Raw genomic sequence first — 72,089 nt, 5'->3', positions numbered from 1 at the left:
GCGCTCCACTTCCTGGTGGGGTGGTAACCACGTGAAAGAAGAAGCCATATAACCTGTTCAGAAAAATATACCATTCTATGAAAGAGTTCTGGCCTTATTAAAACATGACAAACTGGGTCTGGAAATCTAGAAACCTAACAATGAAAAAGCTGTGATAGTATTCTGGCTATTGAGATATGATAGCTGTTGACCCTGAATAAATAACCTTATTGAAACAGAAGGTTAAAGACTCCGGCAGGCTGAACTTTTCGGAACGAAAATGGTTCACCATGGATAAGGTGTTCTAATTTACACTTCATAAAGAAGCACATAAAGTAAGGAACATTTGCCCTCGTAAAGATGACATCAAGAAAGAAACACCTGCTGTTGCACCGTTTTTTGTATGGTAAAATTAGTACACCTAGAGATGAGGCACGATTCTGTAATGCTACCAGCTGAACTGGCAGTAAGAGTTGCAGAGGTCAGCAGAAAAATGACTAGAGATAATTAACTTGCATCAGCAGAAAACCTTAAAGGAAATACCACTGGAAAAGGGTATAAATATTGAACTCTCAAATGGGATAGTAGACTCGCTTTAATCGGGCAAAGCGATTCTCGTCTTCAGAGGCTGCTCTAAGTCTCCAACTCTTTGTACCTCGGGGAATCAAAGGTATTTGATTTTGGTGGATATCCTGTAGAACACTTAAGAACTGTAAAACTGTAGCGAAGTTAAGATTTGAGAGTAAGGTTCTCTGATAAGATTGTAAGCTTTCTCTTTTTGGAATTGTTAATGTTGCGATTGACTCACCAACTGTAAATGACATGTTGGTTCTTTAATAAATCTATATATTTTTAGAATTGTCTCACATAAGACTTCTGTATCAAACTCGTGAACTCAATCTCTGTACACTCTTTGGTGAGGAGTTGCAGAATTCTGGGGGAGTTTTCCAGACCCTTATAATATCCAGAACATTACAGTCTAGCTAAACTTATTAAAAGTGCTATCTGGAGGATGGTAACATTTTCAGGTTGTTCCTTTTCTTTAGGGGGATATAGTCCGGACCTTTAGACCCAATTAAGCGTCTTTAGGATTCAGCTACCTCAAACTTTAGTTGAAAGTGAATGTCTGAGAAATACACCTGATTCAGGGTAGCCCTAAAGGGGCTAGGACTAGTAATTATCCCTTCAACCGAGGCGATGTCGGGGCGCGATTGGTAGTGCTCGGCGGAGGCTCCGTGGAGCGCTGCCGTATTTCAATGCCCCGCCCTTTCAGTTAAAGGGGAGGGGCTGCTGCACACTCTGCAGGGCCTCCGATGGCCCATGCTAGGCCACCAGGGCAGCCTGGTGCCATGGCAGCAGCCCGGTGCAGAGATGCAGTGCAGGGCTGCACGATGGCAGCCAGGCCCACACCACAGCCCACCATGGAGGGCCGACCTGGCAGCGCAGATCATGATCGCACCTCCCTTTTGAAACATGCCCCGCATGCAGAGGTCGGCCCGGTTCACGACCTGCGAGGCTGGCACTGATATCGCCCGCGGCAGCCTTGCGGGTCGCAGCCGAATTTCTGCCACAGGGTGCTAAGGGGTCAAGGCGCACGCCGATGACATCAGCGCCAGTGGCACAGCAGCCCAAGGCATCACCAGCGGGGGAGCGGCAGTATCGGGTAGCACCTCAGAAACGCCCTGCCGAATTTCTCGGGAGGCATTTCTTTTGCCCCCCCCCAACCCAGGCGATAAGCCCTTTGCACGCCATTACCACCCCCCGGAGGTGCTAATGGCTGTATTGATTTCCTTGTGTGTTCAATGATGAGACATTTATATAAAAGAGAATGGCCTAGAAATTGAGTTTTGGCGCAGCCAGGGCTTTAGCGCCGGAAGTTAGTGCCGGAGCTAAGTCGCGCTGGTCGGGCCCAAAATTCAATAGTTCTGCGCCCAAACGGCTGCCGGCGCTGCTGAGAGCTGTTTGCGCCTGAAAACTGGCGCAACGCGCTGAATTTCGGCGCTATTCCGGCGCTGCGGCGCCCGCTGCGGTGCGGCAGGTTCAGGAAGTGCAGGCCTCCTCCTTCCCTTAAGGAGGAGCTGCCTGCACCCGGCCGCGGCCCGCGAAAATCTTTTTAAAAATGAGCCCGGCACCTCGGACAAGTGCCGGGCTTGCTTCTGTTCCGGGGGGGGTGGGGGGGGAAGTCCGGGGAGGGAGCTGCGGCCAGGCGGCCGGCGGGAAAGCGGCCGGCCGCCGCGGGGCCTTTAATGCGCCGGCGCAAAGTCATGTAAGACTCTGTTGCCAGAGTCTTAGTTGCGGCTGCCACGGGCGAGGCGGCCGCAACTGAATTTCGGCGCTGGGGCCCGTCGGCATGGCAACCGGGACGCTGCGCACACCGATGACGTCATCGGTGCCGGCGCAGCGCTACCGGTCTACCGCGGCGGAAGGGCCCCAGGCAATTTCGGCGCCGGCGCCAATTGCAGCGCTAGGCCCTCTAGCGCCGCAAAATCGGCGCTAAGGGCACTGAATTTCTAGGCCAATAACTTTTAATCTAAGGTTTGTTCAAGAATTCATACAGCCTTTCAGGACACACCATGCTTGAGCTGCAGCTAAAGTGAAACTAAAAAGCTCAGCCTGCTTGTCTGTGTCACATGACCTCTGCTGCTCAGGCACAAGAAATCAAACACAGACAAACATGCTGTAAGGCATAAGTAATCAAACGCAGACAAATATCATCACTATTTGCTGATATCATTACATCTCCCTGTCTTAAAACAAAAGTATTTTACTTTTAACTAACAACATGTTTTTTTGTATTAATCTGCATTTTAACTGTAACATTTAATGAACTTACATTATCATTATCATGATCAAAGTTTTTTACCCTTGCTTTGTGTGTTCACATGAAATATGTCAATACACTAGAACTTGAAGAAAGAATAAGATAACATTACTTCCTTCTATAACAATAGTCCTTAAATTTGCTCAATGAGTCTCTCAGGAGGCTTCACGTGTCTTGAGGATTTTCTGATTGATTGTCCTTGAATCTGAGTTGTTGCCTCAGATGATTGGTTCTCAGCTGTGTGATCAGGTTGTTCAACAGTATCAGTCTCTTGACCAGCTGTGGCTGGTTCCATGAGAAGATCTCGCCGATTTCTTCTCGGAACAGCACCCTCATCTGTCTGAATGGTGTATGATCTTGGTTGAACTTCACTCAGGACAGTTCCCTTCTCCGTCCATGTGTTTGTTTTGTCTTTGAACCTTACTTGGTCACCAGTGTGGAGTTCAGGTAGGTTTTGTGTTCCTCTGTCATAATAGTACTTTTGCTTTTCTTTCTGTTGTTCTTTGAACTTCCTCACTTTCTCCCCCTCTTTTGTTTTCAGGAGGTTCTCCGGGATGGGGAGGTTTGACCTTAGCCGACGTCCCATCAGGAGTTGGGCTGGTGACATACCACACTCGAGCGGCGTTGTGCGGTATACAAGCATGCTTTGGTAGAAGTCAGTTCCACTGTCTTTTGCCTTGTACATCAGTCTTTTCACTGTCTGGACCGATTTTTCCACTAATCCATTGGACTGTGGATAGTGAGGACTTGACGTTGTGTGGACAAAGTCCCACTCTTTGGCAAAGTGTCGGAAATTTGCATTGTTAAACTGGGGTCGGTTGTCTGTGAAGACCTCACTTGCCACGCCATGTCTGGAGAATATGGCTTTCATACTTCTTATCACAGCTTCTGCTGTGGTGGTGTACAGTCGACAAACCTCTGGATACAGGGAGTAATAGTCTGTGACGACAAGATAGTCCTTCCCTTGACATACGAATAGGTCAGCGCCTACCTTCTGGTAAGGTCTGTCTGGTGCTGGGTGTGGCTTTAGTGGTTCTACCGGATTGCTTGCTCGATATTTCAGGCATATTGTGCAGTTTGACACCTCATTTGTCACATCTTGGTTCATTCGTGGCCAGTACATCACCTCTCGTGCTCTTTTCTTACACTTTTCGATTCCCAGATGTCCTCCATGGATCTTTTTTAGCATCTCTTTTCTCAGACTCTTTGGGATAACTATTTTACTTCCTTTGTAGATGATGTCTTCGACCACTGATAGTTCCGCCCTGCAGTTCCAGTACTCTGCTATGTCAGGTGCGCAGTCTTGCTTCATGTTGGGCCATCCATCCAAGGTGCTTTTCTTTAGTCGTCTCATTGTTTCATCTTTGTTTGTCTCAGTCTTTATGAGCTCCATTTTTGCATCTGCTATGGGCAGTGCACTTGTGATCATGTCCACGTAGGCGTTCACTTTTTCATCCATTGTGGTGTTTGCGGGCTCACTTGGGTCAACAGCTCTGGACAACGTGTCTGCTGTATACATCAGCTTACCCGGTGTGTACGCAACATTCAGTATATAGCGTTGCAGCCTGATCATCATTCTTTGTATTCTAAGTGGACAGCTATTTAGTGGCTTTTGGAACAATGCAATCAAGGGCTTATGGTCAGTCTCTACACTGATTGCTTGTCCTGCCACAAACTGGTGAAATCTTTCACAGGCGTATGTGATGCTGAGCAGCTCCTTTTCTATTTGAGCATACCGCGTCTCCGCGTCTGTCATTGAGCGCGATGCATATGCAATAGGTTGCCAGTAGTCATATTGTTGCAGAAGAATGGCACCGAGCCCACTCTGTGATGCATCTGATGATATCTTGATGGGTCTCGCTGGGTCATAAAACCTCAGAACTGGTTCCTCTGTGAGCAGTTTCTTTAGATCGCTCCATGACTTCTCATGCTCATGATTCCATTCCCATTCTATGTTCTTTTCAGTTAGTCTTCTCAGTGGCGCTATTTTTTCTGAGAGGTTGGATATGAATTTACCCATGTAGTTGATCATTCCATTAAACCTCTGCACGTCCTTTTTGCATTGTGGCCTTGGCATATTCTCAATGGCGGACACCTTTCTGGGATCTGGTCTGATGCCCTCACTGCTAAGTATATCTCCCACGAATGTCAGTTCTGTCACCCCGAGCTGGCACTTCTCTCTATTCAGCTTCAGGTTTGTTTTCCTTGTTGCTTCCAGCACTTTTTTCAGTCTCTCGTCATGCTCAGTTCTCATGGTTCCCCATACTATGATGTCATCCATTGATGTATCAACTCCCTCCAGGTGCTCATAGATCATATGGATAGCCTTGTGATACACTTCAGGAGCTGAGGCAATGCCAAATGGTAAACTTAGGAATCTGTATCTGCCATATAGAGTGTTGAACGTGCACAGTCTTGAACTTGCTTTGTCCAGCTTCATCTGCCAAAATCCTGAGGATGCATCTAACTTGCTGAAATATATTGCATTTGCAAATTGTGCCATGATTTCCTCACGTGTAGGAAGCTTGAAGTGCTCTCTCTTTATGCTCTGTTTAGATCTCTTGGATCCAGGCAAATTCTGAGCTTTCCATTCTTTTTGTCCACTACGACGAGGGAACTCACCCACTCAGTTGGCTCATCTATCTTCTGAATCACGTTCAGGCTTTCCATCCTGTCCAACTCTGCCTTCAGTTGCTTTTGAAGAGCAAACGGAACTTTTCTGCATGGATGTATGACCGGTGTCATGCTTTTATCTACTCTGATCGTGTGTTCTCCTGGAATGCAGCCTAGACCCTTAAATAGGTCTTTGTACTCTTTCATGAGTTCATCATAGACTGTCTCTACTTCGCTTTCCACAACGAGGACTCTCTTTACCAGGTTCAGTCTCTCACAGGCTTTTAACCCTAGTATGGCTTGCACATCCTTTGGCACCACGATTAATGCTAGCGTGTGATCTCTGTCCTTGTGTGTTACTTTGACAATGCATTTTCCTTTCACTGGTATATCAGTACCTGAGTATCCGGTCACTTTCACTTGTATTCCATGTAACTTTGGTCTGGGTCTAATTCTCTTAAAATCAGACTCTGATATCACATTAACTTGTGCTCCAGTATCCAATTTAAATGGAATGTGTATGTCATTCACTTTAGTGTCAACATCCAGCCTCTTTCTTCTTTTTTGTTTTCAGACACAACATCTACATTGAATTCCTCTATCTCGCTTTCATCTACTGTATGGACTTTGCTTTGTTGCGCTTGGTTCTTACAGCAACGGGCATAATGGTTGTTTTTGTTGCATCTATTGCATGTTTTACCATATGCTGGACACTTTCTTGGTGGATGCTGTGTACCGCATCGACTACATGACTTCCGATTGTCCCTTTCATTTTCGTTTGCTGGCCACGTCTCTTTTTTCACATTGGCGCTCTCTTTGTTAAACGGTTTGTATCCGTTCTTTCTCACTGCATCAACGTTGCAGCTACTGTCACTGAACAGTTCCTTTGCCTGCAACTTCACAGTCTCTGTAGCCCTACACAGTGCTATGACTTTTCCCAGGTCTAGATCTTGCTCTCGTAGCAGTCTTTCCCTTAGACCATTATCTGGAAGACCACACACCAGCCTGTCTTTTATCAGCGAGTCTGTGAGTCGCTCAAATTCACACAATTTGCTCCGGTTTCTCAGTTCAGTCACATACTGATCAATAGTCTCGCCGATTTTCTGTACACATGTGAAAAATTTGTGCCTCTCAAAGGTCACGTTGCGTTTAGGTATGCAGAAGGCCTCAAACTGTTCCATTATTTTATCTAGCTTCATTTTGTCTCCATTAACAGCAAATATGAAATTATTATATACCTCCAGCGCTGCATCACCCACTACATGTAAGAACACGGACGATTTCTGTTTATCACTTTTCTCGTCAGCTCCGGTTGCCGCTAAATACAACTCTAAATGTTGTTTGAACCTTCTCCAATTTTCAGCCACATTACCTGACAACTGAAGCGTCGCCGGTGGGAGTAAACCTTCCATTTTTCACTTCGTTAGCTATTCTCTAATGGTAAGCAACGATGTTCTCTTCTGGCTTGCTAATTTGTGGAGAGCTGATTTAACTTCAAATTTTTTCTCTTCATCTCTTTCAGCCACTTCTGACACCATGTATTGATTTCCTTGTGGGTTCAATGATGAGACATTTATATAAAAGAGAATAACTTTTAATCTAAGGTTTGTTCAAAATTCATACAGCTTTTCAGGACACACCATGCTTGAGCTGCAGCTAAAGTGAAACTAAAAAGCTCAGCCTGCTTGTCTATGTCACATGACCTCTGCTGCTCAGGCACAAGCAATCAAACACAGACAAACATGCTGTAAGGCATAAGTAATCAAACACAGACAAATATCATCACTATTTGCTGATATCATTACAATGGCAGGCTCAAAGGAGCCGAATTAATGGTGGGAAATATGGAGATGGCAAAAAAACTGAATGAATATTTTATATCAGTCTTTACAGTAGAAGACACTAAGAATATCCCAACACTGGACAAACAGGGGGCTAAAGGGGAGGAGGAGCTAAACACGATCAAAATCACTAAGGAAGTGGTACTCGGTAAAATAATGTGACTCAAGGCGGATAAATCACCTGGACCTGATGGCTTACATCCTAGGGTCTTGAGGGAAGTGGCAGTAGGGATTGTGGATGCATTGGTAATAATTTTCCAAAACTCCCTGGACTCAGCAAAGGTCCCGGCAGACTGGAAAACTGTTAATGTAACACACTTATTTAAAAAGGGCAGTAGACAGAAGGCTGGAAACTATAGACCGGTTAGCCTAACATCTGTGGTAGGTAAAATTTTGGAGTCCATTATTAAGGAGACAGTAACAGGACATTTGGATAATCATAACTTAATAGGACAAAGTCAGCATGGTTTTATGAAGGGGAAGTCATGTTTGACAAATTTGCTGGAGTTCTTTGAGGAAGTAACATATAGGGTGGATAAAGGGGAACCAGTGGACGTAGTGTATTTAGACTTCCAAAAGGCATTTGACAAGGTGCCACACAAAAGATTATTGCTTAAGATAAAAAAATCACGGGATTGGGGGTAATATTCTGGCATGGATAGAGGATTGGCTATCTAACAGAAGGCAGAGAGTTGGGATAAATGGTTCATTCTCAGACTGGCAATCAGTAACAAGTGGTGTTCCGCAGGGGTCAGTGCTGGGTCCCCAACTCTTTACAATCTATATTAATGATTTGGAGGAGGGGACCGAGTGTAACATATCAAAGTTTGCAGATGATACTAAGATGGGAGGGAAAGTAGTGAGTGAGGAGGACATAAAAAACCTGCAAGGGGACATAGACAGGCTAAGTAAGTGGGCAGAGATTTGGCAGATGGAATACAATACTGGAAAGTGTGAGGTTATGCACTTTGGCAGGAAAAATCATAGAGCAAGTTATTATCTTAATGGCAAGAAACTGGAAAGTACTGAAGTACAAAGGGATCTGGGGTCCTGGTGCACGAAACTCAAAAGGTTAGTATGCAGGTGCAGCAAGTGATTAAGAAGACCAATGGAACGTTGACTTTCATTGCTAGGGGGATAGAATATAAAAATAGGGAGGTATTGCTTCAGTTGTACAAGGTATTGGTGAGACCGCACCTGGAATACTGCGTACAGTTTTGGTGTCCATACTTAAGAAAGGACATACTTGCACTCGAGTCAGCACAAAGAAGGTTCACTCGGTTAATTCCGGGGGTGAGGGGATGGACATATGAGGAGAGGTTGAGTAGATTGGGACTCTACTCATTGGAGTTCAGAAGAATGAGAGGCGATCTTATTGAAACATATAAGATTGTGAAGGGGTTGGATCGGGTGGGTACGGGGGGATGCTCCCGATGATGGGTGAAACTAGAACTAGGGGGCATAGTCTTAGAATAAGGGGCTGCTCTTTCAAAACTGAGATGAGGAGGAACTGCTTCACTCAGAGGGTGGTAGGTCCATGGAATATGCTGCCCCAAAAAGCTGTAGAAGCTACATCATTACATAAATTTAAAACAGAAATAGACAGTTTCCTAGAAGTAAAGGGAATTAGGGGTTACGGGGAGCGGGCAGGAATTTGGACATGAGTCTAGGTTCGGATCGGTCATGGCCCTGTGGGTAGCGGAGCGGGCCCAGGGGCCGTATAGCCTGATCCTACTCCTATTTTGTGTGTCTATTTCTGTTAGATTCAGGAGATGGTTCTATGATAGTAGATTGGCGGTTAGGATCAGATCAGCCATGACCTTATCGAATGGCGGAGCAGGCTCGAGGGGCCGATTGGCCTACTCCTGCTCCTATTTCTTATGTTCTTATGTTCTTATATTGAATCTATCACTTTGACAAGTGAAAATGAGGTTAGAAATTGTTGAAAATGGGAGGAAATGTGGTTGATAACATGTTGGTGCTAAAGGATGGAAAGTGGCAACTGAATGAAAGGTACAATGCACACATCTCCCTCATGCTAAATTACTTGTTTTGGAGAAAAAACATAGACTTCATTGGAAAAGAAAATTGGGCGTGGTATAAAATGGGCTGCCAATAGATTCTCTATCGGCTGCTTTGCGCTACCCCCAAAGACCAACTTCACCCCTAATGAGTCTCAATCCCACCATAATAAATTGTCAAATTGAATTGGCAATCTGTGGCCTAGTACCAAAAACAAAATGTTCATGAAAGCTGCTGTTTAATTGCTACAACAATTGGTTCACTGAAGGGACCAGCTGTCAATATTTGGTTTGCCCGACAGGTGACTCCAGTCCCGAGCTATGTGGTTGACTTCAAGACATCTAGGGATGGGGCGATGGATCCTGTCTTGTCAGTGTTGCCCCATCCAAATACAAGGGCAGGCTTTCTTTTTGACATATCACAGCCTGAATTATTCACCTTATCACCAAATTCTTGAATTCCTTCTCATTTGAGAAACACCCGTGCTTGTATCTTGTACCCATTTACACTATCTACTACCGATTGAGAATCAGCAGCCAACAAACTAGCACAAGGAAATAGCTCAAAATATGGTTTGAACATCCTTTTGGCTGCCATCTTATTTTGCTAATAACCTGAAAACATTATACTAAAATGAATGCTTATAACATAACACATTAGGAAAAATGCATAACTCACAACCACATCATTAAACTTACCTGGAAGGAAGATTTTCTGAATCCATGCTATCAGTGGGGAGTCTTGGCTGTAGGCCAAAATCGCGGGCACTTTACTCCTGATTTTCCATCCATTAAGTTGAATTAAAAACACACTCCCATGATATCCCTAAATGTATTGCTGGTGGACAAGGTTCCCCACTGGTGGTACGAGCTTAAAAAATCGGGCCTGTAAAGTTGTCTTTTGTGTTTGGCAAATGTTGTCCATAACATGTGTGTTCAGAGGCTGGTCCCTGCCTCAGAAGCCTGTGACTTCAATTCCATTTTATTTTCTGACTCTGAGTGAAGAGGCTCAACCAAGTGGCATAATCCCAGACTGCACCTGTTAATGAGTGTGTCCACACTACGCTATACTGACACACTACAAGAAAGAATTAACAAACTTGTAATTATGTGGTGCCTTGCATGTCTGCAGAGCATCTCAAAGTGTTTCACAACTAATAGATTACTTTTGAAGTGGAATTGCTGTTATTTAATAGGCAAAAGCAGAAATCAACTTTGTGGGACAGCAAGGTCCCACAAACAGCAATGAGATAAATGATCAGCTAGTCTATCTTGGTGCACCCCGTCCCGTTCACCCATCACCCTTGCTCTCGCTGACCCACATTGGCTCCCAGCCGCCCAATGCCTCAAATTTAAGATTCTCATCCTTGTGTTCAAATCCCTTCATGGACTCGCCCCTCCCTTTCTCTGTAACTTCTCCAAACCTACAACCTTCCAAGAATAATGCGTTCATCCAACTCTGGCCTCCTGTGCATCCTTCACTTCTTTCACTCTACCATGGGTGGCCTTGCATTCAACTGCATTGGCTCTGAACTCTTGGAATTCCCTCCCTAAATGTCTCCACCTCTCCACCTCCCTCTCCTCCTTAAAAGCCACCACTTTGACTGTTGTTATTGTTGTTGGTAAAAATAAATATGCTGCTTCAGAGACGCATTCCAATTTGACTGGACAGAATTCCTTCAATGCCCAAGCCCCACCCCCTCGCTCCCCTATTGAGTTCTATTTTCTGTACTCCACATCCCCACCACTATCCCGGCTGTGGACCATGTTTTATTAACTGCGCCAGTGAGATGCGTGATATTTATGCCACATCAGCCATGATGCATGCCATTGGCAAATGTAGGTAAATAATTGTGCAAATAACTGAGCAAAAGAAAGAAGGCATTGAGGAGGGAAGAATAACCAAATAAATGAAATTATACCAATGGATAACGCTGCTGTATGTTGGAACCGCAGTGGGAAAGCAGTAAACAGCAAAGCCACGCTTCAGATCAAGGGTTAAAAAGTGTCTATGGTGCTCATCTATCGGGATGCAATTTCTTTTTTTCAGGGTAAAAAGTAACGTGTTTTATGCAGTTGAAACAGATGATTGATTTTTTTTTCACCCGCAAAATCTTTCGGCTGTAAACTTACCCCAAGTGTCCGTTCAGAATGAAGCACTTGTATCATGTAAATCCTGATAATGTTTGTTATAGATATTGAACTGCACAAACGTGTTGGGAAGCATCCATTTGCATGGCACTGTGATCAGTTATAGTGCAGCAGTAAGGATTAAGCCCGCATTGTCTACTGCCAATTCCGGCATATTAAATAAAATAACCTGAAATTGAATTCAAGCAGCACCATTGCAAAGAGCTTAAAATATATGAAAATGACTGACTTACTTATGTTAACTGCTTAATTTAATTGGATCTGATCCCTAATTCTTCTGTTCACCAACAATAATCATTTATTGCTATGTTAAACTCTTATTGGAATATATGGAGTGATGGTAACACTGCTAAAAATACTTTCATCCTCCACAGTGCAATTCTTCATAATTGAGCACTTTGCTGAATAAAAGATGGCCAACTTCCTTGAATTTTCCACGTAACCTAAGTCCCTGTTACCCTGAATTGCTCACCATTGTACTTTTTCAAAAGCAATAATATCCTTATTATGATTAATTGACTAGAATTGCAGACGGTACTTTTAATGTGCTTGAGCCCTAGCTGAGAGTAATCACTGCACACTGCTTTTGTCTTTCAGTTGTCAACTGCGGCTCAGTAGGAACCTCTGAGTCTGAAGGTTGTGGGTTCAAGTCCCACTCCAGAGCTTTGAACACATCTAGGCTGACACTTCAAGTAGTACTCAGGGAGCGTTGGCTCACTAAAACAAATAGTTCAGCATGAAGGAGATATATGTATTCTACCTTTCATTTAGTTGCCACTTTTCATCCTTTAGCATCAGCATGTCATCAACCACAATCCTTCACATTTTCATCCGTCTCTAATCTTATTTTCACTTGTCAAAGTGATAGATTCAGGCCTAGAAATTCAGTGCCCTTAGCACCGGTTTTGCGGCGCAAGAGGGCCTAGCGCTGCAATTGGCGCCGGTTCCTAAATTGCCTGGGGCCCTTCCGCGGCGGTAGACCGGTAGCGCTGCGCCGGCACCGATGATGTCATCGGTGTGCGCAGCGTCCCGGTTGCCGTGGTAACCCGGCCCCAAGCCGAAATTCAGTTGCGGCCGCCTCGCCAGTGGCAGCCGCAACTAAGACTCCGGCAAACGAGTGCTGCCGGAGTCTGCGCCGGCGCTTTAAGGAGGCGCGGCGGCCGGCCGCTTTCCCGCCGGCCGCCTGCCCGCAGCTCCCTCCCCGGACTTCTCCCCACCCCCCCCCGGAACAGATGCAAGCCCGGCACTTGTCCGAGGTGCCGGGCTCATTTTTGAGGAGATTTGCGCGGGCCGCAGCCGGGTGCAGGCAGCTCCTCCTTAACGGAAGGAGGAGGCCTGCACTTCCCCAGCCTGCCGCACCGCATCGGGTGCCGCAGCGCCGGAATTGCGGCGCGAAACGGCAGTTAGCGCCCTTTTCCAGGCGCTAAGACCCTTCAGTAGCGCCGGCAGCCGTTTGGGCGCGGCGCCACTGAATTTTTGACGCGCGCAGGGGACTTAGCGCCGGCACTAATTTCCGGCGCTAAAGCCCTGGCTAAGCCAAAACCCAATTTCTAGGCCTCAATGTCTCTTCCTCTGAAGTTTGAGGGGGGTTCAGTTGATAAATGGCTAGTGTCGGCTGTGGCTCAGTGGGTAGCACTCTCTAGGTGAGAGGGGCTAGGAGTGAGCCAGGTGTTACTGGTTGTCTGATTGCAGCTGGGAGTTGGAGGGAGTTTTGTAAAAAGTTGGTGGTGGGTTTTGGGGTTTTGTTTTCAGGTTTTAGGGCCTTTTTGTCCCACAAAAACAGCCAGATGTTCCCGAGAGGAATTTAATTAGGGAAGAAACTGTGGTGGGAAAGGAAAAAAAGAGGCCCAAAGATTTGGGCCGGGACCTCAGGAGGTTTGGTAAAGAAAACATGGTGGTGGTGCAGTGTGAAGATTAAGAAGATTCAAGCTTGGGATATTATCCAGGCAGTTCATGAGGACTGTGGCGAGGGAAGCTGCTTTGCCTGCCGACCTAAGCCAAATGTGGGATTCGAGGTGATGGTCAGTGGCCGTGAGGAGGTGGAAAGACTGTTACTCAGTCTGAAAGTTGGTGAGAAATTCTTGGAGGTGACTCTGCTATATTCAGAGGAGGTGGTGGTTTCATTTTTAAACTTGACAGTTTACATTGAGGACGAAGAGCTAAGCAAGAAGTGGAGTCGTGGGACATAAAAATCTGTTCTGCAATAAAGAGGAGGTATTATCTGGAACCCGGTATGTAAAGGTGCGGTTCCCTGAGGGGGTGAGGTCATTGCACCACAGTATGAAGTTCGAGACACTGGAAGGAGTGCAGTACTTTTGTGTGCTGCATGATAACCACGTAAAGGTGTGCTACAGGTAGACTACCCTTTATCCGAACTTCCGAAAACCGAAACCCTCTAAAAACCGAAGGTTTTTTCGTTCAGCGTAAGTCGTGCGCATGACCCCGACCCCCGCCGACCCCCACCGCCGACCCCCCGCCGACCCCCCACCCTTTCGGATAAGGGATAGTGTATCCTTTATCCGCACTTCCGAAAACCGAAATCCTCTGAAAACCGAAAGGTTTCGTTCAGCGTAAGTCGTGCGCACGACCCCGACCCCCGCCGACCCCCACCCCCGACCCCCCGCCGACCCCCCGCCGACACCGAACCCCGCCGACCCCCACCCCGGCCCCCCGCCGACCCCGACCCCTGCCGAACCCCCCGACAACCCCCCGCCGACCCCGACCCCCGCCGACCCCCGACCCCCGCCGACCCCCCCGCCGACCCGCACCCCCGACAAATTTCCCAGTCTTATAAAATACCTTCTGAAATCTGAAATTTTCCAAAAACCGAAACACGGCTGGTCCCGAGGTTTTCGGATAAAGGATAGTCTACCTGTATTACTGTCTTGGACATGACCATCTCGTAAGAAACTGTCCAGACCTGTATTGTTACAATTGCGGTGAGTCGGGACACATCGCTTGGAGCTGCAAGGCGGAGAGCTGTGGGGTGTGTCGTAAAGGCCCCACCCGCTGTGAGTGTGGGGCAGAAGGGAGCGATATGAGTGATGAGGAGATGGGAGAAGGAGCAGGAGATGAGTGTGGAGCGGCCGGAGGAGCGGTGCAGTCAGAGGACACAGCCGGTAAAATGAAGGAAAAAGGAGCACAGGAAGAGGCAGAGGATGGCGGAGTGGAGAACGGGATGGAGATGGCGGAAAACACGCCGAGTGCTGTGGAGGGGAACAAAGACGGCAGTGGGCAGTGAGGGTCGAGTGCAGACTCGAGCCTTAGTGCAGTTCGGCTCCGCCTGGGGAGTCTGGTGTCTGCGGCGGGAGAGGAGGCGGGAGCGGGGTGTGTGGTGGATGTGGGTGCTCCGGGGAGAGGCGGGTAGTCGGATATCATGGTGAGTGGGAGGGGGCAGGACGGGGAGAGGGTGCAAGAGGCAGGAGCCTTAAAGGGACAGCAGGATGGGATCGGTGAGATGGAGACGTCAGAAGGGAACAATTTAGGTGCGCCATTGTCCCATGGAGTGAGGGAACAAGGTGCATGGGTCAGAGGTGACGATGTGGTCGTAGGGAGCGGCACAGTGGGAGAAACTGCGATAGCAGGAAGACTCTCTATGGGAGATGATGTATCTGACGGGGAGCAGGTTTATGTATCTGACGGGGAGCAGGCACAGGGGGTTGCAGAAGAGCTTGAGTGTGAGGAATTAGAGGGGGACAGAGACATGGAAGTCGGGGGTGGGGTGGCATCATGTGGAAAGGGAAAGGTTAGTGAGGGGCAGAAGGAGGGAGCAAGGGCAGCTCCTGGGCCCAAACTTAATGCAAGGAAGAGGCTGAAACAGCAGGGAGAGGTCAAACAGGAGGTGAAAAAGAGCCGGAGGCTGCAGGAAAAAGCAACAGCTGCCCGAAAAGTTGAGAAGGAGCATGAGAGGAGGGAAGAGCCAGAGATTAAATGATGGGGAGATTATCGGGCATACTTCCCTTCTTTGGAGCCATGATTACATTGGTCTCGATTAATGTGAACGGACTGAGGGGTGAGAAGAAATTGCAGCAGTTGTAGCAGGGTTTTAAAGGTTCGGACTTGTTGTGTCTGCAAGAAACCTTTTGGGATGAGGATATTAGAGTCATAGAGTTTTACAGCACAGAAAGAGGCCCTTCGGCCCATCGTGTCTGCGCCGCCCATCCATCCCTGTCCAGTCTAATCCCATTTTCCAGCATTTGGTCCATAGCCTTGTGTGCAATGGCATTTCAAGTGCTCATCCAAATGCTTCTTGAATGTTGTGAGGGTTCCTGCATCTACCACCCTTTCAGGCATTGAGTTCCACATTCCAACCACCCTCTGGGTGAAGAAGTTCCTCCTCAAATCCCCTCTAAATCTCCTGCCCCTTACCCTGAATCTATGCCCCCTTGTTATTGACCCCCCTACTAAGGGGAAAAGTTCCTCTTTATCTACCCTATCTATGCCCCTCATCATTTTGTACACCTCAATCAGGTCCCCCCTCAGCCTTCTTTGCTCCAAGGAAAACAACCCCAGCCTGTCCAGCCTCTCTTCATAGCTGAGGCGCTCCATCCCAGGTAACATCCTGGTGAATCTTCTCTGCACCCTCTCCAAAGCAATCACATCCTTCCTATAGTGAGGCGACCAGAACTGCACACAGTACTCCAGCTGTGGCCTCACCAGCGTTTTGTACAGCTCCATCATAACCTCCCTGCTCTTATATTCTATGCCTCGGCTAATGAAGGCAAGTATCCCATATGCCTTTTTAACCACCTTATCTACCTGTTCTGCTGCCTTCAGGGATCTATGTACATGTACACCAAGGTCCCTCTGACCCTCTGTACTTCCTAGGGTCCTACCACTCATTGTGTATTCCCTTGCCTTATTTGTCCGTCCAAAATGCATCACCTCGCACTTTTCAGGGTTAAATTCCATTTGCCACTTTTCCGCCCATCTGACCAACCCGTTTATATCGTCCTGTAGCCTGAGGCTTTCCTCCTCGCAATTTACCACCCCACCAATTTTCGTGTCATCTGCGAACTTACTGATCATACCTTTTACATTCTCATCCAAATCATTTATGTAGATCACAAACAACAGGGGACCCAGCACCGATCCCTGAGCTACCCCACTGGACACAGGCTTCCAGTCACAAAAGCAACCTTCGACCATCACCCTCTGCCTCCTGCCACTCAGCCAGTTTAGGATCCAATGCGCCAAGGCACCCTGGATCCCATGGGCTATTACCTTCTTGACCAGTCTCCTATGCGGGACTTTGTCAAAAGCTTTACTGAAGTCCATGTAAACCACATCCACAGCATTTCCCTCATCCACCCCCCTAGTCACCCCCTCGAAAAATTCAATCAGATTTGTCAGACATGATTTACCCTTGACAAAGCCATGCTGACTATCCCCGACTAATCCTTGCCTCTCCAAATGGAGACTAATTTTGTCCCTCAGAATTTTTTCCAATAATTTCCCTACCACAGATGTTAGGCTCACTGGCCTGTAATTCCCTGGTTTATCCCTGCTACCCTTCTTGAATAATGGTACTACGTTAGCTGTTCTCCAGTCCTCTGGTACATCCCCTGTGGCCAGAGAGGTTCTGAAAATTTGTGTCAGAGCCCCTGCAATCTCCTCCTTTGCCTCCCACAGCAGCCTGGGATACATCTCGTCCGGGCCTGGGGATTTATCCACTTTTTGGCCTGCTAAAACCGCTAGCACCTCCTCCCTCTCGATGCTAATATGTTCAAGTATGTCACAGTCCCCTTGCCCGATTTCTATGTCTGCATCGTCTTTCTCCACAGTGAACACAGATGCAAAAAATTCATTTAAAACCCCGCCTACCTCATCTGGCTCTACACACAGATTGCCACTTTGGTCCCTAATGGGCCCTACCCTTTCCCTGGTTATCCTCTTGCCCTTAATATACTTATAAAACATCTTAGGATTTTCCTTTATTTTGCTCGCCAGTGTTATTTCATGGCCCCTCCTCGCCCTCCTAATTTCTTTTTTAAGTACGCCCCTGCACTTTTTATACTCCTCTAGGGCTTCTTCCGTCTTTAGTCTTTTGTAACTGCCAAAAGCCCACCTTTTATTCCTAATGCATTTTTGTATATCCCTTGTCATCCAAGGTTCCCTTTGCTTGTTGGTCCCACCCTTGACCTTTACAGGAACATGTTCCTCTCTATTTCCCTTCTGAAAGTCTCCCACTGTTTTGATGTGGATTTTCCTATAAGTAGCTGCTCCCAGTCCACTTTGGCCAGATCCTGCCTTATTATATTAAAATCGGCCTTCCCCCAATTTAGAACTCTTATTTCCGGGCCGTCTTTGTCCTTTTCCATGACCACCTTAAATCTCACCGAATTATGGTCACTGTCGCCAAAATGCTCTCCTACTGACACTTCCACCACTTGCCCGGCTACATTCCCCAGAATTAGGTCCAGTACCGCCCCCTCTCTTGTAGGACTTTCTACATGTTGGCTCAAAAAGCTCTCCTGGATGCACTTTAAGAATTCTGCACCCTCTAAGCCTTTCACACTCTGACTATCCCAATTTATATTGGGGAAGTTGAAATCCCCCACTATTATTACCCTATTATTTTCGCACTTTTCTGAGATTTGCCTACATATCTGTTCCTCTATCTCCCCCTGACTGTTTGGGGGCCTATAGTACACTCCCAGCAAAGTGCTTGCCCCCTTTTTGTTTTTAAGTTCTACCCATATGGCCTCATTAGAGGAACCCGCTAATGTATCATCCCTCCTTACAGCAGTAATTGACTCCTTAATTAATATTGCAACACCCCCTCCCCTTTTACACCCCCCTCTGTCTCGCCTGAAGATTCTATACCCCGGAATATTGAGCTGCCAGTCCTGACCCTCCCTCAACCATGTCTCCTGACCCTCCCTCAACCATGTCTCCTGATATTCTAGAAAGAGTTCAGAAGGTTTGGAAGGGAAAGGTGTTTGCAAGTTGTGCAAACAATAACCGTAGAGGGGTGGCTGTTTTGGTGAGTCCGTCCATAGAAGAGAACGTTGCCTTGGTGGACAAGGACAAGGACACTGAGGGGAGAATTTTACGGCTAAGGGTAAAAATGGAGGGATTTAATTGTGATCTCTTTAATATCTATGCACCGAACAACCATTGCAAGCTTCGCGAGTTTTTTCGGGGGTTAGTCACTGAAGCGGCAGAGGTGGAAAATCCTTGTATAGTGGGGGATTTTAATGTATTTTTATCTCGGATGGACATTTCAGCCCAGATGACCTTTAAGGATGATAACTCCAGAGGGATGATTGTAAAAATGATGGCAAATTTAAATTTGAGAGACTTATGGAGGGACCGGAACACCATAAAAAGGGAGTTCTCCAGAGCAGGCTGGGTGGGTGATGTTTTAAAACAGAGCCGAATAGATTTTGTGTTAATGCGGGAAGGGTTAAGTTCGGAGGTGATGGAGATTTATTATAAAAAAGGTATTTTTTAGTGATCACTCGGCTTTCGTTCTTAGAATTAGGAACAGCAGAGTTAAGATCAGTTCAGGGGTGTGGATTTTAAACAATCAATACCTGAAAGAAATTGCTTATAAAGAAGGGATTATAAATATAATAAAGAATGCTCGGAAGGAACCTTTGTTCTTGAAAGAAAGAAGAGTTTGGTTGGACAATTTCAAACGTGAGGTAAAAGTTTTTTCGGTACGTTATGGGAAAAAGTGGGCGGCAGCTAACCGGCATCGAGAAGAGAATATAAACAAAAGGTTTACGGATGTTTGTAAAGCAGTTGATGGAGGGGATAAGGGAGCTGAGACTAAGTTCCGGGTGCTAAAGGAAGAGTGGGAATTATTGCAAGCTTAAAAATGCAAGGGGGCCATTCTCCGTGCAAAGGCTAGAGATGCATTGGAGGGCGAAAGATGCACTAGATATTTTCTAGAGCAGGAGAAGCTGTGACAGAGATTATCATTAATTGAAGAGTTGAAGGTTGGGGAGAAGATCATTCATAAAAGTGGGGAGATTTTAAAGGCGACTAGCAGCTTTTATCAAGAGTTATATACAAAAGAAGACATTTCCAATTTGGCGATGGAGAAGGTTACTGCTTTTATTGAAGAGTGTTTAAAGGAGGATGAGAGAAGCATGTGTGACAAAGAAGTAGGATTAGCGGAAATAAAAGTAGCAATAAGTGGAATTAAGTGGTGGGGGGAAAGCCCAGGGTTCGATGGACTAAGTGCAGAATTTTATAAAGAATTTTTTGAGATTTTAAGTCCATTGCTCTTAGAAGTTTTTAAGGAAATTAAAATTGAGGGAAGCCTGGCCCCATCTATGAAGAGAGGTATCATAAGTTTAGCTTATATAAAAATAAAGGGGATAGATGGGATCTGAAGAATTGGAGGCCCATCACATTATTAAATGTGGATTATAAGATCTTGGCGAGGGTTATGGCAAATCGTTTGAGGGAGGTGTTACCGGAGATAGTTTGGCTCTCTCAGTCCTATGGAGTCATAGGCCGGGACATCGCAGACTCTGTGGTCTCAATCCGAGATGCGATAGAGCTCATGGAAGAGAGTGGGAGGGAGGCTTTTGTATTAAAGATAGATCAAGAGAAAGCCTTTGATATGGTCTCTCATGAGTTTTTATTGAAGGTTTTGGAAGCATTTGGTTTCAAGGAAAATTTCATTCAGTGGATAAGGATTTTTTATTGAAACATATTTAGCTGCGTTAAATGTAATGGTTTTTTATGCAAGTATTTTCCGATACAGAGATCAGTGAGACAGGGTTGTCCCCTGTCCCCATTGCTGTACACATTGGTAGCAGAACCATTAGGTTACATGATGCGAAAGAAACAAGGTGTAGTTGGGATTGTGGTCCCCAGTTCTGGGCTGGTGTCAGTGATACACCAATATGCAGATGACACAAGCTTAACATTGAGAAATGGGGAGTCAGTGAGGAAAGCTATGGAGGTAGTGGAGGAATATTGCAGAGCTTCAGGAGCCAGAGTGAATTATAGTAAGTCCCAATGCCTGGTTGCAGGGAGGGGTAGGGGGGAATGGTTTGGGGAATGTCCCTTTAAGGTGGTGGAGGTTTTGGAAGTTCTGGGGGTGCATATTGGGTGCAAGAAAGACAGGGATGAAGTGGATCGATTAAATTGGGAACCGAAGGTTATGAAAATTAAAAAGATTTTGGGAAGATGGGAAAGAAGGTGGTTGAAAGTGCAAGGGAGAGCGACAGTGGTGTCTGCTCTCCTGCTACCTAAGCTATGGTACTTATTGACGGTGGAGGATATTCCTGAGTGGGCAGAAAAGTCCATCCGAGAGGCTTGTGTGAGGTTTTTATGGGAAGGGAAACCAGCCTTGGTGGCATACAATACCATCATTGGACGGAGAAATCAGGGCGGACTCAATGTTCCAGATATTGATTTGAAGAAGAAATCCTTTAGAATCAAATGGGTGAAGAGATTTCTTCAGAAGTCAAATGCAAGTTTTTGGAAGGGTTGTTTTGAGCATTTTTTTAAACTAAGTGGGATAGGAGGGCAGGGGATATTGTATATGGAATACAATAATATGTTTTTGAAATTGATTAAACTTCTCCCTAGGTTTTAGAGGGGGGTTGTAGAGACTTGGGCCCAATTTTTAAAGTGTGCAGTTTATGCGCAAGGGGGCTGAGGAATTTTTAGAACAGCCCTTATTTTTGAACAGGTGGGTCAACATCAGAGGAGAGGTTTTATTTAATCAAGCTTTTATAAAAGCTGGGATTATATCTGTGAAAGATGTATTATACGAGGTAATTCCAGGTTGGTTGCCGGAAGCGATAGTGAGGGACATGGTGTGGGAGGCGGATCAGGAGGTAGAAGGAAAAGCAATAGGAATCATGTATGAGAAGATTGTGAGGGCAATGCCACAGGATTGGATGGAAGAAAAAAATGCTGAAATCTCCAAAGGAAGTAAAATGCGTCCTGCTTTTCCAAGCTTTGTACTGGAGAAAGGGGGAGAGTTGGTCCAATTTGACAACTGTAATACTCGAGATTTCTATGAGGTATTCAGAGAATGGAGATTCAAGACACCTGCTGGTCAGGCGTTTTGGCAGAGTGTATACCCACAGCTGGACTTCAACAGGATTTGGAAGGGAGTGTGGGTGAATTTTAAATGCCCAGAATGGATTGAACTGGATTTCAAATTGGCTCATAACCGGATTTTTACCATGTCGGTCTTGTGCAAGATTGGATGAGCGGAGGTGGCAACTTGCCCAGTGTGTGGGACACGGGATGAGACTCTGTCCCATTTACTGGTGTTATGCCTGCAGTTAAATGACTTTAAGTACTATGTTCGACAGTTGTATGAAGCTTTTTTGCTGGGTGGGGACCGAAGAGCGAGAATGGGAATCCCGTGGGACTTAATTTTGAGATGGGGGTCGCAGGAGAGTCTGCCAGAGTCTAGCAGAGTGGCAATTAATTTAATGTTCAGTTTGGCTAGATTCGTGATTGTGCAAAGAAGGAATGCTCTGTTTTTTAAGGGGAGGAGAATCAATCTTAAAGGGCATTTTAAATATAAGCTAAAAGATCATTATAAGGCTCTGTGGATGTTTTATTCAGAAAGGAATTTAAGGGCAGTATTTTACAACCAATTTTTAAAGTACAATCGATTAATATATGTTACAGGTGACAAATTAAACTTCAGGTTTTGATGTTAAAATGTGGTGGCGGAATGGCTGTGCAGAGCGGTGGAATTGATTTGTATCATACAATGTAATGATCACAATGTTGTAAATGTTCTTAATGTTCAATGAAGTATAATATAAAAAAAAAGTGGGTCGCACACTTACCCACTGAGTCAGAAGGTTGTGGGTTCAAGTCTCATTCCATGGGACTTGAGAACATAAATCTCGGCTGACACTCCAGTGCAGTGCTGAGGGAGTACTGCACTTTTGGAGTTGCTGTCTATTGGATGAGACATTAAACTGACACCCTGTCTGCTCTCTCCGATCCCATGGCACTATTTCAAAGAAGAACAGGGAGTTATCCCTGGTGTCCTGGCTAATATTTATCCCTCAACCAACATAACAAAAACAGATTATCTGGTCATTATCACATTGCTGTTTGTGGGAGCTGTCTTTGCGCAATTTGGCTGCCGTGTTTCCCACACTACAGCAATGACTACAGTCCAAAAGTACTTCATTGGCTGTAAAGCACTTTGAGATGTCCGGTGTTCATGAAAGGCACTGTATAAATGCAAGTCTTTCTTTCTTTTAAGAAGAGTACAGACTTGATAAGCTGATTGGCCTTTTGGGTGTTAGCCATGGTTCACTGGTAGCACTCTCAGCTCTGAGTGAGAATGGTTGTGGACTTGAGCACAACTCCAGGCTGACATTCCAGTGCAGTACTGAGGGAGTGCTGCATTGTTGGAGGTGCCGTCTTTCTGATGAGATGTTAAACTGAGGCACCATCTGCCCTCTCAGCTTCTACAGCACTATTTGTTTGCATGATACAATATAATGGAGTTGTTGACTAATCATTAGCAATCAATCTTTAACAATTAGTCTACAACAGACTCAGAAATGACATGAGAAACCCCCCCCAGTGGTGGAGAGCTTTGGGAACCATAGGTCCAAAGTCACATTTTGTCTCCCAAGCACGCTACACTTTCCATAGGTCCAAAGTCACATTTTGTCCCCCAAGCACGCTACACTTTCCATAGGTCCAAAGTCACATTTTGTCTCCCAAGCACGCTACACTTTCCATAGGTCCAAAGTCACATTTTGTCTCCCAAGCACGCTACACTTTCCATAGGTCCAAAGTCACATTTTGTCTCCCAAGCACGCTACACTTTCCATAGGTCCAAAGTCACATTTTGTCTCCCAAGCACGCTACACTTTCCATAGGTCCAAAGTCACATTTTGTCCCCCAAGCACGCTACACTTTCCATAGGTCCAAAGTCACATTTTGTCTCCCAAGCACGCTACACTTTCCATAGGTCCAAAGTCACATTTTGTCTCCCAAGCACGCTACACTTTCCATATGTTATGCCTCAAATTTCTAATTTTTTTTCTGAAAGAAATCTATCTAATTTGCATTTGAATGAGTCAATACCAACTGATTCCTGCGTCTCCCTGGGGAGTCTGCTCCAGAGATTGACCTCTCGTTCACTGTGTTTCTGCAGATTTGGCATCTGGAGAGTTGAGCCCAACCGACTGTAATATGTGCTGCTGTTGGTGTTGTTGTTGTGGTTATTTATTGCCTCCTTGAAAAAGTGTAACATCCCCACCGACACCTGGGAATCCCTGGCCCAAGACCGCACAAAGTGGAGGAGAAGCATCCGGGAAGGCGCCGAACACCTCGAGTCTCTTCGCCAGGAGCAAGCGGAAGCCAAGCGCAGGCAGCGCAAGGAGCGCACGTCAACCCAAGCACCCCACCCAGCCGCCCGTTCAACCATCGTCTGCCCCACCTGTGACAGAGACTGTAGGTCCCGCATTGGACTCATCAGTCACCTGCGAACGCATTTTAAATGTGGAAGCAAGTCATCCTCGGTTCCGAGGGACTGCCTAAGAAGAAGAAGTTTTTGTTGTGTAACTTCCACGACCAAATTTGATGTTATCTCAGTGTTGATTGTGAGTATGTACGTGGCATTTAAGCTTTAAAAAACCTTCAGGTGTTTGACTTCATTTCCAAGAATTTATCCTTGGCATCTAGACACAGGACTGCAGCCTTTTGTCTATACGATTACAAATTTCACATTCCTAAAAGTCCATCAGGCAGCCACCTCAGGGCCTCCTGCCACCAAGGGAGGACTGAGTAGATGTTGGAGGTTAGCATAGAATGATACAGTACAGAAGGAGGCCATTTGGCACATTGTGCTTGTGCCAGCTCTTTGGTAGAGCGATCCATTTAGTCCCACTCCCCTGCTCTTTCCCCATAGCCCTGCAAACTTTTCCCCTTCAAGTATTTACCCAATTCCCTTTTGAAAGTTATTATTGAATCTGCCTCCACCACCCCTTCAGTCAGTGCATTCCAGATCAGAGCAACTTGTGGCATTAAAAAAATTCCCCTCATCTCACCTCTGTTTCTTTTGCCAGTGTCCAGAAAGGTTACGCAGCTGCAATGACCTTCCCTGTTCTGCCTCCTGTATCCCAACCCAGATGCCAATGATCAAAATCTACAGTGGTAGCTTTTTGCCTTCATTGAAATCAATGGAATGAAAATCATGTGGGTTTTATAAATAATGCGCGATGCACCTCGACACATCATCACCCAGGTGTGTAGGGGTTTCAAAATTTCCCCTATTTCCCTGAAGATTGAAAATATTGGTCCACATCGTGGACGAAGAATTGGGTGATGTGACTGGTCTACAGTGTTTTAAAATGTGCCGAGAAATGCAAAAGACTGCTCTGAGATGGACAGAACATGGACAACACCGGAGTCGTAGAGCTCTGTGGAAAATATTCATACACCTTAAGACAGTGCTTTTAGTAATAAAATTGTTCCCTGGAGTTTGGGCAATCACAAAAGATTTTAAAATGGCCAGAGAAAGCTTGGCCAAAAGGACAAAGCAGAAAAACAGCTCGCAGCGAGTTGTCTGTGTGAAAAAGTGGGAGGATACAGGGGCGGTGAGTCAGACCTGCCAATCAAAGGGAGGTTCCCTTCGAAGCACTTGAAGTTGTTTATTGACTTAAGCAATTACTCACTTGTGAATTGACCACAGGACAATCGATTTGAAACTGCTTCTGTTTACATAGCCATTCAGAGCTCTCTCACAGACAATGAGAGACTGAAACCCTGGAACGGATTTTGATCTGCAACAGTTTAAGAATGAATGAGGTTTAAATCACCCATCATTCTGGACAATAGAGCAGTTGTATTCCGTTTTGTTTTAGCACAGGTGAGCTCCAGATGTGGGCGGGAACATTTCGGCCCCACAGTGCAGACACACTAACCCAGTCCAACCACTTTGATTTAGCCAATCACAGCTTTTCTCTTGTGAATTGGAACTTTTTGGGCGCAAATTTTCCAGACAGGCAAACAGCAGGGGGTGGTTTCACCAGGTATATATGATAGCTCCTGAGAAGCTATTGCTCTCTTTACTTCCTGGGACCACAGGTGAGCTTCTCTCACTCTCTCTCTCTCACTTCGCTGGACCACATGTGAGCAGAGTTTCTGACTCCTCAGCAAAGCAACCTAGTAAGGAGTTGGAGGATGGTAATTAAGGGGATATTGCTAAGATTGTTTAAGTAACATTGGAGCCATTTAATCCCTTGTTTTTACCGTCTGCATTCCCCCATTTAAGCAATTTTACTGTCGTTACTGTGTTCGTGTGGTATAGTTTGATATTTGATTATAGTTTCTGTTAGTTAATAAAGCTTGATTTTTTTCTCTCATCCAAACCACGTGTCCATTTTAATATCATTAATTATAAGTCCTGCAGTCAGAACTGGAAGGTGGGGTAGCGATTCGAAACCGCTGTTTGAAAATTGGTTTATTGGAAATTGGTTTACAGTGTAGCAGCAGGCTGCAGACCAGGTGAATTACCGTAATCCAGATTGAAAAGATTGGAATTGGTCAGAGTGCAGGTAAAGGCTGCAGGACCAGGAAAATTACCTTAAACCAGTTAAAAGAAGCCCCCCTTACAGGCGGTGAAGACAAAAATTTACCCCACCGTGTATATTGTACATTGTATTAATGTGAAAGTAAAGGACTGAAAGGGTCCACAATTGTAGGCTGCAATATCATACACCGCCAGTCATAAACAATAGAAAGGCAATGTCTTCAATGAAATGTTTTTATCACTGTCACGATATGCACAAAATAGTTTAGGGCAAGGTGGGGAATGCCTGCGAGAAAGAGTACGAGAATGTTTTGTAAATGCCAGTCCAACAAATCGTACTTTCAATGTAAACAAATGTGAGGTCATCCACTTTGGACCTAAAAAGGATAGAACAGGGTACTTTCTAAATGGTAAAAAGCTAAAAACAGTGGATGTCCCAAGAGATTTGGGGGTTCAGGTACATAGATCATTAAAATGTCATGAACAGGTACAGAAAATATTCAAAAAGGCTAATGGAATGCTGGCCTTTATATCTAGAGGTCTAGAATACAAGGGGGTAGAAGTTATGCTGCAGCTGTACAAAATCCTGGTTAGACCACACCTGGAGTACTGTGAGCAGTTCTGGGCACCACACCTTAGGAAGGATATATTGGCCTTGAAGGAATTGCAGCGTAGGTTTACCAGAATGATACCCAAACTTCAAGGGTTAAGTTACGAGGAGAGATTACACAAATTAGGGTTGTATTTCCTAGAATTTAGAAGGTTAAGGGGTGATCTGATCAAAGTTTTCAGAATATTAAGTGGAACAGATAGAGTAGATAGAGAGAAACTATTTCCACTGGTTGGGGGCTCTCAGACTAGGGGGCATAGTCTAAAAATTAGAGCCAGGCCTTTCAGGAGTGAAATTAGGAAACATTTCTACACGCCATGGCCCAGAAATTTGGGTCTCCACGGGTGAGTAAGCACGGGGTACTCACCTGTAGGCCCAATGGAAGTGCCGGTTTCCTGCATGCACTGCGCATGCGCAGGAAACTGGCACTTCTGTTCCCCTGAAAGCAGGGGTTCAGAGTTCGAATGCATGCGCAGTAGAGGCTGTGCGTGCGCATCAAACTTAGTTTTTTTTTGCAGGATTTCCCGGAAGGGTAAGTCTCCAGAATTTACACATTTAAAAAGGCCTGCTTTTTACAAGGTAAGCGGTGAATTAATTAAAATTAAAACATTTTTTCCACTGGTTTATTATTTTTAAATACTTTAAAGAAAGGTAAGTTTATTTTTAGCCCCGTTAGAAAATAAAATTATTGTTTTCAAAAATTTAAATTATTGTTTAAAATAGTTATTTCATGTAATTTATAGTTTATTTAAAAAATGTGATGTTTTTTAAAATTTATTTGAAGATTTAGTGATGTTTTGGGGCCCGTAGTATTTATAAGTTTTGACAGCTCTTCCTGTCAAACTTATGAATGGAGCATTCCCTGCTCCGATTGGCTCCCCATGGCCCACGTGATCCCAGGGGATGCATCGAACTAACTGCGCCTCTGGGATATGCAAGCACTGTGCGCCGGCAGTTGGAGCAAGCCCATGGTCGGAATTCCACGGGGGCCCACAGCTCAACGGCCGGCGCGCAAGGTAAGCGCAGGTCGGAGGCTTACACCCGCGGGAAGCCCCCGACCCGAATTTCTGGGCCCATGTTTGGTAAAAGTTTGGAACTCTCTTCCGCAAACGGCAATTGATGCCAGGTCAATTGTTCATTTTAAATCGGAGATTGATAACTTTTTGTTAACCAAAGTTATTAAAGGATATGGACCAAGGGCTGGTATACGGAGTTAGGTCGCCGATCAGCCATGATCTCATTGAATGGCAGAACAGGCTCGAGGGGCTGAATGGCCTACTCCAGTTCCTATGTTCCCTCGGAAGAGGCCCTCAGTTGTATCAAACTTTTACCAGCAGTTCAAGGAGAAGGCCCACCTCCACCCTGAAAGGGCAACTAGGGATGGTCAATAAATGCTGTCCTTGGCAGCGACGCAAATCTCCAGAAATAATTCAAACAAAACCTCCTCTTTATCAGATTTCCAGCATTTACATTGTTTCTTTTTGACTCTGCATTTTAACTTATACAGTTAACAGGAAAATGTATAATTAGATAGTATTAAACCATGTGACCGACGGCCAATGTAGTTTAGATAATGATCAATAAGTGCTCCCTGTAAAGTTTTGCCATTCAGAAGAATAATTGTTTTCACAGTATGCAATACTGAAATGCAGGTCTGAATCAGTCACGAGAAGGTGACTTTGCAGTGTCACCAGGGATTTATCTGCACTTACTATGCGAGAGCACCTTTTTGTTGCAAGCAGCATAGTGAAAATGTAAAATTATTTCATTGCGTCTGACTTGCTGTTTAACACTCAGCTGTCTCTGGGTGTTTCTGTAGAAATTAGTTCAAGCAAGCGTTTGGCCCTTTGCAATCCATTGATGTCAGTGGACGACTAATTACTCATCTGAATGTTACAAGAGCTGCCCTATACAGTGAATAACGTGTTACCAGATCAATGTTTTGTGGGTCACATGCAGGGCTGGAATTTCGATGGAGGTTATTCCAGTCTCCTGCCGCCACTTACGCAGAAGATTGGCAGAATTCGCAGAGGAATGGAGGTTTGCGCCATTTACGATATTTCTCCAAGATGTCTGTCGATCTTCCGATGACAGAAATTCAACTCTGCGGTCTTCAATTGCTGGGATTATACCTTAGAAATGAGAGGCAGATGGTGCCACAAACTGTCAACTTAAGAGTCAATTTTTTGATTGCCCGCTCCGACTGGGAGCCTATATCAGGAAATGACAGGAGTTTAGCCCACGATGTTCCGTACATTCATGGAAATGCACTGCAATCAGAAAACCTGCCCTTCAATCTGAAGATGAGAATGCTGATTGCACTGCGCTGACAGACATCGACCATGATTTCTGTGTAATGGAGAGGTGGATTTCTGTTTCTGGTGTCAACTTTGAGTCAGCCATGATCTCATTAAATGGCGGAACAGGCTCGAGGGGCCGAATGGCCTACTTCTGCTCCTATCTTCTATGTTTCTATAGAAGGTTGTGAGTTGAAGTCCCATTGGGCACATAGTCTTGGCTGACACTGCAGTGCAGAATGGAGGGAGTGCGGCACTCTCAGAAGTGCTGTCTTTTGGATGAGACGTGAAACCAAGGCAGAGTCTGCCCTCTTCAGGTGGAGATGTAAATGATCCCATGGCACTATTTCGAAGACGAGCAGGTGCGTTCTCCAAGTATCTTGGCCAATATTTATCGCTCCACCAACATCACTAAAGCTGTTGAATTGGTCATTTATATCGTTGCTGTTTATGGGACTTTGTTGGGATCAATTTGGACACCATGTTACACCACCCTATGTTACAACAGCCACTGCACATCAACAATACTTCATTGACTATGAAGCATTTGAGGACATCATGAGGTTGTGAAAGGCACTATATAAATGCAAGTGATGTCTTTCTTCATTATGTGGCAACTGAAGCAGAGGCTATAACATCATTCAAAATGGAATTGGAAGGGAAAATATTAAAGGACACGGGGAAAGGATAGGGAAATGGGATTACAGTAGATAAATGCAGGTGACGAGCTAACACAACACATGAATGATGGGCCAAATGGCCTCCTTCTGTGCTGTCATTCCTGTTATTCCATTGTATGAATTCTGTTTCTAGTGGCTACTGGCCAATCAATTGTGGAATTGATCATGGAGTGGAGAAATTGGGGTGCATAGCGCCCGTTTCTGGGGCGCTAGGAGGCCTCAGAATCTATGAAAATGGCGTCCGCAATGCGCGCGCGCGCTTCCAGTGGGAAGTGCGCTGGATGCCATCTTTGTAAAGGGGTTGGCACGCGTGCAGCTAATGGCTGCCGGCAGCATGCAGTGCAGGCAGATTATGACGTAAAGCAGCGTGCAGCGCTGATTTGAGGCCAGTGCTCCCATTTTGGAGCTCCACGCTCCAGCCAACGCCCTCTCTTAAGCTCGCACAACTGAACACGATGTTAAGCGGCATGAAGAAACCCCCCCCCCCTCCCACCACTGCTATTTAAAGGGAACATCAACTACTTGCAGGTTAGTTGCTGGGTTATTTCTTCTGGCTGTTGTTGCAATTTTTTGGGGGGTGCTTTTTCATACTTGTTTAAAGTTTCAATAGTCTGCAGGTAGTGGTCTGGCTGGAGCTGAAGTATTTTTTTGATGACTTAAAGGCTGGTGCACAAACCAGTTGCTCCCAGACATGGGTGGATAGTAGTAGGCAACGTTTCTTTTAAGTTGCGTGGCTGCGCAATGGTCCGGAGGTACCGTGCAGGCCACTCGCCAGCTTTTAAATGAAAAAGAACGCACATGCGCGAAAATTTGAATGAGCCGCGCAGCCCCTTAAAGGGGCCGTGCACCCCCCAAAACCATTTAGAGGGAACATTGCTGGTAGGGCTTCCTCTTGGCATTGAGCATGACTGGGACAATGAGCAGAGGCCACTCAGAGCAGGACAAGCTGTTAGAAGAGGGAGGAGGAGGAGGAGGTGGAAGAGAAGTTAGAGAAAGGGAGGCTGCAACCTAGACAGCCCCTTTCTGCCTGGGCTCTACAGGAACAAATAATTCATGAGCGTGACCAGTAACCTCAACCCCAATTCTCTATTCACCAACAGCCCTACATTCCGTACCTTTCCCCTGTCACTGACCTTCATATCGTCCTCTTTCCCACAATGCAAAAATAAAAGCCAGCACAAAATACACATTCCAAACCAAATTTATAAATTAAATCATGCCATAGAAAAATAAACTAATCACCCTTGTGCATTCCCTTTGTGCTTCTTCCATGTGCCTTTGCCTGTCCTAGTGCTCCTACGAGGTGCTTCCCCAGTGGTTACAGCATGGCTGGTGGAAGGCTGATGACTTTCAGTGGAGGAGACTGCAGATGGCCTTGGAGGGCAACCTCGAGCAGCTCTGTGCCTAGAAGGCCCGGCTGCACACTGCAGCATCTCGGCCTGGGCTGCAGCAGTCTGGGCTGGCTGGTTGACAGGCAACAGCAAGGGCACTGATGGAGTGGCAGGGGTGGGAGCACAAATGCTGTCATCCCGAAAGAGGGCAGCAGCTTCGTACTCCATGGAGCCACTGCCACCCTCCCAAGGCAGCGCCTCAGCAATCCTAGTACTCTGTTGAACAGATTGCTAAAGTGCTGTGATGCCCTAGAAGCTACTTTGCACACTGGTATCTACAGCCATGATGGCAGCAATCTGAGATTCCATGGCAGCACTCAGCCATTGGGTGGATGTGGCTTATGCTGCTATGGAAGCTGAGACATCGGCCATCAGACACTGCATCATGGTTGGCTTGACATGTGTGTTGCTGGAGGTGGCCATCAGTGCACAAAACATTTGGGTGTGTATACGCATCAGCTTTCTTCTGTAGCCTGGCCCATTGAAGTCCTCATCTGTGTCCTCTGCAGCAGAACTAGTGTGCGACCTCGCCCTCCGGTGAGCTGGCTCCTGCGGTATCCTTTCCCCCAGCCCTGGCTGCAGCGCACTTGTGCTCGGCATCGCACCACGTGTAGATCCTACCTCTATCCTCTAATTTACGCAGAGTGCCAGTATCTGAGATGGTGGCTGCGACTATGAAATCGAGTAATGGTGTCCTGCATCTTCACGTTCTTCTTGCTCTTCCTCCACTCCCTGGGCAGGTTCCAGTTCTTGAGTATCTGAAATGAAAAAAGGACAAGGGTTGGGTTATGGCGAGGGGAGAGGAGAAAGATGCTTACACTATCTGCAGCTTGTAAGTCAGAAGGGATTGAGGGATGATTGAGAAGTGGGATGTGAGAAGGAGGATTAGGTGCGGATACCCTTATCTTCAATCACATCAGCTCTTCCAGTGGCCACAACCTCAGCAATTGCCCTTCCCATAATGGGGCACCGTCTCCTTCATGGGCATTAAATCCTTCAGGTGTGCCTCTCCCCTCCCATTAACTCCTGCTGCCTCCTGTTGTGCATCACCATCTCCTGCAAGAAACAGGGAAGTGTATCAGTATGTGTCGCACAATACATTTGGATGTGGCTGTCATGGTTGAAAACGTGCCAGTGTGAAATATGGGTGTGAGGCTTGCAATAGTGCTGAGTGTGTGAGGGTGAGGTAAAGAATATGAAATAACAACAGAAAATGCTGGAAAAACTCAGCAGGCCAGGCAACATCCGTGAAGAGAGAAATAGAGTCAACGTTTCAGGTCGAAACACTTCGTCAGGACTGAAAAAGCACAGGAAATGAAACAGATTAAGATCCCAGTTTGGTGGCTGGGAAATGGGGATGAGAGAACAAAAGAGAAGTGAAGAGACATTAAGAGGTATTCAAAACGAGACGAGATGGTGATAGGACTAGTGGAGACAAAAGACGGCTCTAGATTAGGTGTGAGATGCACTGGTAGAATGAGAGACAGCTGCCATGTGGGAGAGAAAATAAAGGGGAAGGGCCAAAACAAAGGTGTGGATAAAAAATATATGTAAAAATGTAATAGGGGCCGAGGTTATGATCTGAAATTGTTGAACTCGATATTGAGTCTGGAAGGCTGTAAAGTGCCTAATCGGAAGATGAGGTGCTGTTCCTCGAGCTTACGCTGGGTTTCCGTGGAACAATGCAAGAGGCCACAGACGGTGAGGTCTGAGTGGTAATGGGGCGGTGAATTAAAGTGACAGGCGACCGGAAGCTCGGGGTCACCCTTACGGACTGAACGGAGGTGTTCCGCAAAGCGGTCACCCAATCTGCGTTTGGTCTCCCCAATGTAGAGGAGACCACATTGTGAGCAGCGAATACAGTATACTAGATTGCAAGAAGTACAAGTAAATCGCTGTTTCACCTGGAAGGGGTGTTTAGGGCCCTAGACAGTGGGAAGGGGGTAGGTATAAGGGCAGGTGTTGCATCTCCTGCGCTTGCACAGGAAGGTGCCGGGTGATGGGGAAGGGGTGCTGGGGTGATAGAGGAGTGGACTAGGGTGTCTCGGAGGGAGCGGTCCCTGTGGAATGCTGAAAGGGGAGGGGAGGGGAAGATGCGTTTGGTGGTGGGATCACTTTGGAGGTGGCGGAAATGCCGGAGGATGATCCGTTGAATGTGGAGGCTGGTGGGGTGAAAGGTGAGGACAAGGGGAACCTGTAATGTTATCTTATATCGTAGTATTATGAGGCTTACGAGTAGATATCGTTGAGTACTATTTATTAGGTCTTAAATCAGTGCCAGCTCGTGTAGTACTGCCGCATGGCCAAGATGGCTTCCTATTTATCCAACTGCAGTCAAGCAGCTGTCTTTACTACAGCTACCGTCAAGCAGCTGTCTTTACTACAGCTACAGTTATCTGTACATCTTTCTCCCTCGACGATGACATAAACAGTAAACGCCATAACATAACATAACACATAGAACACATATTAACAACATATAAAAACAGTCATTGTAACTACTATTAATTACTATTAACAACATGTAAAAACTGTCATTGTAACTATACCTTGCAATAACTGCCGGTACATATAAACACTACCCACACCCAGAAGTCCATTAGCTGTTTACAGTCTTTCCCTTGTCTACAGGTCGAGTCTAATGACAGGCTTTCTGTTGCGCTGTGACCTGCGTAGCTGAGCGGGTATTTGCTGGGCCAACCCAGTTGTGTCCATTAAGTTCATGTCTGTATCACAGGATCCCTTGTCTCATTGTCACCCCTGTGTACTTCATCACTTTGTGGAATTGCCCTCGTCTCCTCGTCACTCTGTCGGATTTCCATCATCAGCTCATCCTCTCTGTCCTCCTGCAGCTGATAGGTCGCGGTGGTTTTCAGTAGGTGCCTCCTGTTTCTGCGATACACATTGCCATTTTCTGTCATGACACTGTATGACCTGGGGGCAACCTGTTGTAGAACGGTGGCTCTTTGATTCCATGACCCAGGCCCTTCAATGCGAACTACACCCTTCTCCTGTAGAGGCACTAGTGCAGTGGCTGTGCGGTCATGGAGCGTTTATTGTTTCCGCTGAAGTTTCTAGGCCTTGTCTGGCCATAACTCATCTCTTTGATCAGGTGTGACATGCCTGGGAAGTCGAGTATGGATTTTGCGACCCAGTAAGAGCTCAGCTGGAGACTTGCCACTTTCCAGCGGGGCCGCCCTGTACGACATCATGGCCAGATATGGGTCAGTGTTGCTGTGTGCTGCTTTCTTTAATAGTCTTTTCACAATCTGCACCCCCTTCTCCGCTTTTCCATTGGCTTGAGGGTAGAGCGGGCTGGAGGTTACATGCTTAAACTCATACTCTGTAGCAAATGACTGAAACTCATGACTGGCATAGGGAGAGCCATTATCAGAGACCAGAGTTAGAGGGATGCCCTGCCTGGAAAAGATTGATTCAGGTGAGTTATCACAGCTCTTGACGTAGTGCTGGGTAGGAGAGCAATCTCAGGATAATTAGAGTAATAATCAATAACTAACAAATAGTCCTTTCCTTCGTAGTGAAAAATATCAGTTCCTACCTTTTCCCAAGGTTGTGATGGGAGCTCTGTGGTAATGAGGGGCTCTTTTGTTTGCTTGTAGTGATACTCCTGACATGTAGCACACTCACTGATCATCTGGTCAATATCAGAGTTCATGTTTGGCCAGTAGAGTGCCTCACGTGCTCTCCTTTTTGACTTTTCCACACCCAGGTGCATGTATCCTGTTAAGCATTTCTCGTCGCATAGAGATGGGCACTACAATCCTGTCACACTTAAGCAGTAGTCCATTGACCACAGAAAGCTCAGGCTGAATATGATGATATTGTTTACATGACCCTTTCTTCCAACCCTCTTGAAGATTTCTCATCACTTTCCTCAGAACAGGGTCCTTTGATGTCTCTGTGGCTATCTTTGATAGTTGTTCCTGTGAGGCGGGCAATGCTGCATAGACCATATCCACATGAAGGTCCACATCCTCTTCTGTTTCACTGTTTTGTGTGGCACGAGGCGCAGCCCTGGATAGTGTATCTGCAATGAACATTTGTGTCCCTGGCACATATGTGAGCTCAAAATCATAACATTGTAGTCTCATCATTAGGCGCTGTATCCGTGATGACATGTCACACAGATTCTTTTTTGCGATCCCTAGCAGTGGCTTATGGTCAGTTTCTAGGATAACCTTGGGAAGTCCATAGATGTAGATATGAAATTTTTCACACCCAAATGCCAAGCCCAGGCACTCCTTCTCTATTTGCGCATACCGGCACTCTGTAGCCGTCATGGAGCATGACGCATAGGCCACTGGCCGCCATTTTCCTTCATCTTCTTGTAGAAGGACAGCCCCTAATCCATCCTTAGAGGCATCTGTGGACACGTTTGTCCTCTTTTCAGGGCAGAAGAACTTCAGTAGGGGTTCACTTGCTAGAATGTGTAGCAGCCCCTTCCATTCATTCTCATGTTCATGTCCCCATTGGAACTCTGTCTCTTGGTGCAGCAGTTTTCTCAAGTGAGCGGTTTTCACTGCCAGATTTGGAATGAATTTCCCTAGGTAATTAACCATGCCAAGGGCTCGCTGAACCCCTTTCTTGTCCTTTGGTTTTTCCATGTCATGTATGGCCTTTACCTTTGACTTGTCTGGCTGAATCCCTTCTGCAGAAATCTTGTCCCCGAGGAATGTGATTTCATTGATGCTGAACTGACATTTGTCTTTATTTAGTTTGAGTCCATACTGCTGTATCCTCTGAAGTGTTTTTTCCAGTCTGGTGTCGTGCTCTCCCTGAGTGGAGCCCCATACTACCAGATCACCCACGTACACCCGCACACCATCCAGGCCCTCGATGATTTGCTCCATTGCTCTGTGGAAGATTTCTGGGGCGGAGCTAATGCCGAAGGGCAGGCGCTGGTAAGAGTATCGACCAAACGGGGTGTTAAAGGTGCACAGCTTATTAATCTCTTCATCAAGTTTCAGCTGCCAGAATCCATGCGAGGCTTCCATCTTGGAGAAGAATTTTGCTCCTGTCATTTCGCTGACTATTTCCTCTCTCTTTGGGATTTGATAGTGCTCTGTTTTTATATTAGCGTTAAGGTCCTTGGGATCCATGCAGACATTCAATTTATCAGTCTTTTTTGAATTTACCCAGTCAGTCGGTTCCTCAGTCTTCTTTATGACAGCTAGTCCCTCCATGTGGTCTAGCTCTTTCTGCAGTTTCTCACGGAGGGCCACCGGAACTCTCCTGGGTGCGTGAATCACAGGTTGTGCGTCATCTCTCAGTTTGATGGAGTATGTTTAGGGCAGTGCTCCTAAACCCTGAAATACATCCGCGTACTTGTGTGTTATAGCATCATGCTTTATATTTGTACTGTCTTGGGGGGCACTCTGCACACAGTTCAGTTCATTAATAGTATAGACTCGTTTTACCAAGCCCAAATCCACACATGCCTTATCCCCCAACAGTGACTCATGTCCTTCAGGCACTATAACAAACGTCAATGGGTGAATGCGATTTTTTACCTTAACATTCAGCCTACACATTCCTTTTGTTTCAATACTTTGTCCATTGTACGCCTTCAAAGCCACTGTCTTGTTCAGTATTTTTGGTCTCACTTTGAGATTCTGTGCATCACTCCAGCTTATGAGGTTTGCCTTAGCACCTGTATCTAGCTTGAAGGGAACAATGGTGCCATTTACCAGCAAGGGGGCTATCCAAACTTCAGTCTTTAGTCCGACGGAATGTACTTCCTTTTCCATATCTTTACCCTGTTTTAAGTCATTTTGCACCATTCCAACATACAAAGTCTCCGATTCTGTGTCTTCAGTCTCAATAGCATGCACTGTCTTTTTACCTTCGGTTTTCTCTTCCCAAAAGCACATTTTAGCAAAGTGATTCCTGCTTTACATTTTGCGCAGCTCTTCCCATAAGCCGGACACTGTCTTGCCACGTGTCTATTGCCGCACCGTCTGCAATCATATGGCGTCATAGTCCTGAACTCTGTGTGCCCTCTTGTGTCCCTTCTGTGTACTACATCCACTGGTAGGTTGTCCAGTCCCAGCGCTTTCACGCCCGTTGCTGTAGTTCTCCCATTGAATTTTTGCGTGTGCATGGCTGAGAGTTCACTAGCATGACATATTTTTACTGCAGCATCCAAAGGTAAGTCATTGTCCCTAAGCATTCTCTCCCTCACCTTCTTGTCAAGTATTCCGAAAACGACCTGATCGTGTATCATCGATTCCTTCAAGTCTCCAAAGTTACATGTTTGTGCTTTTGTTTTCAAGTCCGTCAGAAAAACATCAAAGGATTCTCCTTGCTTTTGCCCACAGGAGCGAAAAACAAATCTCTCGAACATTTCATTCTTTTTAGGTGTGCAGTATTTATCGAACAAAGCTATCACCTTGTCCAGATCATTTTTGTCACCTTCAGCTGCGAACGTAAATGTATTATACAGCTCGATTGCCTGCGAGCCAGCCACTGTTAGCAACAAAGCTACCTTATGTGTTCCAGAGCTAGTCGTGGCGTCGATCGCTGTGAGGTAGAGAAGAAAGCGTTGTTTGAATTTGCGCCAATTTTCGTCCAGATTTCCTTCAAGTTGCAGGCTAGTCGGTGGTTTTATCCCTTCCATTGTTGTGGTATGCCCATATCGTGAGTTCTATAAATCCTGGTACCATCTTATATCGTAGTATTAAGAGGCTTACGAGTAGATATCATTGAGTACTCTTTTTTAGGTCTTGAGTCAGTGCCAGCTCGTGTAGTACTGCCACATGGCCAAGATGGCTTCCTATTTATCCGACTGCCATCAAGCAGCTGTCTTTACTACAGCTACCGTCAAGCAGCTATCTTTACTACAGCTACAGTTATCTGTACAGAACCCTATCGTGGTTCCGGGAGGGAGGGGCAGGGGTGAGGGCAGAAGTGCAGAAGATAGAATGTTGTAAAGAACATGAACTTTAGCTATGAGTCCTGATTGATAGAGATTACTGTTAAGTGAGTGATGGAGGAGCAGCGAATGAGAAGTGGATGAGACTTGTGATGCAGTTGACAGGATATGACATTTGAAGATGTCTTGACTGCTCGTGTGAGATCATTAAACCTCTTCCTGCACTGCATCCAAGTCCTCAGGGCTACAATCCCAGCATAAGCATTTGTCTGGAGGGCCTCCGCCCGCACCCCCCACCCCCCGAGGATACAGGACATTTCTCCTTCTTTCCACCTCTTTATTTTTATTCGTTCCTGCAATGTGGGTGTTGCTGGCAAGGCCAGCATTTATTGCCCATCCCTATTTGCCCTTGAGAAGGTGGTGGTGAGCTACCCTCTTGAACCACTGCAGTCTGTGTGGTGAAGGTACTCCCACAGTGCTGTTAGGGTGGGAGTTCCAGGATTTTGACCCAGCGACGATGAAGGATCGGCGATATACTTCCTAGTCAGGATGGTGTGTGACTTGGAGGGGAACTTGCAGTTAATAGTGTTCCCATGCACCTGCTGCCCTTGTCCTTCTAGGTGGTAAAGGTCACGGATTTGTGTGGTGCTGTCGAAGAAGCCTTGGCGGGTTGCTGCAGTACATCTTTTAGATGGTACACACTGAAGCCACGGTGCACCGGTGGTGGAGGGAGTGAATGTTTAAGGTGGTGGATGGGGTGCCAATCAAGCGGGCTGCTTTGTCCTGGATGGTGTCGAGATTCTTGAGTGTTGTTGGTGCTGCACTGATCCAGGCGAGTGGAGAGTATTCCATCACACTCCTGACTTGTGCCTTGTAATGGTGGAAAGACTTTGGGGATCATGAGGTGAGACACTTGCCACAGAATACTCAGCCTCTGACCTGCTCTTATTGCCACAGTAGTTATGTGGCTAGTAAAGTTAAGTTTTTGGTCAATACTAACCCCCAGGATGTTGATGGTGGGAGATTCAGTGATGGTAATGCTATTAGATGTCAAGGGGTGGTAGTTAGACCTTCGCTTGTTGGTGATAGTCATTGCCTGGCACTTGTGTGGCACGAATGTTACTTGTCACTTATCAGTCCAAGCCTGAATATTGTCTAGGTCTTGTTGCATGCGGGCATGGACTGCTTCATTATATGAGGAATTGCGAACATGAGGAATCAGCGAACATTCCTACTTCTGACCTTATGTTGAAGGGACGGTAATTGATGAAGCAACTGAAGATGGTTGGGCCTAGGACACTGCCCTGAGGACCTCCTGCAGCAATATCCTGGGGCTAAGATGAATGCCTCCAACAACCACCACCATCTTCCTTTGTGCTGGGTGTGAATCTAGCCGGTGAGAGTTTCCCCCGTTTCCCACTGACTTAAATTTTACTAGGGCTCCTTGATGCCACACTCGGTCAAATGCTGCCTTGATGTCAAGGGCAGTCACTCTCAACTCAGCTCTGCAATTCAGCTCTTTTGTACATGTTTGGACCAAGGCTGTAATGAGGTCGGGAGCCGAGTGGTCCCGTTGGACCCCAAACTCTTCCACCAAAACCTCCAGTGCAGTGTCCAAAAACTTTGGTGCATGCTGTCTCCCATGGTCAGCCATTGTTGATCCTTCCACAGTACAATATTCAGAATGATCTCAGGACTACCAGCAGCCACAATGCACTTCCCCTTTAAGAGTTGCAGGCTAGCTTTAAGTAGTGCTAGCCACACATGATATTGTGCCGCCTGTTGATGTGCTAGCAATCATGGAAATAAGCAGGCAGCACGAAGTTGGCGTCTTGCCTGCATTACAATCACCGGGTGTGAGTCTATCATGCATCACGTTCCCTGCGACCATTTTCGGGGCTTATCCAATATAACCCCCGGAGAGTCAAGACCCAATCCAGTACGCAGGTCAAACAGTTTTAGTGGGCAGTGGAATAATTGAACCCTGATGGGGGTAAAGGGGGAAGTTTGAATGATGAAGAGGAGGAGTGGGAAAGAGGATGGGAGAAAACAGCGGGAGGGGTGGGGGAGAGGGAGAGAGGAGAGGGAAGTAGAGAGGAAAGAGAACTGAGGGAGCTGAGGAGAGAGGAGTGGAGGAGGAGGTAGGGAGGTGAGGGGGAGAGGTGAGGAGTGGGGGAAGGGAGAGGGAAGTGGAATGGGAGAGAGAGCGAGGACAGATAAAGGAGGATTGTGCGGAGAAGGAGGTAGTAGAGAAAAAGGGGCCCATGGGATGTTTGAATGAGGACAGGGAAGGAGAAGAGTAGCGGATGAGGAAAATGTCTGAGAGGTGGAAGGGGAAGGGGATGGGGCTGGGAAAAAGGGGAGGGCAGGCTGGATGAGGGAAAAAGGAAAGGGAATCGGGGAATGGAAAAGAGGGCTGAGGACTGAAGGGAAATCTATTTTAAACACCCCTGACAACAAGAAAAAGTTGAATACAAAAGAGAACTTTTAATGATGGCTAAACCACTTTGAAAAGCAAGTTGAGAACAAAGAATATGGAGGAACATTTTAAACAGGCATTACTCAGATAAAAGAAGCAGTTGTGGCCAGGGGCAGGTCTGGAGTTGCTATGCAACCAGTGGAACCGACCAGCACTGTCTTGAGACAAGACCCTCATTAAACTGCAATGAGTGACACGCATGTTGAAGTAACCCCACTAAACTTTGAAACAATCATGAACAACAAAGGGAAAAGCCATGCTTGAAAGAACCAATCAATAAGATGTACATTTGAGAGCCATGAGAGAAGCTTTGAACACAAAGAATATAAGAACTGACACAACACCTGGGCCGGGATTCTGCTCACCTCTGCGGGTCTGGTGTGGCCGATGTCGGTGGCGGGTCACAGCCCCACTGCTGGCTCCATCCCACTGTCCAAAATTAATTTACATTGATAGAGCTTGTCAAGCCCACCCAGCGCGATTCCCAGCCCAGTTAGAGAAAGCGGGTCTGGTGATGTCATTCATGACGTGTCATCAGCCAGTTTCCTTAAAGGGACCACGGCCACTTTACTTTTGATGATTGTGCTGTCAGTGTTCTACAGCATTGAAGTGCTGCAAACACTGACAATCACTGCACAGTGGTGCACGGCTGCACCCAGGTTCTCCCATGACTCCCTCCATATGCTTATGGAGGGAGTCACAGCACACAGGGAGGTCCTCTTCCCTTCCCATGGGCGGAAGAGACATCCCCAGGAAACCAACACAGCCTGGTTGCACATTGCGGAGGGCACAAGCAAGGATGTTGTCAGGAGGACCAGGCTGCAGTGGCACAAACATTTCAATTATCTCAGTAGATCACGAAACATTAGTACAAAGCCACACTCACCTTCATCCTGCTGTGCCTCTCATCACATCCCCATCACTCTGCCTTCCCTACCCTACTCCTGCACATCCTTACTCACACTAACTTACCTTGCACCTCCACCCATCCCCTCTCTCTACCTACATTATCACATCCCCCTCTCACTAGCCACAACTCACACTCACCCTCATCCTAGTGCAATCAAACCAACTGACAACACACAAAGGTAGCCACTTGGGTGTTATATCCAATGTTCATGTAAACATAGAAACATAGAAACATAGAATATAGGAGCAGGAGTAGGCCATTCGGTCCCTCGAGCCTGCTCCGCCATTCAATGTGATCATGGCTGATCATCCAAATTCAGTACCCGGTCCCCGTTTTCTCCCCATACCCCTTGATCCCTTTAGCCTTAAGAAATATATCCAAATTCTTCTTGAATATATTTAATGAATTGGCCTCTACTGCCTTCTGTGGTAGAGAATTCCACAGGTTCACCATGCTCTGGGTGAAGAAATTCCTCCTCATTTCTGTCCTAAATTACATACCCCTTATCCTTAGACTGTGACCCCTGGTTCTGGACTCCCCGACCATTGGGAACATCCTTCCTGCATCTAGTCTGTCCAGTCCTGTCAGAATTTTATAAGTTTCAATGAGAACCCCTCTCATTCTTCTAAACTCCAGCAAGTACAAGCCCAATCGACCAAATCTCTCCTCATACGTCATTCCTGCCATCCTAGGTATCAGCCTGGTGTATCTTCGTTGAACTCCTTCCATGGTAAGGACATCCTTCCTCAGATAAGGCGACCAAAACTGCACACAATACTCAAGATGTGGTCTCACCAAGGCCCTGTACAACTGCAGCAAGACACCCTTGTTCCTGTACTCAAACCCTCTCGCTACGAAGGCCAACATACCATTTACCTTCTTAACTGCCTGCTGCACCTGCATGCTTACCTTCAGCGACTGGTGCACAAGGACACCCAGGTCTCTTTTCACTTCCCCTTCTCCCAATCTATTGCCATTCAGATAATAATCTGCCTTCCTGTTTTTGCCACCAAAGTGGATAACCTCACATTTATCCACGTTATATTGCACCTGCCATGCTTCTGCCCAATCACCTGTAGTGTATGTACCTTTAAGGGGAGAACGACTTTTTACAGCTCCTGTATACTGTAGTACCGGCAGTGACCACACCTGTATATAAACCCTGAGTAGGGATCTATACGTTTAGTTTTAGAGTAACCCTCATCCAGTAAATACCTGTTGATTGTTCCCTGCAGTCTCGTGTCTAGTTATTGAAGGACATACAACCTCAAAATACACGGATCTAACATTGGCGACGAGGCAGATTCGAACCTACCTGCAACTCTGCATTACCTCCCAGGGATTCGCTCCTGGAGAACAGTGGAAGAAAGTTGAGGCCAGGAGCACGGGCGTCGACCATGAGCAACCGCCCAGTCATCCAGCGGAGATTTGAGCATTGCAGGGGAGGCTGTTGAGAGCTGGGCTTGGTTCTCCAGTCATGGTGGTCCAGCGAAACGGGCTGGCAACAGGTACGGCGCAGACCCTTCCCGGACAGCGGCGGCAAGAGCCGACTGACGGCACAGAAAAGGCCGAGCAGCGTTGATGGGAGAAGAGAGAGGGTAGAGCGCACAGGGTGCAGCCAGTGTTCAGGACTGAGCGGCGTCGACGGGAGAAGAGAGAGGGTAGAGCGCACAGGGCACAGCCGGTGTTCAGGACCGAACGGCGTCGATGGGAGAAGAGAGAGTGGCGCGAAGGAAAACGCACAGAGCGCAGCCGGTGTTCAAGGGCTGAGCAGCCGCAGCGGAGAAGAAGGGAGAGCACGGGAAAACGCCATTTTGAGCCGCAGCGGAGAAGAAGGGAGAGTGCGGGAAAACGCCATTTTGAGCCACAAGAAGAAGGGAAAGTGCGGGAAAGCGCCATTTTTAGCCAGTCTAACCACACCCAGGGATGCCGAAGAGTGGCAGTATCACAGCGTTCGACAATTAATTCACAGATTGGACGACATATGTCGAATGCATAGAAGTGTACTGCAAGGCGAATGAAGTGCCAGATGAGAGGAAAGCGCTGGTATTGTTGAATTCCATGGGTGCAAAAACGTATGGCTTACTGTGAAACCTAGTAACCCCAGAGAAGCCAATGGAAAAGGATTTTGGAAACATAGTGTTGTGGCGTACCAATCACAGAAAGGACACAATCCGCTTTCCGGTCCGTAGACTATAAATCAGGCGTCATGCCTTTAAGAAGGATCACACCTTTAAGAAACTCGATCTGCAACATCGTTAAGCCCAGAGCGGGGGAGGAGCAGTCGAAGCTGTGCACTGATGAAAGGCAGTCGTACTTTGTGTAGTCTCTGACTCCATTTTGTGTTCAGCATGAAGCCTCAACAATTAAACCTTTTCTGTTGAACCTCTCCGAGTTCAGTATTTTTTGCTAGGAGTACGTAGACTCCTACATTGGTGACCCTGACGCTCAGGACGACTCCTAAGCGTAACCATGGCTGACACAAACGCAGTTTCTGTGAAGCTGCCGGAGTTCTGGGAGAACCTGGCCACTGCCTGGTTCCTTCAAGCCGAATCGCAATTCCGACTCCGCGGCATCACCGCCGACGCAACGATGTACGACTACCTCCTCGCCTCCCTGGGCAGCTCCACAATCACGAAAGTCTGGACAACACTACAAAACCCTCCGGAGGAAGGCAAGTACGCACATCTCAAGGCCGCGCTCATTAAAAAATTCACAGCCTCCCAATTCTTGCGCAACTGCCACCTCCTCGACCTCCCAGGCCTCAGTGACTCCACGCCGTCAGACTTGATCCCACACATGCTTGCTCTGACCAACGAGAAACCGCCTGGCTCCCTCTTCCGCACGCTCTTTATCCGCCAACTACCTCCCAGCATCCGCCCGGCGATCGTGGCGTCCAGCCTCATGGACCTCGAGGCCCTGGCCGACGAAGCTGATAAGCTCCTGTCCGCCAGCTCCAACCACGCCATCACCCCACCCCCGACCTGGCCTCTGCAGCGTCGGCGCGTGCTCCACCCTCTATCGCGCGGCCACACAGCTCAGCCACGAGGCCCCCCAGGCCCCCACGTCCCCCAAGCCCTCCGACCCAGGGCTACTGCTACTTCCATACCCGGTTCGGCGCACGGGCACGCCGCTGCAGCCATCCCTGCACGTTTCCAACCGCCCCCACACCGGCCTACACGATGGCCGTGGGGCAAGCAGGCGTGCTGCTGTACGTTACGGACAGGGCCTCCGGACGCCGTTTCTTATGCGACACGGGCGCGCAGCGCAGCATCATCCCTGCGTCCGCCCTCGAGATCCAGCGAGGCGGCCGCAGCCCTGCGCTGGCTGCCACCAACGGCACCGACATCTGGACATACGGCACCCACACCGTCACCATCGACCTCGCAGGCCGTCACTACCACTGGGTGTTTATCACCGCCAAGGTGCTCTCCCCGCTCCTCGGTGCGGATTTCCTGTGCACCCACGGCCTGTTGGTCGACATGCCTCGGCGCCGCCTCGTGGACATGAACACCATGTCACCTATCCCGGGCGCCATGGCCCCGCCCCAACCCGTCAAAATGGCGTGGCAGTGCCGACCCGCTCAACGGACGACTACTCAGCACTCCTGGCTGAGTTCCCAGCCCTCACCAACCCGACCTTCTCCACGAAGGTTGCTAAGCACGGGGTAGAACACTTCATCCTCACCACAGGCCCACCGGTGTATGCCCACGCCAGCAGGCTGGACCCGGCCAAGCTGGAGATCGCGTGGGCCGAGTTCGGCACAATGGAACAGCTCGGCATCATCCACCACTCCAACAGCCCCTGGGCCTCCCCACTCCACATTGTCACCAAACCTGACGGGGGATGGCGCCCCTGCGGGGACTACCGGCGCCTAAATGACGCCACCACGCCGGATCGGTAACCCATACCGCACATTCAAGACTTCTCGGCTAGACTGGCCGGCCACTCAGTCTTCTCCAAAGTCGACCTGGTGCGCGGTTACCATCAGGTGCCAGTCCACCCCAAGGACGTTCCCAAGACAGCCATAATCACCCTTTTTGGGCTATTCGAGTTCCTCCAAATGCCCTTCGGCCTCAAAAACGTGGCCCAGGCCTTCCAGCGGCTCATGGACTCGGTCCTCCGGGACCTGAAGTTCCTCTTTGTCTACCTGGATGACATCCTGGTAACTAGTTCCTCCAAGCAGGAACACATCGATCACCTCCGCACCCTGTTCCAGCGGCTCAGTGAGCACAGGCTCATCATCAGCCCAGCCAAGCGCCAATTCGGCCTCAGCAGGATCGAATTCCTCGGCCACCACATCACGCAGGACGGAGCCATTCCCCTGCCCGCCAAGGTGCAAGCCGTCCAGTAGTTCCCCCGGCCTACCACCATCAAAGGCCTCCAGGAGTTCTTGGGGATGATCAACTTTTACAACTGGTTCATTCTCGGAGCGGCCTCCCTCATGCGGCCCCTATACGAAGCCCTCCGGGGTAAGAAAGACAGAATGGCGATCGAGTGGTCGGCGGACATGTTGACCGCTTTCGACTCGACCAAAAAGGCGTTCGCCGACGCCACCATGCTCGCTCACCCACAGCCCAACGCCAGGGTGGCCCTCGCCACGGACACCTCCGACCACGCGGTCGGCGCCATGTACGAACAGTGGGTCAATGGGGCCTGGCAACCGCTGGCCTTTTTCAGCCACCAACTGCGCCCCCCGGAGACCAAATACAGCGCCTTTGACCGCGAGATCCTCGCACTGTACCTGGCAGTCCGCCATTTTAGATTTCTTCTGGAGGGCCGCCCCTTCACCGCGTTTGTCGACCACAAACCCCTGACATTCGCGATGGCGAAATCTGCGGACCCGTGGTCAGCCAGGCAACAACGCCAGCTCGCCGCGGTGTCCAAATTCACCACGGACATCCGGCACGTCTCCGGTCGAGACAACCTGGTGGCCGACTGCCTATCCTGCCCCGCCGTCCACGGCGCCCACCTGGCAGTGGACTATGCTCAACTGGCAGCGGAGCAATGCACCGACCCCGATCTGCTCTCCGCGCCCACAACCCTCCCAGGGCTGCAACTGACCGACGTCGCCTGCGGCCTGTCCGCCGTCACAGTCAATTGCAACACCAACCACCAAGAGCCATTCCGGCCGTGCCATCAAGCCGCCACGCCAGTTCGTACACTCCCTACTAGCGGATTCTGGGGGGAGCTGTGTGGCGTACCGATCACAGAAAGGACACAATCCACTTTCCAGTCCGTAGACTATAAATCAGGCGTCATGCCTTTAAGAAGGATCACACCTTTAAGAAAATCGATCTGCAACATAGTTAAGCCCAGTGCGGGGGAGGAGCAGTCGAAGCTGTGCACTGATGAAAGGCAGTCGTACTTTGTGTAGTCTCTGACTCCATTTTGTGTTCAGCATGCATCCTCAACAATTAAACCTTTTCTGTTGAACCTCTCCGAGTTCAGTAGTTTTTTGCTAGGAGTACGTAGACTCCTACAGTGTCAATCCTACAGAACCATTTCAACCCCACACCGCTGCTGATAGCAGAAAGATTTAAGTTTCACAAAAGGAACCAGCATAAAGATGAAAGTAATGCTGAGTATTTAACTGAACTGCGCAAGCTATCGAAACACTGCCAGTTTGGAACAGGACTAGCAGATACTTTAAGGGACAAGTTTGTGTGTGGGCTTCAAAGTGAAGGAACCCTGAAACGGCTTCGATCAGAAAAGGATCTTACGCTGGACAAGGCTTTCAGCATGGCAGTATAACACAAAGTAGCCACACGGGGTGCTGCAGAGATACAATGGAGACCGCAAGAATATGGCACAAATGAAATGTCATACGGAACAGTGACGTGCTATCGCTGCGGCAGAACAACACACGACCATAATGATTGCAGGTTTAAGGACAAAGTGTGCAGACAGGGTAGAAAAGTAAGACACATAGCACGAGTCTGCAGGTCAGGAAAGAAAACCAGCAGCAAGAAATCTCCACAGGAGAAGTACAAGAAGGTACATAAGGTGACGGAGAGTAGTTCAGATGAACAGAAAAGTGATACAGACTCTGGAAGCAAGGAGCTGGGTTGTCTGAAACTACATAAGGTGATCGAAATGGAGGATGACCAAACTATCTGGGTCACGCTCAAGATAGCTGGAGTCCAAGTGAAAATGGAATTGGACACAGGATCAGCGCTAACAGTCATAAACCGAAGGGACGACAAGCGGCTAATCTCACATATACCCTTGAGAGATACAGAGATTGTCTTGAAGACGTACACGGGGCAAAAAGTCTGCCCCAAAGGAAAAATAAGGGTGAACGTTGCATATAACGGTAAGGAAACACCAAAAATGGACCTATATGTATTGCCAGATGGAGGACCACCACTACTAGGACGTGAATGGATCCGGAAGATACAGCTAGATTGGCATTCCATACAAGCACTGACTGTAGATGCCAAAAAGGCCAACGACACCACACCTGAACGACTGTCAAAAATGCTAACTGATGCACAAGAAGTGTTCCAGGAGGGACTTGGAACACTAAAAGGCATAACAGCGATGATCAAAATAGAGGAAAATGCAAGCCCAAAGTTTTTTAAGGCCAAACCGGTGCCTTCTGCGATCTGCCCAGCCGTTGAAGCAAAGCTGGAAGGTTTGGAACATTCAGGAGCACTGTCCAAAGTGAACTGGAGTGAGTGGGCCACACCCATCATTCCTGTAATGAAGAGGTCGTTGAGTAATACGCCTGGGGAACCAAAGAAAGTTCGCATCTGTGGGGACTTTAAGGTGACAGTGAACCCAGTCCTTCACATGGTACAATATCCGCTTCCGCGGATTGAAGATATTTTCGCCTCGCTATCTGGAGGGAAACGCCTCACTAAGATTGATCTGGCCCAGGCGTACCTGCAAATGGTGGTAGAAGAAGTCTCGAAACAGTACCTCACGATCAACACTCATAAAGGTCTCCACCAATACAACCGGCTGGTGTTCAGGGTAGCATCAGCTCCGGCTATTTGGCAAAGGGCAATGGATCAAGTCCTGCAAGGGATTCCAGGGACCCAGTGTTATTTGAACGACATCCTGGTCACGGGCGAAAATGACAGTGCTCACCTTGCCAACCTGGAGCAGGTGCTCACTAGATTGAAGGAATATGGGCTCCGAGCAAATCGTCACAAATGCGAGTTTTTCCAGAAGCAGATCTCGTATTGTGGCCATGTTATTGATGAAGAGTGGTTACATAAGTCCCCTGAAAAGATTGAGGCAGTCGTCAAGGCTCCAGCACCGGAAAATGTGTCACAACTGAGGTCGTTCCTCGGGTTGGTGAACTACCACCTTAAGTTCTTGCCGAATTTGTCTACAGTACTACACCCACTGAACACCCTACTGCAAACGGGGGATACCATGGAAGTAGAATGACGAATGTAAACGAGCTTTCCAGAAGTGCAAAGAATTGATCACATCAAAAGAGGTGTTGGCTCATTTCAACCCAGCACTACCAATTCGGTTGGCGTGTGATGCATCACCCTATGGCATTGGAGCGGTGCTGTCGCACAATTTCCCGGATGGCTCGGAGAGGCTGGTAGCCTTTGCGTCTTGGTCACTAACCTCAGCCGAGCGTAACTATGCCCAGACTGACAGGGAAGCCCTCAGCCTAGTGTGGGGAGTGAAAAAGTTCAACCACTATCTGCACGGGCAGAAGTTCACCTTGCTGACTGACCACCAACCACTTGTCTCCATCTTTAATCCAAAGAAGGGCGTGCCGGTGATGAATGCACAATGGCTACAAAGATGGTCCCTTTTTCTAGGGGCGAACCAATATGAAATCGAGTATAAGGGCACGAAACAGCATGGAAACGCTGATGGGCTATCACGCCTGCCACTGCCTACTGCGGAGGAAGCACCAGCAGTGGACCCTGTCGAAATATTTTATTCGACTATAATTGACCGCTTGCCAGTAACTAACGCTGATATCGAGAAGGAGACCCGAAATGACCCGACACTGTCTCGGGTACATGACTTGACGGTGAAGGGATGGCCAACGCATGGCGACTCACTGTTGCCAGCATTCTCATCCAGAAGAGAACAGCTGTCAGTATGCCAGGGGACCTTGATGTGTGGATCCCGAGTGGTAATTCCACCCAAGTTAAGGGAGAGAGTGCTAAATGAGCTTCACGAAGGCCAGCTGGGAGGGGTGAAAATGAAAAGCCTTGCTAGGGCTTATGTGTGGTGGCCGGGGATCGATCAGCAAATTGAGGACCTGACAAAGAGCTGTTCAGGATGCCAGAAGGTCCAAAATGCACCACCACATGCCCCTCTACACCCATGGGAGTGGCCCTCATCTCCATGGCAACGGGTGCATATTGATTTTGCTGGTCCATTCATGGACTCAATGTTTCTAATAGCCGTGGATGCGCACTCGAAATGGCCTGAGGTGATCAAAATGTCCTCCACCACCACGGAGAAAACTATTGCAGTCCTACAGACCATATTTGCCAGGAACGGCTTGCCAGAGCAGATTTGCTCTGATAATGGACCACAGTTTGTGTCCGAAGTTTCGAAGATTCATGAAAAGGAATGGGGTAAGGCATTACACATCCACCCCGTATCATGCAGCCACAAATGGATTGGCTGAGAGGTTCGTACAAACCTTTAAGAAAGCAGTAAGGGCCATGTGCTCCTCATCTCAGTCCTAAATGTCCTACCCCGTATCTTGAGACTGTGACCCCTTGTTCTAGACCCCCCAGCCAGGGGAAACATCCTCCCTGCATCCAGTCAGGTGGGAGCTTTTACTGTTCATTTGAAGCTGTCAAGTAATCAACTGGAGCAAAAGCCACTGAACCCCCGCCTCAGGTTGACAGACGTGGTCCCCAAAGAGCGACGTCCCCGTGGCCATGAAGTTAAAGTTAAAAAGTAAGTTAAAAAAGCCTGTTCAGGATCTGTTAAGTACATTATAATGAGTTTAATTGGGTCACCCGTCGCTGCCGGTTGGGTCTGCTCAGAGCTGACAGGCCCGACATTGGGAAAGGCGCATTGCGGCGGATTGACAGCGGGTTCCCGACCCACTATCGAAAAACTAATACTTTCCCACCCGACCCGCCATAGAACCATCCCGCTGACACCCTGGAAAATTCCAGCCGCAGTTTTTTATCCTGGTCTAACGAAGAGAAGATGTCTAAAGATTCCAACAGACTTCAAGTAAGCGATGGTTTGGCCAACCAGGCACTTGAAGACTCCAGGACAGGTTAAGTTGGGTTCTTATTTAACCTGTGTGTTAGTGGTTAAATAAAAGATCTCTGGGCCATAAGTGTATCTGTGTGGTTTTATGTTAAAGTGGATTCAGGTTTACGAAGCCTACTCTAACACCTAACGTGGGAGATGTGAAAGTCATAAATAATTCCAACAGGAGGTGTACAGAAGATGACGGGGAAGGAAAAGCGAGGGGAAGGAGAGGATAACAGTGGGATGAGAGGATGTTGGTGGCTAAAATTTTGCTTGGCGTAGGGTGGTGATCAACGGGTAACATTCTTACCTTTAAATCAGAAGTTCCTGGGTTCAATTCCCACTCCAGAGACTTGAGCACAAAATCTAGGCTGACACTTCAGTGCAGTACTGAGGGAGCACTGCAGTGTTACATACAGTCTACAGCTCAGAAACAGGCCATTCAGCCCAACCGGTCTATGCGGGCGTATGTACGCCACACAAGCCTCCTCCCACCCCATTTCATCTAACCCTATCAGCATATCCTTTTATTCCTTTCTCCCTCATGTGCTTATTTAGCTTCCCCTTAAATGCATCTATGTTATCCGCCTCAACTCCTCCTGGTTGACTCTAATATCTGCTCTCCTTTGAGTACTATCATGGGATATTTTGCATCCACTTGAACAGGAAGACTGAGCTTCATTTTGATGCATCCAAAAGATGCATACAAGTATTAACAACTGCGATTGCAAACAGATAATGACCACTATTAAAAAAAAACTCCGACATTTTGTCTACTTTCTTCCGGCACAGACACGAGGGGCCGAATGGCCTCCTTCTGTGCCATAAATTTCTGTTTCTATGATTCAATTGATAATTGCAACAAAAAAAAGAAAGTGTGATCATTTGTGAAGCTACTGATTCAAATTACAGATCCAAGCCATGTAAATCATGTTCTGCCAATAGCAAATCCTCTGTGGAACACAACTGTATTTATTACTGGTGTAGTCTGCTACTGATGATCACAGCTGTCACTGGACTAATCCAATGTAATCAGGCCCATCAAGCAACAGTCAACATTATAAATAGACTGACACTTTACCAGAGGTACATTCCGCTATCATTCAACTTTCCTGTACTAGCACTGTTGAAGATGCTGTCTTTCGGATGATAAAGCATAGAAGGAGGTTATTCAGCCCATCGTGCCTGGTAGAGCTATTCAATTAATCCCACTCCCCTGCTCTTTCCCAATATATCTATCAATTTTTTCCCCTCAAGTATTTATCCAATTCTCTTTTGATTGTTACTATTGAATCTGCTTCCACCACCCATTCAAGTGGTGAATTCCAGATCACAACAACTTGCTGTGCAAAAAGAATTCTCCTCATCTCCCCTCCAGTTCTTTTGCCAATCACCTTAAATGTGTGTCCTCTGGTTACCGACCTTTCTGCCACTGGAAATAGTTTCTCCTTATTTACTCTATCAAAACTGGTTTCATGGTTTTTAACACCTCTATCAAATCTCCTCTTAATCTTCTCTGCTCTAAGGAGAACAATACAAGCCTCTCCAGTCTCTCCACATAACTGAAGTCCTCCATCCCGGGCACCAGTCTAGTAAATCTCCTCTGCACCCTGTCCAAGGCCTTGACATCCAGACCTTCGAAGACTTGCGCTCCTGGCCATCCAGGCATATGCCTGCGTAAAGGCTCACCTATCCCAGGAGCGCGTGAAGTTCGCATTTACGTACGGAATTCCCCATAAGCATAATAGAAATCACCTACTACTGTAAATACAATTTCACACCACTGAAATAAAATTAAATAATCACAGAGTCAAAATTAATTAAAATACCATTTAATTAAACATTTAAAATAAAAAGTAATTTTTGGAAAAAAATAAATGTCAACATTTTTAACCGGGACAAAATTGACATTAACTAATTTTAAATGTAAGTGAAAGTTTAAATCAGTTTTAAAATTTTTACTTTAACATTTATTTAAACCCTTAAGCTGTTAAACGAAGGCTTTACACCTGCTTTTACCAGGCATAGTTGTTTTGTGGGTGTTCGCTGGGCAAATAGCCCAGCCCTGCGCCAGCGAATGTGAACTTACAGCGGATGCGGACAATCTGTCAAGAAGAAACTTGACCGATCGCAAGTCCCGAGTTTTCGCGCGGGTGCATCGCACGCGGAAACCCGGAACTTGCGGGGCACTTACGGCCGGGTACACATAGCGTACGCCATCATTGGCCCCGTAAAACCCTGCCATTATTTCAGCTGATTATTGACGATGCTTCACATTGACGGGCAGTTAATCCCACTGTCTTCTGCATGTTTCTCTGTAACATTGCGAACAAAACAGTTGGGTATTGTGATTTTATTTAGAGGTGCAGTAACAGTGCAGTCACCTGAGCTTATTCTCAGCATTTTTATGGCCTTTTGAATATTAAGATATCATTATAGCTGTGCATTGAAACTACATGATGCCGGATCTGTGTATGCCAGAACATTTCTGAGCTTTCACTACATGATGCCGGATCTGTGTATGCCAGAACATTTCTGAGCTTTCACTGTCGAGTTTATAAAGGGAAAAGAAAAGACTTACATTTCTATAGCGCCTTTCACGACCACCGGACGTCTCAAATCGCTTTACAGCCAATGAAGTACGTTTTTAAGTGTAGTCACTGTTGTAATGTGGGAAATGCGGCAGCCAATTTGCCCACAACCAGCTCTCACAAACAGCAACGTGATAATGACCAGATAGTCTGTTTTAGTGATATTGATTGAGGGATAAATATTGGCCAGGACACCGGGGAGAACTCCTCTGCTCTTCTTTGAAATAGTGCCGTGGGATCTTTTACATCCACCTGAGAGAGCAGACAGGGGCCTCGGTTTAACGTCGCATCCGAAAGGCGGCACCTCCGACAGTGCAACACTTCCTCAGCACTGCACTGGAGTGTCAGCCTAGATTTTTGTGCTCACATCTCTGGAGTGGGGCCTGAACCCACAACTTTCTGACTCAGAGGTGAGAGTGTTACCCACTTTTTTTTTAATTAAGTTATTGAACATTAAGAACATTTACAACATCGTGATCATTTCATTGTATGATACAAATCAATTCCGCCGCTCTGCACAGCCATTCCGCCACCACATTTTAACATCAAAACCTGAAGTTTAATTTGTCTCCTGTAACATATATTAATCGATTGTACTTTAAAAATTGGTTGTAAAATTCCTTTCTGAATAAAACATCCACAGAGCCTTATAATGATCTTTTAGCTTATATTTAAAATATTCTTTGAGATTGATTCTCCTCCCCTTAAAAAACAGAGCATTCCTCCTTTGCACAATCATGAATCTAGCCAAACTGAACATTAAATTAATTGCCGCTCCGCTAGACTTGGGCAGACGTTCCTGCAATCCCCATCTCAAAATTGAGTCCCACGGGATTCCCATTCTCGTTCTTCGGTCCCTACCCAGCAAAAAAGCTTCACACAACTGTCGAACATAGTACTTAAAGTCATTTAACTGCGGACATAACACCAGTAAATGGGACAGAGTCTCATCCCGTGTCCCACACATTGGGCAAGTTGCCGCCTCCACTCGTCCAATCTTGCACAAGACCGTCATGGTAAAAACCCGGTTATCAGCCAATTTGAAATCCAGTTCAATCCATTCTGGGCATTTAAAATTTGCCCACACTCTCTTCCAAAGCCTGTTGAAGTCCAGCTGTGGGTATATACTCTGCCAAAACTCCTGACCAGCAGGTGTCTTGAATCTCCATTCTCTGAATACCTCCTAGAAATCTCGAGTATTACAGTTGTCAAATTGGACCAACTCTCCCCCTTTCTCCAGTACAAAGCTTGGAAAAGCAGGACGCATTTTACTTCCTTTGGAGATTTCCGCATTTATTTCTTCCATCCAATCCTGTGGCATTGCCCTCACAATCTTCTCATACATGATTCCTATTGCTTTTCCCCCTACCTCCTGATCCTCCTCCCACACGATGTCCCTCACTATCGCTTCCGGCAACCAACCTGGAATTACCTTGTATAATAGATCTTTCACAGATATAATCCCAGCTTTTATAAAAGCTTGATTAAATAAAACCTCTCCTTCAATGTTGACCCACCTGTTCAAAAATAAGGGCTGTTCTAAAAATTCCTCAGCCCCCTTGGGCATAAACTGCACACTCTTTAAAAATTGGGCCCAAGTCTCTACAACCCCCTTATAAAACCTAGGGAGAAGTTTAACCGATTTCAAAAACACTTCATTTAAAAAAATGCTCAAAACAACTCTACCAAAAACTTGTATTTGACTTCTGAAGAAATCTCTTCACCCATTTGATTCGAAAGGATTTCTTCTTCAAATCAATATCTGGGAAATTGAGTCCTCCCTGATTTCTCCGTCCGATGATGGTATTGTAATCCACCAAGGCTGGTTTCCCTTCCCATAAAAACCTCACACAAGCCTCTCGGATGGACTTTTCCGCCCACTCAGGAATATCCTCCACCATCAATAAGTACCATAGCTTAGATAGCAGGAGAGCAGACACCACTGTCGCTCTTCCTTGCACTTTCAACCACCTTTTTTCCCATCTTCCCAAAATCTTTTAAATTTTCATAACCTTCGGTTCCCAATTTAATCAATCCACTTCATCCCTGTCTTTCTTGCACCCCATATGCACCCCCAGAACTTCCAAAACCTCCACCACCTTAAAGGGACATTCCCCCATCCATTCCCCCCTACCCCTCCCTGCAACTAGGCATTGGGACTTACTATAATTCACTCTGGCTCCTGAAGCTCTACAATATTCCTCCACTACATCCATAGCTTTCCTCACTGACTCCCCATTTCTCAATGTTAAGGTTGTGTCATCTGCATATTGGTGTATCACCGACACCAGCCCGAAACTGGGGACCACAATCCCAACTACACCTTGTTTCTTTCGCATCATATAACCAAATGATTCTGCTACCAATGTGTACAGCAGTGGGGACAGGGGGCAACCCTGCCTCACAGATCTCTGTATCGGAAAATACTTGGATAAAAAACCATTACATTTAACACAGCTGTTTGAATAAAAAATCCTTATCCACTGAATGAAATTTTCCTTGAAACCAAATGCTTCCAAAACCTTCAATAAAAACTCATGAGAGACCCTAACAAAGGCTTTCTCTTGATCTATCTTTAATACATAAGCCTCCCTCCCACTCTCTTCCATGAGCTCTATCGCATCTCGGATTGAGACCACAGAGTCTGCGATGTCCCGGCCTATGACTCCATAGGGCTGAGAGGGTCAAACTATCTCTGGTAACACCTCCTTCAAACGATTTGCCATAACCCTCGCCAAGATCTTGTAATCCACATTTAATAATGTGATGGGCCTCCAGTTCTTCAGATCCCATCTATCCCCTTTATTTTTAAAAGCAAAGCTTATGATACCTCTCCTCATAGATGGGGCCAGGCTTCCCTCAATTTTAATTTCCTTAAAAACTTCTAAGAGCAATGGACTTAAAATCTCGAAAAATTCTTTATAAAATTCTGCACTTAGTCCATCGGACCCTGGGCTTTTCCCCTCCCTTCATTCCACTTATTGCTACTTTTATTTCCGCTAATCCTACTTCTTTGTCACACATGCTTCTCTCACCCTCCTTTAAACCCTCTTCAATAAAAGCAGTAACCTTCTCCATCGCCAAATTGGAAATATCTTCTTTTGTATATAACTCTTGATAAAAGCTGCTAGCCGCCTCTAAAATCTCCCCACTTTCATGAATGATCTTCTTCCCAACCTTCAACTCTTCAATTAACGATAATCTCTGTCGCAGCTTCTCTTGCTCTAGAAAATATCTAGTGCATCTTTTGCCCTCCAATGCATCTCTAGCCTTTGCAAGGAGAATGGCCCCCTTGCATTTTTCAGCTTGCAATAATTCCCACTCTTCCTTTAGCACCCGGAACTTAGGCCTAGAAATTCAGTTGTTTGCGCCAGCCGCTAGCGCCTTAGGAGGAGGAGATGTTGGGCGCTAGGCGGCTAGCGGCCGGGCGCAGCGCGATCTGCGCCTCTCCCCAACTTCAGTAAAGATTTAGCGGTGGCACAAAGCCTTTGCACGCGCTCAGCTGCGCGCGCAGATCCTGACGTCATTTCATCGTGCAACGCCCTTTGTGCGCCCCAAACCGGAAATTCAGTGGCGCCGGCCTATTGTGCGCCTGGCGCCCCTAGCGACTGGTAGAGGCGAACGGTTCTCAGTCGCTGCGGGGCGCGGGGGGCGCAAATTAAAGGGCACTCCTCCTGCAGTAGAAAAGGCAGCCATTTTGCAACACTCCTTCTTTGTGAGAGACGGATCTTTGCAGAGAGACAAAGGTAGAGAGCTTTCTGCTTTGGCTCAACACTCGCACAGGTACTTGTGGCTTCAGGCCACAGCTTTCCACTTGTCTTTAACTTCAGTGTCATATCATTGATTGCAAACATATAATGGGGGCTGCAATGGGTGCAAACGTTGGCCTTCTCCATTGCATTCAAAGGGCTCACAAACGCTGTGAGAGAGTGGCAGTCATGGCCAGACGGAGAGGGGGCAACAGGCGTCGGCAAAGGAGGCCTTACCCACCCAGGGTATACCGCCAGCAGTTCTCATATCTGAACATGTCTGACGAGCAGTGTGTTCGGAGGCTGCGATTCCGAAGGGCGGTGGTCACAGAGATTTGCCACCTGCTTCGCGGAGATCTGCAGCCACATCTGAGGAGCAGGACGTCTCTGTCGGTGGCAGTGAAGGTGATGGTGTCTCTCAACTTCTATGCCACCGGCTCCTTCCAATCCGCTACTGGGGACATTTCCAACATCTCCCAGTTTGCCGTGCATTGCTGCATCCGCCAGGTGACCAACGCCCTTTTCAGAAGGAGACGTCAGTTCATCTCCTTCTCCATGGCCCTTGTCAAGAAGCAACAGCGTACAATGGGCTTTGCAGCATTAGCGGGCTTCCCCATGGTCCAGGGCGCCATTGACTGCACGCATGTGGCTTTGCAGGCACCTCTGGAGAATGCTGAGGATTACCGCAACCGGAAGGGCTACCATTCGCTCAACGTGCATGTGATGAAATATGTCATTCATCAGACTCTGTATTTAACTACACATATTGAATTGCCTGCTCCTGTGTTTTACCTTGTATTGTATATAGTGCACCGCCCCCTTTCTCCCCATTGGGTGTGTCGGCTCCGCCCATACCTGGCCCTACTTAAGACAAGCCCAGGCTTGCCTTGCAGCAGAACAGCAGAATGCTAGGTGAAGCTAGGTGAAGACACAGGCATCTTTCTTTGCCAATAAAAGCCTTGTTTTATCCAGTTAACTTTGAGCCTTGAAGTTATTGAGGCGCATCAGTGCAGTTGGTGTGTGACCACAGGCAGCTCATCCTAGCTGTCAATGCCCACTTTGCAGGCAGCAGCCACGATGCCTTCATCCTGCGCCAGACTTCTGTGGCAGACATGTTCCAGGCCCAGCCTCACCCACGAGGATGGCTTCTCGGGGACAAAGTCTATCCTTTGTGCACCTGGCTGATTACCCTGCTCCGTGCGCCCAGCACCCCTGCTGAAGAGGGATACAATGACAGCCATCAAGCAACCAGGAACATCATTGAGCAAACAATCGGCGTCCTGAAGCAACGGTTCCGCTGTCTGTATCGTTCCAGAGGAGCCCTACAATATTCGCCTGAGCGAGTCTCCCATTTCGTGGTCGTGTGCTGCATGCTGCACAACATGGCTATCCGCAGGACTCAGCCACTGCCACCAGAGATTGGAGGACCACCTGAGGAGGAGGAGGAGGAGGAGGATGAGGAGGAGGACCAGCACAGGAGGGAGGCAGAAAGTGCAAGGGCCGCCTGTCAGCGGCTTATTGAACGTCGGTTCTAGGCCCCCTCTCAGGGAATGGCTTGTGCCAATGTCACCAGATGAATGTAACTGCTCCACAAGCCCTCAGCTGAGCAGGGCAACCAGGACTTCCCAAATAAAGCATGGACAGTGCGATTTAAGAACATTTATTACTTGGAAACCTCTGCCCTTCCCACATTACAAACTAATGGAGAGAAGCCCCCTCAAAAAACACAAATCGACCAGTCTCGGCCTTTCAAAAAACACAAATCGACCAGTCTCGGCCTTTCAAAAAACACAAATCGACCAGTCTCGGCCTTTCAAAAAACACAAAACGAACAGTCTCGGCCTTTCAAAAAACACAAAACGAACAGTCTCAGCCTTTGCATGTGAAACAAAACATTTGGCCACACTTTCTACTTTTTGGTCTGCGAGGGTGATGCCTTTCGCATCCGTGACTGGCCCCTGCCCGCCCTGCAGCTCCTCCTCAATGGGACCCCAGTGGCTGCAGCAAGGCTGGGGGAAGGCTTCTGAGGGTCACATGGTGAGACGGCAGATGCCCTTGGGGGTCGGCCTGGACCAGGTCTGGCCCTGGAGGGGCCGGCTGCTGACTGGTGCAACTCTGCTTGTGCGGCAGGACTCTGTCCAGCGGCTGGTGGCAGCTGCAACGGAGGAGTGGCAGTGTCGGCTGCAGGAATGCTGCCAACCTGACAGATCACAGGTACTCCCTGGTCGCCTGAGACAGTGGCACTCGCACAGGCCAGCACTGCAGCATGCGCAGCAATCTGCTGAAGCACAGACTGCTGGGCTGCTGTGGTGCGGCGAATGCCCTGGCGCTGCCTGGCCGATCCAGCGAGGGTGGCAGCAGTTAGTGCCCGTGTGGCCCTGGTCTGTGTCCGCATGACACCAGCCAGTGAATGGACGGCACGACTGAGCACTTGGCTAGAAGCCGCCTGTGCTGCCCCGAATTCCTGCACACTCCTTGACAGTGACTCTATGGAGTCAGGCATCCTTGCCACTGCAGCCATGAGCTCAGTGTGCCTGCGCTCAGCCTGGGTGGCCATTTCCTCTAGGAGCCGCACCTCCTCTGCGCTCACCGTCGCAGGACTGGAGGCCGCACTCACCCTCCGGGGAGAAGTCCGCCGAGCTTCCCCACCCCTCCCGCGTTGCTGCAGGCCGCTGGGCCCCGGAGCTTCACTCTCCTCCGACCCTTCCCCCCCGGCTCCCCTCCAGGGAAGACGTGTCCCCATCATCGCCATGGGCTGCCTCGGCTGAGGGTGGCACTGATGGGCCGGCTTCCTCTTCCTCCTCCTTGAATTCTGAATCACTGACAGTGGCAGCTTGAGGGCCCGCCTCCTCACCTAGCGATTCACCATCTGAAAGCAGAGAGGCACAAGAGTTGCTTTAGAGTGAGGACAGGGCAACAGCGAGGGAGGCATGAGTGCTGCCATGCACTGCATTGGTCGGACAGTGGCAAAGGATGCTGTTCTGAGGCGCAAGTGGAAAGAGAGAGGTCAAAAAGATGATGCCCTTACCATTGGGGCCCAGAACAGGGTCGGCATCTCCACTGGCGACGGGGCCAATCATCCGGCCTGCCATAATGCGCTCCACACGCTGGTCGAGGTCGGAGAGCTCTTTGAGGTCAGGATGGCCTCCCCCGGTCTCACGCTGCTTCCTCCGGTTGTGCGCCACCTTGGCCTGCAAGAGAAAGGACGGCCTCTAAGTACAGTGTGAAGCCCTGATCTTGGCTGCACTGCCTCCCATGGTGGACTAGCCCTGACAGTGTGAAGCCCTGATCTTGTCTGTACTGCCTCCCATTGTCGAATAGCTTGTACAGTGTGAAGCCCTGATCTTGTCTGCACTGCCTCCCATGGTGGACTAGCCCTGACAGTGTGAAGCCCTGATCTTGGCTGAACTGCCTCCCATGGTCGACTAGCCCTGACAGTGTGAAGCCCTGATCTTGGCTGTACTGCCTCCCATGGTCGAATAGCTTGTACAGTGTGTCAAGTGCTGAATGTGCAAGTGATTTTCATGACAGTCCCATAGCTGCTGGATGAGGGCTGTCCATTAGGGCTTTCAGGTCCCTTTGCCCATAAACTGAGGTGCACATGCAGGGATGAGGAGGACACTGGAAAGGGTACTCACCCTGACAACCCGAGTGAGGTCATTGAACTTTTTCCGGCATTGCACAGGAGTACTGGCAACCACGCTGTTGGAGGTCACCCTGTTTGACAGCTCCCTCCAGGCTTTCCGATAGGCGCTGGGCAGCGGCCTCCTGCCACCTTCAGGGAACAGAACATGGCGCCTGCGCTCCACTGCGCCAACCAGCACCCTCAGGTCGCCGTCGCTGAAGCGCTGCGCTCTCTCCCTGGCCTTCTCCATAGTCCTGGGCGTTGCACAGATGAAGCAGAAGTGGTCAGGCCTTGCTTCAGGGCTGCATTGTGCAGGACGTGACAGGCAAACAAATCCACCCTCCCCCTTTAAGAGCTGACCGGCGCCAGAGTGTCTGCCGTCAATCAGCAACTCGCCGCACCTGTGCTGCGCCCGCCCTCGGGGGTATCGCCCCGGGCCGCCGGCTTAGCGCCGAATGATAGTTGTGCATCGCCTGTTTTAGCACAGCAGCAACCTCTTGGGGCGATGCCACTGAATATCGGCGAAGGTCGCGCGAACTTGCGCCGGGTGCAAACTTTAGTGGCCGCCCGGCTGTAGCGCCCCAAACGTGGCTATACTGAATTTCTAGGCCTTAGTCTCAGATCCCTTATCCCCTCCGTCAATTGCTTTACAGACATCCATAAACCTTTTGTTTATATTCTCTTCTCGACGTCGGTTAGCTGCCGACCTCTTTTTCACATAACGTACCGAAAAAACTTTTACCTCATATTTGAAATTGTCCAAACAAACTCTTCTTTCTTTCAAGAACAAAGGTTCCTTCTGAGCATTCTTTATTATATTTATAATCCCTTCTTTATAAGCAATTTCTTTCAGGTATTGATTGTTTAAAATTACACCCCTGAACCGATCTTAACTCTGCTTTTCCTAATTCTAAGAACCAAAGCCGAGTGATCACTAAAAAATACTTTTTTATAATAAAAACAGAAAATCTATTCGGCTCTGTTTTAAAACTTCACCCACCCAACCTGCTCTGGAGAACTCCCTTTTTATGGGGTTCCGGTCCCTCCATAAGTCTCTCAAATTTAAATTTGCCATCATTTTTACAATCATCCCTCTGGAGTTATCCTTAAAGGTCATCTGGGCTGAAATGTCCATCCGAGATAAAAATACATTAAAATCTCCCACTATACAAGGATTTTCCACCTCTGTCGCTTCAGTGAATAACCCCCGAAAAAACTCGCGACGCTTGCAATGGTCGTTCGGTGCATAGATATTAAAGCGATCGCAATTAAATCCCTCCATTTTTACCCTTAGCCGTAAAAATCTCCCCTCAGTGTCCTTGTCCACCAAGGCAACGTTCTCTTTTATGGACGGACTCAGCAAAACAGCCACCCTGTGGTGATTATTCTTGTTTTATAAGAAGCATTGTAATTGGTTGCCTGTTTTCCTGCCTTGAGATATATGCTGTAAACTTATTGGTTAGTTGATGTCATGTGACCGGTGGTGGCCATCTTAAATTCAGTTCTCCACAGTTTGGTGGAGACTGGGTGTTTAATATGTACTGCTGGTTTTTTAAGTTTAATAAAGCCTAGCTTTTGAAAGGCAACCTACTCTTCATCTCAATTTATTAACCTTTTGCTATAATGGAACGATATCTTCGACCGGAACGATTTAATGCTGACCCTAATTCTGCAGGAGTGGATGATCAATGGAAACATTGGTATCGTACATTTAAAAACTTTTTGGGTGTGTTGGATCAGCAATCTCTAAAGGTAGATATACTAATCAACTACATTGCTCCGGATGTGTACAAGTATATTTTGGACTGTGAAACTTATGAATTGGCTATTGCTACGTTGGAAAACATTTTTCTTAAACACAAAAATGAGGTATTTGCACGTCACCTTTTATCTGCCCATAGGCAGCAGGCGGGAGAATCCTTGGATGCTTATTTACAGGCACTCCGGCGCCTTGGTGCTAACTGTAATTATAAGGCCGTGTCGGCAGAAGAACATAAGGAAGAGTCGGTACGGGATGCATTTATTAATGGATTACTGTCTAGATCAATTCGTCAGCGGTTATTAGAAAATAAGACCTTGGATCTTAAGAGTGCTTTTGAGCAAGCCTCTACATTGGATTTGGCTCAGAGAAGTTTGGATTCTTATGCTCTTTTCGATCGGCCTGCGACCGTGGTTTCAGCAGTTCCAGATGAAAAGGAATTATGTGGACTTAATAGGAGTGGCTTACCAGATTCCGAAACAGTTTCTACTTCGGCAGCTGTTGCCTGTAGGATTCAGAAGTGTTATTTTTACGGGAACGCCCGGCACCCTCGTCTGAAGTGCCCTGCCTGGGAGGCTGTGTGTAGTAAATGCGGCAAGGGAGGTCATTACGCACGTGTTTGCAAATCGGTTGCCTCCTCTGTGACCATTCAGCCTTTAGATAGGGCGTTTATTGCATCAGTTTCTGCTGCCTTTGCCCATGGCCTAAACAAAGCTATAGTTGTGGCCCAGGTTAATGGGTTAGAAGTGAAGGCCCTTATAGATACGGGCAGTACTGAGAGTTTTATAAGTCTTCAGTTTGTGAGGGAGAAGCGTTTGAAAATTTCACCTGTTTCCTATCAGGTGTGTATGGCTCAGACGACTCTCACCTCACAAGTAGCTGGTTGTTGCCTTGTGAAATTAATTCTCCTAGGTAATACGTATACTGATATACGCCTATCTGTTCTGCCTAATCTCTGTGCGGATATTTTGATTGGTCATGATGTGCTTCAATTACATGAGTCCCTCAGTCTTTCTTTCGGAGGAACTAAGCCACCTTTGTCTATTTGTGGATTAACTTCTTTATCCATTTCCCCATTATCACTTTTTTCCAATTTGATGCCGGACTGTAAGCCAATTGCTACCAAGTCAAGAAGGTATAGCAGTCAGGATAAAGAATTTATTAATTCTGAAGTTCAACGTCTTTTATCGGAAGGAATCATTGAACCTAGTTTTTCGCCCTGGCGGGCACAGGTAGTTGTCACCACTAATGAGAGACATAAGAAGCGAATGGTGATAGACTACTCTCAAATATTAACAGGTATACTCAATTAGATGCGTACCCCCTGCCTAAGATTGATGAGCTTATCAATAAAGTATCTCAATATAAGGTTTTTAGCACTATTGACTTGAAGAGTGCTTATCATCAGACTCCTATCGCTAAGAGGGACCAACCATATACGGCCTTTGAAGCTGGCGGAAAGCTGTACCAGTTTTGCCGAGTACCATTCGGTGTTACTAATGGTGTCGCCTGTTTTCAACGGGCAATGGATGCTTTTATAAGTGATAACTCTCTCTCTGACACCTTTTCATATTTAGATGACGTCACGGTGTGTGGCAAATCAAGGGTGGAGCATGATTTTAATTTAGAAAGATTCCTTCAAGCTGCAGAAAAAGTTGGCTTAACTTTTAATAAAGAGAAGTGTATCTTTTCGACCACCGAGGTAAATTTATTGGGGTATATTATCTCGGGAAATAAGTTTAAACCAGATCCAGAACGGCTGCGACCACTGATTGATTTACCTTGCCCTACTAATTCTAAGGCTTTGCAACGAGTTGTTGGACTGTTTTCTTATTATTCTAATTGGATTGCAAACTTCTCACAGAAGATCCGGCCCCTTATTCAGGTTACGACATATCCTCTATCATGGGAGGCCAGGATGTGTTTTGATAACCTTAAAAAGGATATCCTTGGAGCAGTTGTGCATTCTATTGATGAGCAGGTTCCCTTTGTGATTGAGACGGACACTTCCGATTTTGCAATTGGGGCTACCCTGAACCAAAATGGAAGACCTGTGGCCTTTTTCTCACGTACTCTGAACAATAGTGAGAAGAGACATTCATCAATAGAGAAAGAGGCGTACGCAATAGTAGAAGCACTGCGTAAATGGAGACATTATTTATCTGGGTGACATTTTACGTTAGTAACTGACCAAAAATCTGTGTCCTTCATGTTTGATGTCAAACATTTTGGAAAGATTAAGAATGATAAAATAATGAGGTGGAGGATTGAGTTGGCATGCTACCATTTTGATATAGTTTATCGTCCGGGGAAGGATAATGTTGCCGCTGATGCGCTGTTGAGGGCTTATTGTTCTGTGATTCACGGAGATACGCTTATTAATCTTCATAATGCTTTGTGCCATCCTGGTGTTACGAGGATGATACACTTCGTACGCAGTAAGAATTTGCCCTTTTCAGTTGAAGATGTCAAGCGGATGACTTCGTCATGCTCTGTCTGCGCCCGGTGTAAACCGAATTTCTTTAAGCCTCAACAAGCTCATCTTATAAAGGCTATTCTCCCTTTGAACGTCTGAGCGTTGATTTTAAGGGGCCTCTTCCTTCAACGACTCAGAATCGATATATATTTACTGTTGTGGATGAGTTTTCAAGGTTCCCTTTTGCTTTTCCTTGTGCAGATGTATCAGCTGCTACAGTTATCAAATGCCTGACTCAACTTTTTGTCATCTTTGGGATGCCTGCGTATATCCATTCGGATCAGGGAAGTTCTTTTATGTCTTCCCAGTTGAAGGAATACCTCCAGAGTCAGGGAATTTCGACTAGCAGAACTATACCGTATAATCCCCAGGGTAATGGACAGTGCGAACGATACAATGGGGTAATCTGGAAGGCAGTTATGTTGGCTTTGACATCCCGGAACCTTAAGAATACACAGTGGGAAATGGTATTGCCTGATGCCCTGCATTCCATTAGATCATTGCTTTCAACGGCTACTAATGTGACTCCCCATGAAAGGTTCTTCAACTATCTGCGGAGATCCACTACGGGATATTCGGTACCTTCATGGCTTACTATGCAGGGACCTGTGCTGCTCCGACGTCATGTTAGACTGTCAAAGTATGATCCTTTAGTGGAGGAGGTGGAGCTATTGGAGGCAAATTCCCAATATGCTCACATTCGATTCCAAGATGGGAAAGAAAGTACGGTTTCAGTTAAAGACTTAGCTCCTTGTGGTGGTCAGCCCTCTTCTGAGGATATTAACAATAGCCATAATTCAGATAATGTTGATGTCGTCACAGATACTACGGATATTTCCAATCCTATTGCAGACACTTACAATTCTCTTAGTCTGCCCCCGATGGATGTTCATGGCCCTCCCAGTTTACCTTCTAATGGGACTTCCAATCCGGATACCGTTGATAATCAGGATATTGATAGCCTCCCTGCAGAGGATATTTCTGTGTCTCCTGGTGTGAGAGGGCAAGGAACTCCACCAAGGCTAAGAAGGTCGACACGAACAAGATATCCGGTTGACCGATTAAAAATGGACTTTTAAAATAATTTAATAGTAACATTTTAAAATTGTTGAAGGTATTATACATGTATTGTTTTAGTCATAAATAATTAATTGTAAACTGTAAAGGCTACTTAGGTTGAAGTATATTTTAAAAGGAGGGGTGAATATGGTGATTATTCTTGTTTTATAAGAAGCATTGTAATTGGTTGCCTGTTTTCCTGCCTTGAGATATATGCTGTAAACTTATTGGTTAGTTGATGTCATGTGACCGGTGGTGGCCATCTTAAATTCAGTTCTCCACAGTTTGGTGGAGACTGGGTGTTTAATATGTACTGCTGGTTTTTTAAGGTTAATAAAGCCTAGCTTTTGAAAGGCAAGCTACCCTTCATTTCACAACCCTCTACGGTTATTGTTTGCACAACTTGCAAACACCTGTCCCTTCCAAACCTTCTGAACTCTTTCTAGGATATCCTCATCCCAAAAGGTTTCTTGCAGACACAACAAGTCCATGCCTTTAAAACCCTGCAACAACTGCTGCAATTTCTTCTCACCCCTCAGTCTGTTCACATTCATCGAGACCAATGTAATCATGGCTCCAAAGAAGGGAAGTATGCCTGATAATCTCCCCATCAATTAATCTCTGGCTCTTCCCTCCTCTCATGCTCCTTCTCAACTTTTCGGGCAGCTGTTGCTTTTTCCTGCAGCCTCCGGCTCTTTTTCACCTCCTGTTTGACCTCTCCCTGCTGTTTCAGCCTCTTCCTTGCATTAAGTTTGGGCCCAGGAGCTGCCCTTGCTCCCTCCTTCTGCCCCTCACTAACCTTTCCCTTTCCACATGATGCCACCCCACCCCCGACTTCCATGTCTCTGTCCCCCTCTAATTCCGCACTCTCAAGCTCTTCTGCAACCCTGTGTGCCTGCTCCTCGTCAGATACATAATCCTGCTCCCCGTCAGATACATCATCTCCCATAGAGAGTCTTCCTGCTATCGCGGTTTCTCCAACAGTGCCGCTCCCTTCGACCTCATCTCCACCTCTGACCTTTGCTCCCTGATCCTTCTCTTTATGGGACAATGGTGCACCTATATTGTTCCCTTCTGGCGTCTTTGTCTCGCCGCTCTCGTCCTGCTGCCCCTTTAAGGCTCCTGCTTCTTGCAACCTCTCCTTGTCTTGCCCCCTTCTGCTCCCTGAGATGTCCGACTCCCTGTCTTTCTTTGGAGTACTTACATTTACCACGCACCCTGCTCCCGCCTCCTCTCCCCCTGCGGACACCAGATTCTTTGGGAAGAGCTGAACCGTATTAAGGCTCGAGTCTGCACTCGACCCTTGCTGCCCGCTGCTGTCTTTGTCCTTTTCCCCTGTACTTGGTGTGTTTTCCACCATCTCCATCCTGTTCTCTGCTCCGCAAATTTCTGCCTCTTCCTGTGCTCTTTTCTCCTTCAATTTATCAGCTGTGTCCTCCGACTGCTCCGCTCCTCCAGCCGTTCCACTCACATCTCCTTCTCCCATCTCCTCATCACTCATAGAGCTTCCTTCTGCCTCACACTCACAGCGGCTGGGCCTTTGTGACACACCCCACAGCTCGCCGCCTTGCAGCTCCGAGCGATGTGTCCAGACTTGCCGCAATTATAACAGTACAAGTCTGGACAGTTTCTTACAAGATGGTCGTGTCCAAGACAATAATAGCAAACCTTCACTTGATTATCATGCAGCACTCGAAGGTACTGCACTCCTTCCAGTGTCTCGAATTTCATGCTGTACGGCAATGACCTCACCCCCTCTGGGAACCGCACCTTTACGTAATGGGTTCCATCTGCTACCCATGTTCCTGGATAGTACCTCCTCTTTATTGCTGAGCGAATTTTAATGTCCCACGACTCCAACTTTTTGATTAGCACTTCATCCCCAATAAAAACTGGCAAGTTTAAGAATGAGACCACCACCTCTTCCGAATATAGCAGAGATACCTCCAGGAACTTATCGCCAACTTTCAGACTGAGTAAAAGTCTTTCCACCTCCTCTCGGCCACTGACCGTCACCTCAAACCCAACATTCAGCTTTGGTCGCCAGGCAAAGCAGCTTCCCTCGCCACAGTCCTCATGTACTGCTTGGATAATATCCCAAGCTCGTATCTCCTTATCCTCGCACTGAACCACCACCGTGTTTTCTTTTCCAAACCTCCTGGGGTCCCGGCCCAAATTTTTGGGCCTTTTTCTTTCCCTTCCAACCACCGTTTCTTCCCTAGTTAAATTCCTCTTGGGAACTGTGGTGTATGTGCCTTTAAGAGCAATTATGGTGTATGTGCCTTTAAGAGCCCCAGGTGTGCGTAATGCCGGTAATTGCCACTTGGGCTATATAAGCCTGTGTATTGTGTATATCCTTTAGAAACCCCCCCCAGACTTGCTTATTAAATACCTATGAACCAACTCCTGTCTTCAGTGTCTTTATCTACACACGGACACTACAGTGGCGACGAAGTGGAAACGGACTTACCTGCAATTCGGAAGCACCTCAAGGACATCAATTCCTCCAGCGTCCAGAAGACTCAACGAAGTAAGAGAAACTGTGATTTCACCAGCTGGCCAAGCTGGTGACAGGTACTGCTTCCTGGGCGTCAGGCTGGAGCTCCAGCGGCGGGCTCTACAGCTGAGACAGGCAGCGAAATCGGAGGCAAGCAATAACGGACTGGGAGGGTGCACTCGAGAGACGGCCGGCGCGGCAAGCAGGTCAGCATTTAGACCTCCATCGGGAACGAGTCTCCAACAGTGAATAAACGGAAACCACAGTAAAACAGCGTTGTTATCGGTAGCAGCGGTGGGAAAGCGCGGGAAGCGCCATACCGTTGCTACAGAGAAAAAAAAAGCGCGGGAAGCGCCATATCTTTTCTGAAATGCCTAAATCTGGTAATATTGAGGCTTTTGATGGCGAAATAGAAGATTGGACCACATACGTGGAAAGAGTAGAGGTTTATTGCACTGCAAATGGAATAACAGATGAAAAAAAAGCTTCAATACTTCTGAACTTAATAAGCGCGAAGACATACGGGCTGTTACGAAATTTAATCACTCCAGCCAAACCAAAGGACAAGACTTTTAAAGAAATTGTTGATACCCTGCAGGAGCATTTAAACCCAACACCGCTGCTGATAGCGGAACGATTCAAGTTCTTCAAGAGAAATCAACACAAGAATGAAAGTAACGCTGATTACCTAACCGAATTAAGAAAGCTATCAAAGTACTGCCAATTCGGAGCAGGACTATCGGATTATCTTCAAGACAAATTTGTTTGCGGTCTCTTAAGTGAAGGAACACAAAAAAGACTGCTTTCTGAAAAAGATTTTACATTGGACAAAGCTTTCAGTATAGCTGTATCATACGAAGCAGCAGCAAAAGGAGCTGCAGAGATACAACAAGAGACACAGGACTTCGGCACCCATAAAATGACACAGGAGTTCGGAAGATGTTACCGCTGCGGCAGATCCACCTATAACCAGAGGGACTGCTGGTTCAAGAGCAAAGCATGCAGGCAATGTGGTAAGATTGGACACATTGCACAGGTATACCAATTTGGACAAAATAAATCCACTGACAGAAAACAAAAAATCAATAAAGAAAAGTACAGGAAGGTACAAATGATGACGGACAATAGCTCCGAAGACCAGAATAGCGATAGCGACTCCGGAAACAAGAGACTAAGCTGTCTCAAATTACATAATGTACTTGCCAAAGAGGATTACCAAACCATTTGGGTTACCCTCACAATAGCAGGGTCCCCAGTTAAAATGGAGCTAGATACAGGATCAGCTCTAACCGTAATAAATCGACGAGATCACGAGAGGCTATTTTCGCATATACCTCTAAAAGACACATCCATTATCTTAAAAACATATACGGGGCAGAAAGTCTACCCCAAAGGAAAAATAAGGGTGCCTGTGGTATACAACGGCAAAGAAATACAAAAGCTGTATTTATACATTCTACAAGATGGTGGTCCACCATTGTTGGGATGTGAATGGATAAGGAAGATACGTTTAGACTGGCACTCCATTCAGGCACTGATGGTGACCAGTAAGGAAAAAAACAATGATGACATCATACCTGAACGATTAAAAGACATCTTGGCCAACGCCAAAGAAGTGTTTCAAGAGAAACTAGGAACCTTGAAAGGCATCACCGCCTCAATAAAAGTGGAAGATACAGCAATTCCAAAATTTTTTAAGGCAAGACCGGTGCCATACGCAATACGTCCGGCAGTCGAGGCAGAGCTGAAGAATTTGGAAAAGGCAGGCGTATTATCCAAAATAGATTGGAGCAAATGGGCAACACCCATCGTTCCAGTCATGAAAAAAACATTGAAAAATAACTCTGAGGAACAGAAAAAAATTCGCATCTGTGGGGACTTTAAGGTGACTGTAAACCCGGTCCTTCACAAGGTACAGTATCCTCTTCCGAGGATAGAAGATATTTTCGCCTCACTATCCGGAGGGAAACGTTTCACAAAAATTGACTTGGCACAGGCATATCTACAGATGGAGGTTGAGGAGACCTCTAAAAAGTATCTCACAATAAACACACACAAAGGCCTGTACCAGTACAATCGACTGGTTTTTGGAATAGCATCAGCTCCAGCTATCTGGCAAAGAGCTATGGAGCAAGTCCTGCAAGGGATTCCGGGGACTCAATGCTACCTAGACGACATCCTTATAACAGGAGAAAACGACAACGAGCACCTTGCCAATTTGGAGCAGGTGCTCACTAGGCTGAAAGAACGGGGCCTACGAGCAAATCGCCCCAAGTGCGAATTTTTCCTAAATCAGATCTCATATTGTGGCCACATAATTAATAAGGAAGGGTTGCATAAGTCACCTGAAAAAATTGAAGCAGTTATAAAAGCCCCAGCACCTGAAAATGTTTCACAATTAAGGTCATTCCTGGGATTAATAAATTACTATCATAAATTTTTACCGAACTTATCAACTATTCTACACCCTCTTAATGATCTTCTACAGACAGGAGTGATTTGGAAATGGAACGAAGACTGTAAACGTGCCTTCCATAAATGTAAAGACTTAATCACATCCGAGAAAATTTTGGCTCATTACAACCCATCAGTACCAATCAGACTGGCGTGCGATGCATCCCCTTACGGCATAGGAGCGGTATTGTCCCATAGATTCCCTGATGGCTCGGAACGGCCGATAGCTTTGCGTCATGCTCATTGAACTCAGCTGAGCGTAACTATGCCCAGATAGACAGGGAAGCACTCAGCCTGGTATGGGGAGTGAAGAAATTCAACCATTACCTACGCGGACAAAGATTTACCTTGCTGACTGACCATCAACCCCTCATCTCCATATTCAACCCTAAAAAAGGTGTCCCCATTATGACGGCACAAAGACTACAGAGGTGGTCCCTTTTTCTAGGGGCACACCAATACAACATTGAATACAAAGGGTCAAAACAGCATGGGAATGCTGACGGTTTATCATGCCTACCGTTGCCAACGATAGAAGAGGCACCTACTGTAGACCCAGTAGAGGTATTCCACTCTACCATAGTGGAATGTCTACCGGTGACAAATTCTGCCATTGAAAGGGAGACAAGAAATGACCCTACTCTCTTAAGGGTCTATGATTTAACAGTGAAGGGATGGCCAGCACATGGCGAACCACTGTTGCCAGCATTCTCGCAAAGAAGAGAACAGCTGTCAGTGTGCCGAGGAACCTTGATGTGTGGATCCAGAGTGGTGATTCCACCCAAACTCCAGGATAAAGTGCTAAAGGAGCTTCACGAGGGGCATCTGGGTGGAGTGAAAATGAAGAACCTAGCTAGGGCGTTTGTATGGTGGCCAGGTATCGATGGAGACATCGAAGACATGACCAAGAGCTGCCTAGGATGCCAGAAGGTCCAAAATGCTCTGCCACAGGCCCCTCTACATCCATCGGAGTGGCCCTCATCTCCCTGGCAAAGGGTGCACATCGACTTTGCTGGTCCATTTATGGACTCAATGTTCTTAATCGCAGTTGATGCACACTCCAAGTGGCCGGAGGTAATAAAGGTGTCCTCCACCACCACGGAAAAGACCATCACAGTATTAAGGACCATATTTGCCAGGAATGGGCTGCCGGAGCAGATATGTTCTGATAATGGACCGCAATTTGTGTCCGAAGAATTCAGAAAGTTCTTAAAGAACAATGGGGTAAAGCACTACACGTCCGCCCCATACCATCCCGCCACCAATGGATTGGCTGAAAGGTTTGTCCAGACCTTCAAAAAGGCCATCAACGCCATGGGTAATGAAGACATAAAACTTCAGCACAAGGTGGATAACTTCTTATTTGCATACAGGAATGCAACGCATATGGTTACTAACCAAACTCCCGCCATGATGTTCTACAATAGAAACCTAAGATGCCGGCTGGATTTGGTCAAGCCCAACATCCGAAGGGACGTGGAGAACCGACAGTTTCA

This window comes from Somniosus microcephalus, chromosome 1, assembly GCF_052327205.1.
Source record: "Somniosus microcephalus isolate GS21.2 chromosome 1, FLI_Smic_1.0, whole genome shotgun sequence".
Lineage (NCBI taxonomy): Eukaryota > Metazoa > Chordata > Chondrichthyes > Squaliformes > Somniosidae > Somniosus > Somniosus microcephalus.
This window is presented reverse-complemented; position numbering follows the sequence as displayed.